Source organism: Telopea speciosissima, chromosome 9 (genome assembly GCF_018873765.1).
Source record: "Telopea speciosissima isolate NSW1024214 ecotype Mountain lineage chromosome 9, Tspe_v1, whole genome shotgun sequence".
NCBI classification, from domain to species: domain Eukaryota; kingdom Viridiplantae; phylum Streptophyta; class Magnoliopsida; order Proteales; family Proteaceae; genus Telopea; species Telopea speciosissima.
Genome location: NC_057924.1, coordinates 10,706,592 through 10,777,653, shown reverse-complemented (window position 1 = coordinate 10,777,653; position 71,062 = coordinate 10,706,592). Strand labels below are relative to the sequence as shown.

Below are 71,062 nucleotides of genomic sequence, written 5' to 3'. Positions count from 1 at the left end.
TGGAGAGTAATCCACTTTCCACGTACGGGGAAAGGATCCATACTTAAAGTTAGGGGTGTCAATTGGTCAGGCTTGATTGAGCCTAGTCGGGCCTCACCATATTTTTTTGCCTTGCACCATGACTGTCCGAATATGTTGTCAGGCTTGCATATTACAAGCATGGTATGGTTTATAAACAGTTGATCGATTTTCATGTTTTAATCGGGCTTTCAATAATCAGTCTTAACAGGCATTAAACAGGCTATTGAACCATTTATCTAAACGTTTTAGGACCTGGCTCCTGCCTAGACGTGGCGGGAGCTGGAAGCTCCAGCAGTCAGAAACCACCCCAAAATCAGGGGTGGGGTGGTCATTTCACATGTGGGGCCCAGGTGGGACCCACCTATGAAATGACCACCCCACCCCTGTTTTTGCTCTCGTTTAATGGGGTTAGACGCTCCAGCTCCCGCCACTGCGCCCAAACACAGAGGGGGCCAAAATGACTGCCCCACCCCCCATGAAGGGTGGGAATGAGTAATGACCGCCCTGTTGCTGCCACTGTGTACGCTCCCATTGGCCCCCACACTGGCGCAACAACCACGCTACCTTTTGGAGAACCCTCTCCCTTATTATTCTTATGGGAAAATGTTCTTTGAGCCACTGGGGTAGGGTACACTAGCATTATTTCTATGTCTATCTCTTCGTCACATGAAATGATCTTGCTGCCCTCCAATGTAGGATACCATTTTGTTGCACCTCATTGGTTCGCTCCTCTATACCGCTTGCATAGAGAACACTCTCCCATTTTTAATTACTTTATTTTTGGGGACTTTCATCCTCTCAAGTGCGGGGTAGTGCACCACAATTAAGAATCTAACCATAAAAACATGGGCAGTGACGTCTTTTTACCCTCTCAAGTGTTGGGTGGATGGTTAAATTCTCAAGTGTTGTGGGCAGTGCACTGCACTTGAGAGGATAAATTTACCTTTTTTTTGGTTTTTTTAATTCTGAATTGCAACCTTCAATTCTGCTCAAGGTGTCCGACCAAGGTGCAGGGAGATCTTGACAATGGCCAAACAACACCTTCAGGTTTTGAGTGCTTTAGACACTGCAAAGACACAATGGTATCAAATCATACAGCAATAGTAGTTGCAGGCATGGGCTTTTTCACTCTGCATATCCTTAGAAACCAAGCTCCTTGGTCGTGTATACTATCATGTATAAGGATCTCCAAAACCAGGAACACTTCCTCTCAATGTTTCACGAGCAGTGAATGGTGTTGCATTCTATGGCACTCTTGCTGGGCAGCTTTTCTTTGGTTGGCTAAGTGACAAGTTAGGCCACAAGAGTTTATATGGTGTAACACTCTTATTCATAATCTTATGTTCCATTGTACTCTGTGGTACTGTGCCTGGTTACTGTTTTACTGTCTTCTTCATTGATCGAATGGCAAGGTTTTACATTCTACTGATGGGTTTCTTCTTCATGACAGTATTCATGTTTTCAATTGCTATTTCTTGTCATTATTAGACTCTCAAAGGACACCCAAGTAGTGTTTGCTATATTGTGTACCTGGCTTTGCTCATAGCTCCTGGATCTGAATTCCAGTTTTACCAAGTAATCAAATAGCCAACAGGAATTCAAAAACATTATTTCTTGTCAAGTTTACAAGTTTCTGGTGAAGATCACAGCATGTAGAGGAAATTCCATGATTTCCATATTCAACTTTTGCTCCAAATTAAACTTATCTGAACTAGAGTTTTCATGATTTATATGATCCTGCTTTCATAACATACTCCCAATTTATTCACCCCACCCAAAAAAAAAAAAAACACTCCACAATCATAGTTGCAGTATCCCCTGCTTTGATACGTATAGTTGCAGATTGCTGGAAACGAAACATCTCCCTGAACACTTACAGCTTTGGTGGTAACATTGCTCTTATGGTAGATTCAGTAACACCTTGGTACTTTGCTTTCACTTCGAGTAAGACTTTGTGTGCTTCATCAAAGTGAGGATTTGTTGCATTTCTCATATCCTCAATCCACTGCAAAACTTTTTTGTAGGGGCCCAAGAACCGTTTGATATCCTTCTCATTCAAAACCTGAAACAGAAAGTTACCAATTAAACAGATATTTCAGATTCCATTTCTATCTTATTATCCAAATTGAAACCACATGACACAAGGTTGTATTTTGCCCTGTTTGAAGCCTTGGGAAAGTAGATCCAGGCAAGGTTTAGAAGGCATTTCTTTTTTACTTTTTTTAACATGTGGCTAATTGTGCTCAAAGGTACATTCAGCTCATATGAAATTTAGTTAAAGGATAAACCAATCTTAGACCCATTCAACCTGATTAAACCTGAGTGTTGGGGTTTCATGCAAAAGCAATGATCCGCATCGAATTTGAGTAGCCCAATGTGAATTGTTATGAAGATTTAGGCACCCTCTCCTTAATGATTAGCTTTTTAGGGGCGAGTTCTACATGATCCCCAATAAGTGGTAGTTGATCTGGGGTGTGACAACTCTGGTGTGCTTCTGAGGATGCAGAAATCTCCCCTCCCACGTGGAGGGGGAGACTCTTGGGGTTCCACGCTGGCTTATGAAGATATGAAGATTTAGGCACCCTCTCCTTAATGATTAGCTTTTTAGGGGCGAGTTCTACATGATCCCCAATAAGTGGTAGTTGATCTGGGGTGTGACAACTCTGGTGTGCTTCTGAGGATGCAGAAATCTCCCCTCCCACGTGGAGGGGGAGACTCTTGGGGTTCCACGCTGGCTTATGAAGACTTGGACACCCTCTCCTTAATGGCTAGTTTTGGTTTTGACAGACAATATTGTGTAGGACACCCAATACATGGGATTGGACCTTAGTTGGCTTGGGCCCCAAACCAACAGAACCCCACAAATTGCATCAAAAACATGCACAACTTCTGGAAAAACTTCACAGAAAGGGGAAGTGCTGACCATATCAAAACAAGTTGAATCAATGACAACAAAATACAAATTATCTCAATAAAAACCTAGGAAAATGGAATTACAGTAATCTTGGTATACAACTATGACATTGCTAATGTCAAAAATGCAACCTTTCATTTACATATAAAAATCTTTTAAGAATTTCAAATAGAAACTTTTTCAAATACTTTTATTTTTGCAAGTGGCTGGGGAAAGGGGGTGATTGTTTTACCTCCAGTTGCATAATTTCACAGACAAGGCTGAGGTCTGCAATAGATGGTTGAGAGTTTCCCAATAGATATTTTCCATTTTCTTTAAGCCAAATGGTTTCAATGCTTGATAGGGATGCTACCAAAATTTTCTCAGCTTCAGCAGCTGCTTGGGGATTCAAACGACCAAGTGCTGGTCCTAGTACAGTACTCTGAACATAGGTAGCTGTAAAGGGAGAGTGAGTTAGCCCCAACAAAGAAAAAAAAATGCATGTTGATGGTCTCTACAACAACAACAACAAAAACAAACTCAGCCTTATCCCAACTTAATGGGGTCGGCGACATGGATCCCCCAAAAAAAAAAAAATGTAGGCAAATATGTAAAATACGGAATAAACATAAAACCTAGACATCTAGGCAATTCAATCCATTTCAGGAGTTTGTAGTAAATTTATACACAAATTACTCATGTATCACGCAGTTACCCGTAGGATTATGTAGGGGATATGAATTATCTTTGTAACTTTTGCAATCTTATTTTATGGGCATGCATAGTAGATTTGGTTATCATTTAATAACCTAGTTTATTACAGTTTCTGTTTCTTGTTGGTTGCAATTTTTATGTTTTTGGAGACTTGTAGGAAGTTGTAATCACCCATAGATGAGATAGCTTTTGAAGATTGAATCAAAAAAATTTTGTGGCTGCCAGGGCAGCTTGCTGGCTGGACTCATTCTTTTCCTCTCTGAGTTGATTCCTTTCTCCTAATCATTCTTCTTCACATGTTTGATTTCCTTAACACTTCTTTCCTTTGTTCTATTTTGTTTCCATTTTTCATTTTCTGCTATTGTTTTCCTTCCCCTTGCGGTTGACAGTGTTAGGGTTGGAAAAACAACATTTCCAACTCTCTTTGTGATATCAAAACAAAAAGGGTATGTGTAAGATCAACAAAACACAAAAGGAAAAAAGCACATACACAAAGAAGAGGAAAGAGATTTACGTGGTTCAGCAAACCACCTACATCCACGAAGGGAGATCCAACTTCCACTATGAATCAAGATAAGAGAAAAAAGTACAACCCTTACGATTTGATACCCAAACCCAAGCACTCATGTACACCCTTTTCTCATCTCCCATTCACTCTACATACCTTCACCTTGGCTCTTTGCTTAGTCCTTGTACACATGTTGCTCCCACATTACTCTCACTTGGATCCTCACATCCTGGCTCCTCACTTAGATCAACACTAACCTCCTTGGTAGACACCTCTATCCCTTTATAGTGCTCCTTCTCTATCTTGTTTTCTCTCTCCTTAGAAAAAAACCCATTAACTCTCTCTCCTCTTACCTTGTTGGAAAATATTAGACTCTCCTTAGAGAAAATCCACTAACTCTCTCTCCTCCAATGTGTCTCTTTGGGTGACTCCACCTTGCTTAATGTCTCCAACCACTTCCAATCCTTTAGAAGACCTAATCTTGTTAAAGATTCCACTCTTTCACTTACTTCGAAAACTCCACAATCTTGAAGACTTCACCTCCTTGAAGACTCCACCTCCGTGGAAAATTCCACCTCTTCCACTCTCTTGGAAGACTCATCCTTGTTAAAGACTCCAACTCCTCCACTAACCTATTTAGATCATTGAACCGAATCTTCAACCGGCTAGATAAAAGCCACCAAACCCAACAATCTCCAACTTAGCTTTTATCGTAGCCACCTTGAAGACTTGTTGGAAAACCTTTTCAACCTCATTCTTCACCTTACACATCTCTAGAGCTAGTCTCTCAAATGGTTGAACACCCATCATTTCGGTTTTATTCTTCACCTTGCACATCTCTAGTGCTAGTACCTCGAATAACCGACACCTTATCATTTCAATCCCATTCTTTACCCAGCATATCTCTAATATTAGTACCTCGAATGTCGAACCTTCATCATACATGCCCCTCTAGTCCCTCGACCACTGTCTTCACCCTGAGGAGGCATCCTCTTCCTTAAACCATGTTGTAGGAGTGTCCACCGACCTTTCCTATCCTACAACATTCCCTTGGCAATCCAAGGTGACTCCCTCAATTTTTTTTTTCAAAAAATCTCCTCCACTACTCTTAACACCACCGTGCTTTCTCACCATCGACTTATTCCATCAACTCAAACTCGATCGTAAACCATTGCCTCTGATACCACTTGTTAGGGTTGGAAAAACAACAGTTCCAACTTTCTCTTTACGATGTGAGCAGCGCACAAAAATGGTATGTGCAAGATCAACAAAACACAAAAGGAAAAAAACACATACACAAAGAAGAGGCAAGAGATTTACATAATTTGGCAAAACCGCCTACGCCCACGGAGTGAGATCCAACTTCCACTGTTATTGTTGGGTTTGGTGGCTTTTATCTAGACCGGTTGAAAATTCGGTTCAATGGTCTAGATGGGCTAGTAGAGGAGTTGGAGTCTTCAACATGGATGAGTCTTCCAAGAGAGTGGAAGAGGTGAAATTTTCCAAGGAGGTGGGGTCTTCAAGGAGGTGAAGCCTGCAAGAATGTGGAGTCTTCCAAGTAAGTGTAAGAGTGGAGTCTTCAACAAGATTGGGTCTTCTAAAGGATTGGAAGTGGTTGGATACATTAAGCAAGGTGGAGTCTCACAAAGCGACACATTGGAAGAGAGAGAGTTAGTGGGTTTTCTCTAAGGAGAAAGTGAAATTGTCCAACAAGGTAAGATGAGAGAGGGTTAATGAGTTTTCTATAAGGAGAGAGAAAACAACAAGGTAGAGAAGGAGCCTTATAAAAGGATAGAGGCGTTTACCAAAACCGGTATTGTTCACTTATATTCAGTGATGTTAACTGCAGAGTTTGGGACTGAATCGACTTGGATTTGGGAGGCTTAAACCCATCTTCAAAGCTGGTATTGTTCACTCCACCCAGGAAGTTTAAGAGATTTATTATATTTTATTCGTTAAAGATTCGAACTGTCGTGTGTTATATTCAAGAGGTCTGAGTGTTAGGAATCTAATCGTAACATTCAGATAGATTGGTTTCATATAGAGTGAGTTAAAGACACTTGAAGGAGTTCTTGTCGTGGGTTATGTTTTAATGAAATGAAGACGACGACCAAAAATAGGTATTTACATATAACCCCCTATTCTTTTATACTGCACAAAGGGAGTGTCTAAATGACCCCTCTATAAGTGTATTTAGAACTTGACACCTTTTAATTGTCCCTTGTCTTATTGCCAAAAGTCCTTTAAGATAGGGGTATAAAAGGATTTTCAAAAATAAGTTGAAAATGACGTGATTTTGTCACTATGATTACCATTTTTCAAGTACACATGTAAAATGACATTATTACCCTTACTGTAAAAAAAAATGTGGTATACTAAAAGGGCAAAAGGGTAATATTACAAATTATTTGACACCTTTGAGGGGGGTTCAGTAAGAAAATACCTTACATAAAAGCCCTTATGTTCTGAATTTATTTCTGTTTTATAACCACTTCATTGAAATTCCAATTTTTGCTTATCTTTTAAAATTTAATAGCCCCCATGTCCTAATTCTGCTTCTTGCTCTATAAGGGGTCCTATACTATTCCATATAATTATAGAATTGCCACTTTTTTTTTTTTATGAAAGTGTAATCACACAAACCACACACCAATCCCAAAAGGTTAACCAACTTTTAGGATAGTGGAATGGCGGATATACACAACACACACCACACTCACACACCCGATGTGGTACAGAATTGTCACTTAACCCTTATTTTGAGAAATTTATTATTCTTGTGGGCCTATAGCAATCACAAAGCCAAGTTATTGAACCCAAATTGCACCAATGTACACACTTGACATAATTGCCAAAACCACCAAACTTAACTAAGAAAATGCAAATCATTCCATGATTCATTTCTCATGAAAATGAATGATATTAAACTAATTGTTCTTTTACCACAAAAAAAAAGAAGAAAAAAGTAATTGTTCCACCCAAGTCATAACTTACAAGTGCTATCTAAGCTTACCTAATAAATTAATAAAGACAAGTAGAACTATCTAGTACAAGATTGAGTCTCTTAATATTATCTACAATTTTATGCCAATCTCAAACAATTCAAAGTTGAAGATAGAAAAGCAAAAATATACTCATTGAAAAAAAAAATAAAAAAATGGAAGCATAGGTTAAAGGTAGAATGTACTGAACTTGCACCACGGCGTAAATTCAAATGATGCCAATCCAAGACAGAGTCAATCTTAGCTCTCCTGGAAAGATCAGCAGGGTACCTATCATGCAGTGAAAAATGGAGGGGAAAAAATTGAATATTGGGGATTATTGGTGGATAATGAGAGAAAGGTAAATAATAATAACCATAAAAATATTGAAAACTTCTACTACAAAAATATCAATTTGCACAAAAGGATTGTTTCACTTACCAATGATCTGGAACTCCTGGGAATGCACAAGCAAAATATCGCAGAATGGCGTGACTGAAAGAAAAAAAAAACAAATTACGAAGATGATCTCACATAAGACAATTTAAAGAAGTAATCGAGAATACAAAACAGCCAGCAGACAAAAATAATTGTTAGGGTTTAGGGTTTAAGCACAAGGTTGCTTAAAGCAATACACCCTTCATAGCAAGTTTTTGGAATAAACAGGTTGCTGCTCTAAGATAAAACAACCACCTGACAGAAATAACTACATGAAAATTTGGGAAAGAGATAATCTGTTTGTAACCAAGGTGGTTACATTTGATTGTTGCAACCAATCAAATGGTCACGGGTGGACCTTGGTGCAACAGTTAGGTTGCTCCATTGTGACCAAGTGGTCACAGGTTCGAGTCTCTGGAAACAGCCTCTGTTCGAAATAGGGGTAAGGCTGCTACATTCCTCCACCTATCTCTTCGCTATCCCTGCAGTCCAAGAGAAAAAAAAGCTTCCTACCATGAAATGACAGAAAGAAGAGAAAGAAAGTGAATAACTATAAATGTAAGTGTCCAATAGTTGTAAACATCTGAAAGTAGGAAAGAGTAGAGAGCAATAGGAAGAAGAAAATGTAACTGATTTATAAACTGTTGTCTTGAAAAGATTTAAATTGTGATCTGATCATTGATTTCGTTGGGTCAAGATGGAAGGCTGTTAATCATGTGTTCAAGATTCTCCCATTCCAAACCCGAGGGAAAGTATGATCCACTGATGCGGAATCGGCCAAGGATCAGGGATCGCCGATACCGATCTTGATCGGCGATTCCGCAGATCCGTTACCGATCCCTAAAACCATGAACCTCACTACTACATTTATGTCATGTTTCTTTTATCCAACAACTACAAAAATTGACAGGACTAAAAAAATTGGGAAATACCTCTCAAACAGCTTTAATTCCCCATGAACTATTGCTGGGACTTGTTTCATAGGATTGATTTCTGAAATAGTAACAAAGAGATGGTTAGTATAACTAAAAACGGAAAAATCTTCTTTTTTTTTTGGGTGGGAGTGTTTTACCTCAAATTATTACTTGCTTTTTAGAAGATTACAAAATTATGAGACTACAGAATAGAACCATTTCAATTAAGTAACCATGACTAAGATTGAAAATAAATACAAAACTAGAACTCGAAAAAAAAAATACAGATTTTGCATTAACAGAACAGACCTTCAAATTCAGGCGATTGAGTTTGACGTTTTATGAAGTCCACTGTAATCTCCTCGAAATCGATTCCATTTAACCTATTTCACAAGCCAATGATCAAATCTTCTTGAAAGTTTCAAACATGAAATCAATCACTTATTTTAAAAAAGGAAAAAAGAACTTTGTCTGGGAGTGTGGCCTACGTCAGCACTCCCATGAGTCTCTCTCTCTCCTCCTCATATGAAAAAACACATCTACACCCTTGTTTTGAGGAGGAGAGATATAGACACATGGGAGTGCTAGCGTAAACCACACTCCAGGACAGAAAACTGCTTCCCAAAAAAAACACACTGACATTTCAGGTAAAACTGTCAAACATTTGTAAAAACAAAGGAAAGATAGAACCAATTGAATTGAACATAAACAAACGTTAATCCAAGAATTGATTTCCGACTCTCTTAACATTCTATTTGTTATACAATATTTTGGGGTCAAAATTGGAATATAAATTGTAATCTAATAACACAAATCTAATCTAAACGTCAGTCCAATCTAAGGGCTAGATGCCTCTAGGAGGGGTTTCCTATTTGCAGCGGGAATGCACCCAAAGCAGGGGTACAGTCAGGTGCATGAACAGAAACCAAACAAGGGCATATCCAGTGCACGAGGCTCCCGTCACTGAGGAGTCTGGGGAGGGTCATAATGTATGCAACCTTATCGTACCCCTGCTTTGGCAAAGAGGCTGTTTCCAGAAACAGCAATCAAACTGAAAAATATCCCAGATTCTTCCCCAATGTACAGGATTATGAAACCCTTAGAAATCCCACGGAAAATAATAGAAGAAATTAGATTAACAGGGGCTATTCTTACTTGTAATCGTAGGGAAGAAAAAGAGGTATCAACATTTCCACCCTAATAAAACCCCACCAACATGTGGGTCCCATCTTCCCAACAATGTCACCCCACCTTCCCCTCTAAACAAACGGGGCCTAAGCGTTTTGCTTGGTATAACCACGATTGATTAAACCGATCGAGCTTGGCACCAAGACAACTTTGCCTAATTTGAACCTCCATAAATTTTTTTCCTGTCCTGTTCCCTGCCCATTACAGTGGTCCAATTCCTCTCATAGGGAGGCGGAAATGACCACTTAACCTCCCTCCGGTAGTGTGTTCAGGCAGGGGGTTAGGTGGTCATTTCCGCCTCCCTATGAGAGAAACTGGACTACAGTACCAGACAGGAAACAGAAGACTAAATCTATAATGATCCAAACCTCCATACAATAGAGGGTATTTCAGATAGTGAAAAAGTTAACTTCAATATAGTATTTGTCTCTTGTGTATCACCATGGATGGTTACACCAAGCTTTACCCTAAATATAAAACTGGCTTGGAATTCATAAAGAATTAATATTCCAAACTCACAAGGAAATACTGGTAAACAATAAAAAAAACCCTAAATTATACCTTACCACCCAGGGTTTTAGGAATCAGGATCAGCCTCGGCCGATACTGATACATATCGCCCTGGATCATACATATGTACCCTTGGTTTTCATTCAAAAATTCAGATTTTTCTACCCTTCATCCGTAGTGATCCATGATCAATATGGGATCGCCCCAGAATCATGGGGATTCTGCCGATCCGATACCAATTCCTCAAACCATGCCACCACCTGGTTGTTGAGGGGAACTAGAACGTACACCTACTGACTAAACCAACTCACCGAGTTATTAGTTCAGTTGTTAACTCGTTGAGTTGGTGAATCGATCAGTGAGTTGAGATGTCCTTCTCCTTCGTTGGTACTTTTTTAAAGTACCTATATATCCTGATGATCTACATCATCAATTTCCTTCATTTTTTTTTTGACACATGCAGTTATAATTTATAAAGCACGTGCGCGGATTCCTCTAATGAAGAAGAAAGAGAAGCAATTAAAATTCAACTAAAAATAATGAAGTTGCAGGAGAGAAGAGTTACTTGCAGAAGATAATAAGAGCACGAGCTGGTTGGGACATACGATCCACATACAGTTTCAGCTCCATTTCTCTACTTCTTCTATTCCGATCTCTGACTGCCCTAGAGAATAAGAAGAAGAAGATCTGAGCTCTGCTTGGGTTTTGAAGGGTTTTTCTGGGTTTCAGACTTGAAGAAGACAAGAGATAATGGATGGGGAAAGATTTTTAAGGATAAGGTGAAGGATAGGTGTCGACAGGGGAACTTTTGAAGTATGATTTCCTTTTGACTTTTTGGATTACGGGAAGTATTTGATAGCCACCTGCCCATTTTAAAGGGGTTTCCCAGGGTACCCGAGATTTGAAGGAAGGTGGAGGAACTTCTCAGTGTAGCTAGCTATGATGCTGTGCTTGAAATTCCCAATCCATGGTCTTTCTTTATGATAAAGATTCCATTTTCACAGCCCTATAAAGGTAAGCTTCTGTACATGGTTGTCATGCATAGAAGTGCACAGTGATTCTTAGCTTCCAAAATAAAAAATTCCAAAGATTATTGTGGCCAACCAAATGCTATTCTGATTGTTAAACTCAGAATTCAAGAGTTAGGATTTGGACAAAATATGGCAGAAATCTTACCCTACAATTTAGAATCCATTTTGGAGCTTTGATGAGTTTGATCGTTCTCATTCTACAATCAAGGGATGAGAATGTTAATTAAAGAGTGTTTGGATGTGTCTGCATGGATTTAATGCATGGTATCGGATTTGGTATCAGTCATCTTGGAAACCGATACACTTAAGATTGATACGGATTGGCCCGTGTTGGACAGTTTTGCCCCCTGATTTTTCTTACAAAATCTGATTTTTTGGACAGTTTTACTCTTAGTTTTTGCCGTTCCACCAATACAGGATTAGCCAGCCGCTTGGATTAGTGGGTTGACTCTGAAGAACCGTATATCTTGAGGTATTTGTGCAAAATTTTTTGGGTTCTATGGGTATTTTGGCAAAGTGTTTTTGTTTTTTTTTATAGGGTTTAGCTATAAATCTATAGTGAAAATTTTTCAGTGTAATGCAATCTCAAAGAGGTTAATCTAAGGATGAGCGACTATAGTCCTATTTTTCATTGATGGTGTAACAAATCTCATTTCACCGTGGACATAGGTAATCTTGTCAAACCACATAAATAGTTTATATTTGTGTTCAATTGTGTGATTGTTGTTTGAGATTTCCATTCATTTCAACAATGTTATAAGGCTTTGTTTTCTACATTAGCAAATTTGATACAGACAATTCGATACCAATATCTCAAACCATGTGTGTATGTCCAAATTTGCAGTCTAGTACTTTATGTCGATGAGAAAGATAATGTAATGTATGTAAAAGATGTGGGAAGATCATCACGGAATGTGTACTACATTGTTAGAAAAAACTCTATTTAAAGAAGGAAACTTCAAACTGCTTTGAACGCGATTTTGCTATCTTAAAGGAGATATTTACCCAACACGGCAAATTCACCTTCAGGAATCAACAAAGCAATAAAAATAAAACACAAAACTCCACGTAGAGATACTGAATTGTAAGAGAGAGAGATAATTCGTTTGAACACAGGACTTCTATTTTATAGAAGTAGAGCACCTCTTCTGAATAGACATATCTATTCATTCTGTATCCATTAGATCGATTGCCATCCGATCTAACGGTCCAAATTAAATCAGAGATGAACCTGTTCACAACAGTCATATCCTATCGAACGTGATCGTAGGATCTTCTAATCCGACGAATTTGATCATTTCAAAAAATCAACATATCAGATCAGATCGCTTGCAGCCCACTAACGCATCTACAGCCCACTGCCCATACCGCGCGTGTATATGTGCAGACGGCGTAGCCGTCCTCGCATATACACCGTAGAATGTCTCCCTTTTCTGATTTAATTCAAGAGATAAAGAAGATAATATAATAAATACCATTTATAACTCTTCTCAAAATAAGATATAAAATAAACGTATACAAGAGGATTTAACGTGATTCGATTTTTAGTGTACGTCCATGGATCAAGACACTGAGAAGATTCTACTATCAAACAACTGGAGAATACAAAACACTCTCACACTAATCCAAAACCTTTATATACCCAATGAACTCATTACGAGAGATCAAGGGAGGTTTTCTTTTTCTGTGTTATATGTTGAACCGTCCTATCCATCTTTTTTATATAGAGGAGCTTGGGTGAACAGTATTAGCAACAATATTGTGGATCCCACTGAAAGTTGATTTAATACTCTACAACACATCGATTTCCAGCTCTACTTGGGCACCTCTAAAAAGACTGATCCGATTTTGATTTCATAATTGTTTTTTTTTCATTTTGGTTTCGATTTGAATTGTAAAACCAACGGTTCTAAATTCAATAAAAATCGGTACATCTCACTGGAATACTAGGTCATGGATCAATTGAGTTAATTAATAAAATAATAATTAATTTAATAAGTAAAAATTATTGTATCATATTTGAAACATAAAATAAATAAAATATTTTGAGACTAACTATATAATATATATGTTCAAGTACGGATTGAAAATGATTGGATATGTTAAATTGGATTAACAAAACCCTATTTATTAATTGAAAAATTAGTTTGTTTATCATGTGATGGTAGAGGAAAAAATAGAAAAACTAGGAATAAGAAAAAAAGGTTAGATGAAGATCATAAGAGAATGAAGAAACATGAAAATATATAAGATTTAAAAAACTAGAATTGTCTTCATTATTATTTTTTAAAATCGACATTACAAACCGTATGTAAATGGATTGTGAATCAAATAACAAAAATTCAATAGAAATCAGTAAAACCGAATCATATGCAAAACGATTCTTATTTTAATGAATTTCTGTAGCATTTTCTTTGTCGGTGCAATTTAATTGTTTGAAAATTAAATGCATCATTTAGTACCGACCATACCATTGACATATCATTAAATGAGATGGAGACATTTTGTCTCTACGTGAATAATGCCTTCTCAATTTCAAAAAAATATGGTACTGCCTTTGAAAGGGAGCAGTGTCCTTATTTGAATTCAAGGCACCAAGCCGCACCATGATAAAATCAGTTAATTGCATAACAAGTGATAACACAATCTCGGCCGTGGGAATTCATGGCTGTATTTGGTATGTATTTTCAGATTATATTCTAAGTTTAAAAAACATTTTATAAAATCAAAATAAATAAATAAATAAATAAAAGGAATACTAACTGGTTGCGGGTACAAAAATATCTATGCTCAGACATAGTCTAACACGTAAAGATTGGTGCACTCCCACCTAGAAAGGTAGAAAGGATTAAGGGTGCATTGAACCTGGCTTTCCTCCAACCATGGCGGGAGTTGGAGGATCTAATCCAGCCAAAACAGGGAGAGTTTGGTCATTTCATAGGGTGGCACCCACTTGTGAAATGATCCAAACACCTCTATTTTTGTTGGTTGGATCCTCCAGTTCCCGCCACGATTGAAGGAGAGCCAAATTGGGGGTGCATTGATCTTTTCGTGCTGAACTATTAGGGCATGGTTACACACCAAAATATAACACTGGTTAGCATTCTTTCTTCTTAAAAAATTAAAATTTCAAAATGATTTCTAAACCTACAATATATTTTAAGAATACATAAACAAAACAACTCAAATCTATCATGATGTTCCAAAACATCTAAAATAACACCAACTAAATTATCAAAAAAAACCAGATGAATACTTTAAAAAGAACAGCATTTTACAGCACTTGCCAATTACACATGAAGATGCGTATATCAATCAGAATTACCAGAAAAAACAGCAAAAGCAAAAGAAAAAAAAATTCCTCCATAGAAATGAAGAATTACAAGAAGAAATAGATAAACCTAAGAATGCAGTTGAAGCTATTCGTCTTCATGACTGACATTTATTACTCTGGGACCAAACATAAACCCAGATTCAAATAATTTGACCTTTTTCTTATCTTATAAACTAATTCACGTGCATCAAAATTTGTCACATGGTAAATAATTAGAGAGAAATATAACTATTTGTCATTATGTTAAGGGAAAAGGCTAGGTACGACGTTGGGCTGCCTATCCATGTGTCTGTCTCTCTCTTTTCTTGAAAAATGATGTCCATGCTCAGCCCTGTCTTGTCCTCCCTTCGGTGGACGCTGCTAGCTAGCTTTCAGTAAGCGTATGGGGTGCCCAACCCTTGCCCTTATGTTAATTTTTTCTCAAAATACTTAAGAGAGTAGGTTAATTGGTTAGGCCTATAAAATGAAAGCATCATGCACAATCACAAATATGCAATTGAGTAAATGAGACCCAAAGTAGTGGGGTTTAAATAATTAAGTTTGTCTTTAAAAGTTGTTAGATGACCAATCCCAAATAGTAATTCACTGTTGGAGTAGGAATTACTTCAACTTTCTATCTAGCATAGTCAAGCTTAGTTGTATATTACCTTTTTTGGTATGTATATGGCCCTTGTTTTTTAGGCTCAAAGATCTTGTATAACCTTCATCTAATGATATGAATCATCTCAAAGTAACATAGGAAGATTATCAAAATGCCCCTAGTAAGGTTGACAAGTCAAAAAAAATTTGAAATTTGTCTAAATTTCACGATTAGGTATGTATTACCAATAAAACCCTAGTATTAAAATAGTTTGAAAACAAAATGATTTGGCTATTATTTTAGCCATTGGATCCCACTTTTAAAAGGATTTTTCAACTAATCTTTTTGCCAAATTATTTCCCAATCTTCATACCATGGCCAAGTACCCAAAAAGCCTTTCCAACTCTTCAAGAATAAAGAAATATTGGACATCGAGATAAAAAGTTGTGACTTCTCCAAAGTATACACTAGGCAAGCGCCGTTATACGCGTGCTGCACCATCTTCATAAGGTTATTAGGATGGACCAAATATCTAATATGTGGTACATTGAATGAGATCCAAATTTGTGGACAGTTAGCTCTACTTACATGTTGAGTTTTCAGCCCAAAGAGAGACCACCAAGTGTCAAAATAAAAATTTTGAAAATCTAGAGACTACAACAGGATGTATTTATATACATGAGAAAGAGATTGATACACCGACATACATAGGTGTGTATATGGCTGATTTTGAATAAAAACCATGAAAACATGGCTATTTTTTTTTTTATCAGAAGCAAAACAGCAAAATAAAAAAGTAGTAATAAAGTCTTGGGAAAAAGAACACTGTTCGGGAGTGTGGCCTACATTAGCACTCCAATGAGTTTATCTCTCTCCTCCCCATAAGAAAAGACAGTTTTGCCCATTTATTTTAAAGAGGAGAGAGATAGACGTATGGGAGTGCTGGTGTAGGCCAAACTCTCGGACAGAAAACTGCTTCCCTAAAGTCTTTTACATCGACAACACATCAACACCCCTAAGTTAACTAGGGGAAGTGAATCTAGCTAACTTTAACACTTGTAGTATTTTTTTTTTTGGTAATGAACACTTGTAGTATTAATGTTAATAAAAGAGGAAAGATTTTTTCCAGTCATAATACCACCAACAAAGACCTTTCACAAGGGCAATTTAAATTTAGGGTGATTTCCTAATTTCAAGAAGAACTTCCAAACTTTCTTGAACTTAAAAAAAAATTGTGAGTGACAAAATAGGGATGAGATTAAGCAAAGGTTCCACTAACCATTTTGAATTAGGTCCTTAATCCTGTCAAACAAAGGGTTTTGAACCACACATTTAGATACCACAAAACCATCAATAGATGAAATCCAAGGATCTTTTCAAATAGATATTAGTGACCATCTCCAAATTTCCAATAAACCTATTTTCAAAGCAAAGACACAATTTTCTTAATACCATTCCACCTCCATGATCCATTCGCAGGGCAAAATGGTTGATCTAAAGAATCTTTGACCTAAAATACAAACCCTTAAGAACCTGAGACCTTAAAGCGTGCATTGAGAAAAATAAGTAACTGTCAAGCCAATTTGATGACTAAGAAATGATTATGAATAGAACTCGTTTTAAAACCTAAACCCCCAAGTTGCTTAAGTTAACAAATGGAGTTCCAAGATGGAGAAAGTAACTTCCTTTCACTTACCTCCTTATAAGTCTGATTCCTCTCCATAGACGTCACGTGATAGGCTACCACTTGTCTTATTTTTGTCATTTACAAAGAGAAAAGAGGTATTTATGAAAATAAAATTAACATGTGATTGGTTATGAGATATAGTACGTGTAGATGATAAGAACAAATTTTACAAGCACTAAAAATGGTAAAAGTTGTGAATAAGTAGATCCCAAGGACGAGGAAGCAAATATCGAGTTTCAGCGTATAATAAGTGGCCAAGAGGCAAATTAAAGATTTTTAAACTGAAGGGGAAAACGGTAAATTGATAAACTAAGCTGCGAAGTCGGCAGTCATCATTGACGAGTCTGATTTCTAAATTCATGGAGAAAGGAAAAAAAAAAACTACGATTTATAAGAGGTTTCTCTTTATAAATCCTTGCCATTAATCATATCTGATGTTGTAGCCGTACAAAGAACTTGGAATATATCGAATTTCTAAGGTTTCATTCTCTTGATTCTTCCCTTTCTAACGATCAGCAGTCCATCGGTTGCAGAGTTCGCTGTAAGTGATATGGTTTCTTCAACTTTTTCTAAGTGATTCTCTCTATGACATTTTATTCTTGCAGTTCAAACTGTAACATTTGAGGAATTATGTAGCTCAATATGTTCACTTGTGTTTGGAAAATTTTGTTTGAAATTGACGATGTCTTGAGAACTTGTGCGTTATGTAATCGATCCGATCTTTCTGTGATTACTCGTATATGGTTCTGTTTTGTGGAAATAGGGCCATGAGAAATCTAAAAGAAGTTGAGCAAAATTTTAGTTTTTAATTTTTTAATGGATAAAAGTTGGCAAATCTTCATTGTGATTCGTAAGGTTGGAAATCAGAAAACCTAGTAATTTTGTTCCCTTCTGATGGATTTTTTTTCTGTCAGATGTGTTTCCTCCATTTGGTTTTCTTTACAGTGACTTTTAAAGTGTACTTTCAGGGTAGTGAACACAGTGGTAACTTCCAATTGAGATCGTCCTCACTCTAACAAGATGCACATTTTCCGGATGGATGATGATCGCTTCTAAATTTTTTTCTTTTTTAACATCTTAAACCTTGACATGGTTAATGTATCTTGGAATGCCGAGTTTATCAATTCCATGCCACCTAATAGGGCTTGAACTGGTCACATATTCAATGCTCAAAATTATTTGCCAAATTCAATTAGGTTCACAGAATGTACTCAATTCCTTATGTTCATTTGTGCACAGAGCATCTGAAATCCTTAGGTTTTCAGATGTGATTCTGTTCACTGTGGCTTATAAAGACACTAGTTATTATACCCCTATAGTCTGATTATTGATCATGTATCTTTGCAAGCATTTAGTTATATGATTTGTGAGGAAGGCCGAATAGAGGGACTTAAACAATGAGCTTATGTGGTATAGATCTTTTGGCTTGTTCATTGAATTTAGGCTCTGGCTATTTTCTTGCTGGCTTAAGAGTCAAAGATAGATAAGAAGAGCTTAAATTGTTCATGGTAGTACTCAAATATTTTGGGCTGCTTGGCTTAATGCTATTTGTCTGTAGTTTTAATTGAGGCATAAAGAAGAATCTGATTAATACAGACAATGCATTCTGGCCAATCACAGGCTCAATTATGAATTGGTGGTTTCTTCTTTTATGGGAAGTCTGTGATTGGATTGGACCATCAGATAAACTGGCGATGATTGTTCCCTACTAATTTTAGTGGGATACATAAATAAGAGAAATCTTATCGCTTTTAAAATAGGTAATCCTGCTTTCTGCCTTTTTCTCTGAATAATATCAGAAGTTATCTTTACAAGCTAATTCTTTGTTATTTTATCCATATTTTTTTGTATATATTTTACCCAAAAACATTTATTATTTAGATTTAACAGGATTTTGTTGAACTTTTTGGATCCTTAAGAAGCTTGAACACCCTTTTGCAGGTCCTGACTTTGGATCGTCTCAGCAAGAAAAAATGATTGATATAAGTAAATTGGACCGGGGACAACTTACTCTCTTAGGATCTGGGGTCTGTGTGATGTTAACAATGCATTTTACTATACAGCTCCTATCCCAGCATCTTTTCTACTGGAAAAACCCAAAGGAACAAAAGGCCATACTGATCATCATCCTCATGGCCCCCATATATGCCCTTGACTCCTTTGTCGGTTTGCTAGATGTTCGGGGAAGCAAAACATTTTTCCTGTTCTTGGACTCTATTAAGGAATGCTATGAGGCTTTGGTAAGTCCGTTCCACTCAGTTGGGAAATTTAAACGTAAAAGTTTTGTTTGCTCATCATGTTGATAAGCTTCTCAAAATGTTACTTGCAGGTTATTGCCAAGTTTTTGGCTTTGATGTATAGTTACTTGAATATATCTATTAGCAAAAATATAGTTCCTGATGAAATTAAAGGAAGAGAGATGCACCATTCATTTCCAATGAACCTTTTCCAGGTGAGTAATCAGTTCTCTTGTTATTAGGTCTTATTATTTCATTAAAGAAAATATAAGTGGTCTCCTAAAGCCAGTAAAGTTTTACTCTGTTTGTCTGAATTTTAATTTAAATTGTGTGCTTCAATAAAACAGTAATGATTTAACTGAGTCATTGCAGACTGAGATGTGGAATGGTATGTAGAGGGTTTCAGTGTTTGCTTTGAAGTAGTTTCTTCTTATTTTTAGGATCTTTGATTCTTTTTTTTTTTTTGGTAAATGGGATCTTTGATTCATGCACACACAAACACATGCTTATAGTCTGAGAAGAGGCAGAGATTTCCTTAGTGTGTTATTTAATTTGGTCTTTGCTGTGGTAGGAACAGTGATCGAGAACTCGACCGAAACCCGTCGAAACCGTCGAGTTGTCTTGGTTTCGACAGGTTCCGAGACGAGTTGGACTGAAACTTTTAAAAATCTCTTAACTCGGCCTGGTTTCAACCATTTCGGTCTGGTTTCGACCGAACCCAACGGTTTCGATCAAAACCAGGTCGAAACGGTTGAAACCATGACCAAACAGTATGCTTTTTCCTTGGTTTTAGCTGAACTGAACATGATGCCAATACTTCACTAACCAAGCATCTTTACTTTTAAGTGCAGAACCATACTACATAGCCTTATCTTCTACTCCTACCTTCTTTTTCCCATTCAAACCAATGACAGCCTTATCTTCTAATCCTATCTTCTTCTCCTATTCCTTATTTTTGCATCTTCTTCTCCTTATTTATTTCTTTCTTTTAGTTAAAATTCCATTCTGGGTCAAAGTCGTCCATCCTTCCAAAGATTTTTGGTTCAAACGAAGAAAAGGATCTGATAAAGAAATATTTGGGAGAAATGAAGTTGTACTTGGTACTCCATTCGTTCTATTCTATTCTATTCCACAGTAATTATTCAAATTGTATGCTGTGCTGTTTTGTTGATTTTGCTTATTTTTTTGGGGTTCATAGATCTTGAAAATAGGATCATTTCAAGGAGGATAGCCGTTTTTATGGAGGCATCTCCTTGTATGACAAAAAGCTTCTCAGGTTGGCTGGGGAGATCAATAGAGAGTTTGACATTAAATTCCAACCTTGTGCTTTTCTTTTTCCAATCAGTAATGGACTATTAGACCAATTGGTCCCATAACATGTCATGGGATACGTATGTTGTGCATTCGGAGGAACGGCTTCGCAATCTTCAGTGGTACGCTGCTCATGGATTAGACTCACCAAGAAACTCCGCATGGAATTGAAGAGAGGCATCTTAATGTTTTATTTGGATTCAATGTATTATTCATGGTTCAAGTACTTTATAATTATGTGAACTAATTATAAATTTATAATACCACTTTAGTGTCTGTATTGTATCAGCGCGTACGTTAGTAAACTTGGGTCAATAACCACAAGTACCATTTTTTGGTGAATGTAATTCATGGATTGTGTTTAAAATGTGAAAAATAGGCAACCTGCAAAAAATCAGACCTAAAAAACTTTGTTTTGGGGTCGAAACCTTGGTTTCCTCATCAAGCGGAAAAAATCTCAGGTTTCGACCGAGATATGGTCGAAACCGAGACGAACTCGATTTCTAGCTGGTCGAAACCTTGTCGAAACCTGAGTTTTAGAACCTTGGGTAAGAATTAGTTTTAGACATCATTTATTTTAAAAAAAATCATTCCAACATTATAATATGGTTACTTTTATGATGTGTTTAGGAGCCCCCCCCCCCCTCACACACACACAACCCCCAACAAAGATGATGCAGTATCACTTGACCGGTTGGACCGGCATGATAGGCTTTGGAGACCCAAAACCGGACAGAACCGGTCCAGTGGATTTTGGTCCAACTAGGGTTGAAAGTAGTTAATTTATTTATTTTAAGTCTTTTATTTGTTTTAGGTTGAATATGTAAGAGTTAGAGTTTGAATTGCAAGTTGTTATTTTCAGTTTCAGAGTTAGAATGGGAGTCTAGTTATTTTTCTTTAATACTTGCATATGTAACCCAACATTGGATACAGGGAACTGAATAGAAGTTTATTGGGTTTACTCTGTGAGAGTGTGTGTGATCTCTTTCCCCTTCCCCTGCAACTTTCCCCTTCTCCCATCTGGCCCACCACCAATTTGGTTTCATGCCGGTCCAACCAGTCGAGTGATACTGCATCAAAAGGTTTTTCAACATACATGTATAATATCAAGAATATTTAGGAGTCTCCTGATTAGGGAGAAGAGGTCATAGAAAGTCCAGAAAATTGTTGTGAAGATAGGTCATTGATCTGGGAGAAAATTTTTATTTTCCTTAGGGTAAAAACCTTTAGTTTGTTTGGATTAGCATCATAGCCAGTGATCAAATTCATTTGTCATTTTTTCTTCCGCAGTTCGAAGGTTGGATTTTCTACTTTTCATGGTAGGCCTTCTTTTTCTTTTCTTTCCACCCCCACCCCTTTTTTTGAGGGTAGGGCTATGTTTTTGTGACTTTGTGTATGTGAACATAAATATGTCTACATGGTTTATTTGGTATTTTACAAGATATGTTTGTCAAGCAATTTTGTTTGACATGTCTGTAAAAATAATGTGCTTAACATAAAGCCGATGTTTATGACATTAATAAATGGTATGCTAGTGGTAATTGGAAACAAGAGACATCAGGTAACATGTGTCCAGTACAACCAAATGGCAGAAGAACATGGTTGTCCTTGTTTCATATGATGTAATTAACTAGGAAATCAATTGGCCCAGTTGAACTCTGCCAAGAAAGCAAACTTTATTATGAAAACTTAAGAGCATTCCAGCTGTAGAATTTGGTGAAATTTTTAGCATCTATTGGATCATAATGTGAATTTAGATTTTGTATTTCTTGCCCAAAACACCATGGAACACTGCTCAGGCCTTGTCAGCGAAGTAGTTAGCTTGTTGGAAGAAATGGATATATATTTGAAACATGTTTCTACAAATTGCAGCCACGGACCGTCCGTCTGGACCATAACACATTGAAGCTCCTCAAATACTGGACTTGGCAGTTTGTTGTCATTCGGCCTTTCTGCTCTGTGCTGATGATAACATTTCAGCTTCTTGGGTTTTACCCCGGTTGGGTCAGCTGGACATTCACTATCATTCTCAATCTTTCTGTTTCGTTGGCTCTGTATTCCCTCGTGCTCTTTTACCATGTGTTTGCAAAGGAGCTGCAACCCCACAAGCCCCTCTCTAAGTTCTTGTGCGTTAAAGGGATTGTATTCTTCTGCTTCTGGCAGGTAAATTCCACATATTAACTCCTCACAATTTCAAGAATTACTTTGTAAAAGCTTTTTGAGCACTTTGAAGCATCAAGTTCCTGAAAGAAACGGCTAGCCAAATGATTGGTGGTAAGAATCATGGTTACTGGTAAGGTGTATTTGCAGATCCATGCATGTCACAGCAAAAATCAACCAATAAATGGCACGTAGGGGGGGGGTGTGGGGGAGGTTGCTTCTGTCCTCCCATCCTTTGACTCATCTTTCTTCTTCTGAAAATGGAGTTTTTCCATCACTTGTATTCACAGATGGCTTTCTTTGACTACTTGTAGGGAGTTGTGCTTAATGTCCTAGCCGCATCGGGCATCATCCAATCTCATCATTACTGGTTAGATGTAGAGCAAATTGAGCAAGCCCTACAAAACGTATTGGTGTGCCTGGAGATGGTTGTGTTTTCAGTTCTCCAGCAGTATGCTTTCCATTTTGCACCTTACAGTGGAGACGTGGCATCTAAGATGCGAAACAAGAAATATGAATAAATTTTGAACTGATCAATGTAGTTTGGAGGTTAATACATATACAGTATTGTTTTTAAGAGGTTGCTTGTATCTGTAATATTGTCGATATTGGTGGTTTAACAATGACATCCACTTCATTCAGTCCAATGTGGCCATTTTGAACTATAGTTATCCATCTTCGACACACCTGGGGGAGGGGTTGATGGGGTGGATTACTCAACTAGAACTTCAATATTAAATAGCAACTAGTCCATTTTTGTACTAGTTATATAGTTCTGTGTTTTTACTCAGTGGTCCTGAATCTTTCATGGTTATTTGTTTAGATTTTCACGTACACAAGTTGGTGATTCGGTTATCCATATAGAATGAATTCCTTATTTGCTGGTGATGTGACAATGTGATTGAATTCTTGTATCATCATTCACTTCTACTTCCTATTATTGTATAGGGTCGAAACGATTTGGATTGGAATTGGTCGAGGGTGATCCCGATCCTGACCAATCTGGCTCACGTTGATCCCCTTATGAAAACTAAGGTTAGTACATATTTGGGTCGATTCTTATTCCTCATTGATCTCTGAATTAATTTGGATCTCAATTGTGGATTTTTAAACCCTGGTCAGAATTATATTTTCCCATGTCAATTTGACAATACTGACTCTCATGTTGAGGTGATTCCTTTTTTATCATGAATGAAGGGGAACTTGGTTCTAAGTTAGACTCTTCGCCCATGCAAATGTTTTTTCTTCTCTTTCCACGTCTGGATCCCAATTTGATGAAAAATTGGAAGCGCAAATAGAGAGTTGGGAGCTCCCCTCGTCTGAAACCACAAAATGAAATAGTCCATCAAAAAAGTGTTGCGTCACAGACCACATCGGTTGTGCCTTAGTAATGGAATGTCCATGTTAGTGGCTATCAATTTTCACATGATATGATACGTTTTAAGCCATGCGACAAACCTTAGTCAAAGCAGACAATATCTTGACTTGTGGGATCCATCGTTAACTGTGACACTTAATTGGTATCAGAGCTAGAGTGTGGAGGAATGTTATTGGTATGTGTATATAAGACGTCTTAAAGTCATGCAGAAACCTTAGCTAAAGCGGGCAATACCCTAACATGTAGGGTCTGGGGACTGTGCCAATCCCAAAAGGTTAACTGACTTTTAGGACTTTTAGTTCAAATGGAGTTTTTTTTTTTGATGAAATTGTAAAAGCACAAACCACACAACAATCCCAAAAGGAGTTGGTCGTAAAATAAAGTGTCTGAACACACACACACACACACTCTCTCTCTAAGAATTTTTTTCAAAGCATTTGATTGGATCAAAATCTTGTTGTGGCCAAATTGGAGCCTAATGTTCATTGCTTAGAACTGGTTGTATTTATTTGTTGAGTGTATCTAGTTGTAACCAAAATGGTGATTTGAGAAATTATAACATTATTTTGATTGCCCCTCTAGAAGTTCTTTAAGCTAAAGGTAAAAAGGTTTTCAAAATAATTTAAAAATAGTTTACTCTTTTTTTTGATAAACACACACTTTATTGACGGGGGGGAACCAAGTTCCAATAGTGTCAGCATACAAGAAATTAGAAATAGAGGGGGAGGTGGGGAAAACCAAATATGAGAATCCTGAGAGTGAGAAGCCATAGTGGCCAACGAATCGGTAACAGAATTACCCTCTCTAAGCACATGGTGGAAAGAAATATTGTCAAAATGAGGAAGGAGATGGAAGCAGTCATTCACAATATGTGCTATTCTCCATGGGATGGCGAATGATTCCCTGTTCATAAGTTTCACCAGAAAAAGATTATCGCTCTCAATAATAACTTGCTTGACCTCCATGGAGATAGCCAGGATCAAAGCTCCCCTCAACGCTAAAGCTTCTGCTACTACTGCATGGTTCCACCCAATGCCAATAGAAAAAGCCAAAATAAAAGCCGATGCCGTGTTGCGACAAGCTCCTCCTATGCCCACTGAACCTGAATTTCCAAGGCTAGAGCCGACTACATTGAACTTCAAAACATTATGAGGTGGGGGGGACCCATCTAATCGATCTACTCTCCCTTGTCGTCCCAACATTGAAGTGTTTGAGCATGTCCCTTGCAGCCGAGGTTGCCCGAAGTGCAATTAACCTTGGATTGAACTGATCCTTAGAATAGATCCAATTCCAGTAACTTACCCATATGTTCCACACTACACTGCAGCAATATGCTCGCAACAGAACTGCATTCCTGTGATGGGATTGTTGACCTGTAACAAAAGAAGATATAAGAGAAAGTATGGAGTGTTGATACCAAACACTCTCCAATCCGGATTGACCCCAGACCTCCTTGGCCCAAATGCAATCGATAAAAAGATGCTGAGCAGACTGAGAAGCGCTGTGACATAGTGCACACAGAGGGTTAACAACTATACCCCTATCCAACAGAAGAGGAGGTAAAGGAAGTTTCTGGTGTAGTATCTTCCACAGTAAATGAAGGACCTTAGGGGGAGAGGGAAGATGCCAAATTCTCTGCCAAGGGAATGTTTGGTGCTCCTGCCATCCTAAGATTGCAAGATTATAGGCTGATGCTACTGAGAAGGTACCATTTGATGTTGGGGCCCATATAAACTTGTCCGTCTCTAAAAAGATAGGAATAACTATTGAGATGATCCGATACGCAATATTTGGAGGCCACCATTGAAATATTAAGTCTCTTTTCCAAATTCCCTGAGTAGAATCAATGAGCTTAGCTACCCTGCATGGGGCTTCCCTAGGGAGAGGACATGGAGCGGCCGATGGTCGAACTGCTGGTATCCAGTAATCAGTCCAGGGATTGATATCTAATCCATTACCAAGTTGAAAGAAGAGACCCTGCCGAAGGAGGATCCCTCCCAAAACAAATGGATTTCCACCCCCAAGAAGCGGTTGAAGGACACCCGGCATCAAGAAAGGAAGAGTTAGGAAAATACTTACTCTTCATCATTCTCCCCCACAAGGATCGCTGTGGAATCAAAAGTTCCCAGGCCTTCTTCGCCAATAGTGCTTGATTCATAAAGTTGGACTGCTTAATATTCAGGCCTCCTAGCCTTTTGGGCTTGCAGATCGTATTCCATGAAATGGTTGGAACTAAACTCTTACTACCATTAGACCAAAAAAATATTCTGCTCGCAGCATCAAGGTCCTTATGAATGGATGCCGGAACTTTAAAGCACAACATCGTGTACAGAGGCATGGATGACAGAGTGGATTGGATCAGAATCACTTTCCCGGTCGGGCTAAGGTATTGGGACTTCCATCGGGTTAATCTCTGATTAACTCTGTCCAACAGATTTGAACAGTGGTTTTTGGAAAATTTTCCCCCTACATAAGGAATGCCAAGGTAGATATCATGGGCAGACGTAGGACACACCTGAAAGAATTCTCTTAACTGCCTTTTCACTGTTGCATCCACATTAGGGCTAAAGTGAGCTCTAGTTTTGTTTACAATAATCGCCTGCCCTGAATGGTTGCAATAGTCTTGAAGTGTGTCATTCAGATTTCTAACCTCCGTCATTGTCGCCTCCCCGAAGAGAATGAGATCGTCAACAAAGGCCATATGAGAGATGCTCTCCGCATTCCTACTGACTTTTATTCCACGTATTCTCCTATCTTGTAAGACGATACCAAGTTTTGTAGAGAGAACTTCCGCACACAAAACAAAAAGATAAGAAGATAGAGGATCCCCTTGCTTAAGCCCTCTAGACGGACGAAAGAACGGAAGTGGAGAGCCATTCAATAAAATTCCCATTTGAGTGGTCTCCACACAAAACATTACCCTCTGCACCCAGTTGCTATCAAAGCTGAAGCTAATAAGAGTACTTCTGAGGAAAGACCACTCCAATCTGTCATAGGCCTTGTTCATGTCGATCTTCAACGAAAAATAGCACTTTCGTCCCCTTCTAGTCTTCTGAATCTTGTGCATTAATTCATGGCAGATGAGAACGTTATCCTGTATATGCCTGCCCTTGATGAACCCATTTTGATTGAAGGAAATGATCTTGTTCAAGATAGGACCTAAACGGGAAACAATGATTTTGGAAATGATCTTATAAGCAAAATTGCAAAGGCTAATCGGCCTATACTCTTGAATTGATGTTGGATGATCAACCTTGGGTATTAATGAAATATATGTTTGATTCAGCTGCAGAGAGAAGGTTCCAGTACTAAAAAAGGCCTTGACACAATTGACGACATCCTTCCCTACCACCCCCCAAGAATTGTGATAAAACATTCCAGAATAACCATCAGGTCCTGGAGATTTATTGGCAGGCATTGACCTCACGACCTTCTCGATCTCAGCATCAGTCACAGGTTTGCAAAGAGAGAGATTATCTGCTTCTGAAACTCTCCCCCTAATAGGCTGAAAATAATCATCATTTTGTTGCAAATTTTGAGAGGTGTAGAGATTCATGTAAAAAGTTGTGAGCTCCCTGCCAATATCCTCTTCCTCAGTAAAAGTCACCCCATGCGCATTTATGAAATTAATCCTGTTCCTGGCACGTCTCTTAAGCGTTGTAAGGTGGAAAAACTTTGTGTTATCTTATCTTGCATGATTTTCGAGTATTCCTGTGAAATGATAGGATTTTACTTTGCTTGAAAGAAGAGGTGTGTTGTATTAAAAGGGAAAAAAAATAATATATATTTCACCACATTTGGTTACCCTAAGATTATTCTATCCTCCGTGGCAGTGCACCACACTAGAGAATCCAACCATACACCTAACATTTGAGAAGATAAAAAGACGCAACTACCCATGTTTTAATGGTTGGATTCTCAAGTGTGTTGCACTGGACAGTGCACCACACTTGAAAGGATAAAAATTCCTATTACCACTCATAGATATGTGTGAAGGTCAGTATCGCAAAGATCACGTGTGCCTCTAAACCTCTCAAACATGATTCGTAATCTCAGATTAGATCGATCGATATTGACTGGATCAGATTGGTATCAGCCAAGACTCATCCCGGATACCGATCCACTTAAAAACCAAGGATAATTGCATCAAAATCGACCTAATTCTAAGCGATAACCGATCTGATACCAATCCCAATCCGATACAACTGTCTCCACAGTCCACAATGCGCATGGAGATTTGTATGGTTGAAGGGTTAAAAGGCGTTAATTGTCAAGTTCCAAATCCCTAAGTACTGCTAGTACTACTTAATACCTGGAGATTATTAAGGAGGTAATAGTTTTGTATATATAGAGAGAGATAGAGCACCTGGGTAACCCTTCGGCTCTCCCTGTAATTACTGTCTAACTAACTGCCCCAACCCCCCTTTTCTTCAGCCTTAATCAATGCAGATAACGCTTTATTCGATAATTAAAAAAACTCCCACGTCACCTTCCCCACCCCTGGCCCTACTTCCCACGATTCAGAGAGCTCTCTTCCCTATAAGCAGAAAGTAGAAAATCTCCATTTATTACTCTTTCTATTCTCTCTATTTCTCTCATTATATACTGTAATAGAATTGGGTGGGTGGAAGAGGATAGCTAAAAAAACATAAAAACGGACAATTTTTCTTCCTATTGGCTTTTTAAAGGGACTAATCAAGATTACTCTGCTCTTTTCATACTTCTATTATATGTACAAAATTTCCCAATTTTAGTTGTTCTCAACAACCCCTCTTCTTCTTCTTCTTCCACCAAAAAAAAATTTGAAAAACTACCCTCTTCTTGGAGGTTGTGTTTGACCCCAGAACTTACAATTTATATACGCCATTGCTTTAAGGGTACCTTTACTTCTAAAGTAGGGAAGAGCAAATCAGAAGTCTTTAACCTTCCTGGGGTTATTTGAATAAAATGGTAGGGGTACCCTGGGAACACTGCTATACTGCATGCAAGATATAGAACTAATAAGTACAACATTTTTTTCCCCAGAAACTTGAAAAATGGCAAAATATCACCAGAATCAGAGCCCTGGCTGACACTATTCCCAGACTTTCTTCCACCTTGCTCCCTCCTCCTGCTTCCACGTTGCCCATGTGGGTCCTATTGTGGACAGATTAGACTCTAAACACACACACACACAGATTTCTTAGTTCTTTTAGATGACGATGATGAATTAGGAACAGCTAGCAGCCTAGCAAGTGCAGGTGTGCAACCGTGAAAGGGAGATATACTAATAAGGAAGGGATGAGACCCATTTTATTTTCCTTATTGCTTGACAAAGACTTGTCATACTTTTCTTCCTTTCTCCTTCCTAAACCTTCCTGACACGTTGAAGGGCAGTGACTTCTTGTGCTTTCCTCTACCCTTTCTTCTTTTTCTTCTTCTTATTCTTCTTATTCGTGTTGCTTGAGACAGAGAGAGAGAGAGAGACACAGAGATGGCTTTGATGGGGGGTTCGTCGAAAGGGTATGGACATAGCAATAGCAGTGGAAACAGGGGAAGGGCGTATGGGATGCTTCTACTGTTAGCGTTTGGGGCGGCAGTGTTTGGGGTTATGCTTCTCCACAAGCTTAGGGAGAGACGAGTCTTTGACCTCCTCCTCAAAGACAAGGACCGTGAGCTCCTCTCCCTTCAGTTCCTCCTCCAGGTATTCATGTCATACATATGATCTCCATCTTATCATATACTCTCTCTGTTTGTGTGTTTGTGTGACAGATTTCATATTCTTGTTTGCATGACATCTTGATCTTTCTAATGTGGGATTGTTCACCATAGTCAATGCTACTAATAAAATTTTATTGATGGATAATTTGATCAAAAATTTTCCAGCAGAAAAGAACTACTTAGCTTAGTCAGTAGAATTAAGAAAGAAATCTAACCCTTTACATCACGACAATGACCCTTTAATCATTCCTTCTTTTGTCTAGTTGCAAATCTGAGAAAATGAGCCCTTCACTGGGGAGCTGTTGCTGTAATTTGGGCATGCTCAGGCAGAGCAAGTAGAGGCCTTGGTTCAGCCTGCAACTTTATAGCCCAATCCCTTAAACTGGGTTTGCCAGGTGGGCTACGAGAGCAAATCAGAAAAAAATTGAGTCACCAAGGAATTCTCCATGCATGTGGCTGCCTGGCCATGAATTCTATTACTCACTATTTATCTCCCATTGTATTTAAGCTGTCAAAATTTTGAATTAAAAAAACTCAAAAGCCCAAAGGGTGTTGGTCTGGGTTGAATTATTCACACAAGTGTAGGGTGGTGTGATGAAGAGGCAGAGAGAACCCTTTCGTACTGCAAGCTAAGGTGGCTTGGAAGATTACATGGTGATGAGGTTTTCTTTCAGCAGGTCTACCTGGGAAACCATTGCAGGAAAGGTTTTGTGGATGACCCTAATGCATAATTGTATGCTTTATTGTAACTATTAATGTATAATCTTTCTCCTTTTCCATTAGTTTTTGTAGGCACCTGTTTATTACTGGTTCTCCATTTTGTGCAATAAAGCTTAATTCTGCTTCTTTATGCAGAAGGAAAGAGTTACAACAAAAGAAGTGAAAAGAAAAATGGAAGAAGTGAAAACAAAGATAAACTCTCTTAGGACCCAAAAGACACAACTCAACAACAGGATTGCGGATATGCAGTCCATGACATCTTCCCTTAAACAGGAGCACAGAGCATTGGAATCAGCACTTGAAAAAATGCAGAATGAGAACAATATTCTAAGAGAGAAAGATATTAGCTCAGCCAAGGAGAATCCTGAGATAGTTGCTCTAAAAGAACTTTTGAAGCAGAAGGAAGCTGAAATTAAAGAAATGAAGGACCGTCTCGAGACACCTACCAAAATCTGGTCAGTAAGTGCTGACGACCCGTCAAACCCACCAGTAAATTTGACTACAACAGGGACTACAGTAGAGGAGAATGAAAATGAGGTCGGTAAGAGTAAAAAGGCGAATTTCACTGCTGAATACCAGCAACTGCAAGAGTTGAATGTGAAAGATGGACAGAATTCAACTAGTAGACATGAAGCTGAAAATGGAACTGGAATAGAAGGTAAGAATCAGACTGTAATTCCTAGAGAAGAGCAGTTGCAGACATGGGACAATAATCCAGTTGGTGAAAATACAACACAGAGAGGTGCCTCAATGCAGGATTCTACACAGAGAGGTGACAATGGTGAAAATAATGCAGATGACCATCAAGGAGAGGGACAAATTGGAGATGGGGGTTCAGAGAAGCCTGAGGTTCCTCAAGAAGACAGGGATCCCAAAGGAAGGAACCAGAGTAACGGGAATGAACGAAATATGGATGAAAAGTCTCATGATGATGAACTTTTGAAAACTGGAGATGCAGAAGTTATAGATGAGGATCATGGTGCCATTAGAAATGGGGAAATACTAAAACTCAAAAGTCCTGCAGAAGTTATAGATGAGGACCATGGTGCCATTAGAAATGGGGAAATACAAAAACCCAAGAATCCTCAAGATAGTGATGGTCGGGAACTCGGTATGAATTCAAAGGGTGAGATAAAGTTGGAAGTGCATTCTGATGTCTCTCAAATTGATTTAACTTCTAGAACAAGAGGCAGGTCTAGAAGTAAGAAGGGACAAAGGAGACGACGAATGATATCTGGGGAGAGGGAATTAGAGAAGAGTGGAAACTCTAAGGAGGCTTTGGGAGATGAACATGATCAAGAAAATGCTGTTATGAGGGAAGGACAGGGAGAAGGGCACTCAGAAATGCATGACAAGTCCAAAAATGAAGTCTTGGGAATAACAACCAACACTGACAACCAAGTGGTGTCATCGGAGGATGGAGAAGGAGCTGTTTCTAATACTAGAAGGTTGGAAATGCCCATGCATTATGGAGATGTTGAAGGTTTGGTTGGGAAACATGGGCTGAGGGAATCTTCAGATAGTGAGTTGCTGAAGTCCCATAATCTTCAACATGATGAAGATTCAGAAAGTACTTATACAGCTAATCGAGTTGGGAAAGAACAGGAAATTTCTCATCTGAAGCTACAGGATTCTGAAGATGGAGATGGGTTGACAACAGACAGCATCAAGAGTGAGACCAGCCAACTTGCTGATGATGCCTTTGAACAGAAATTGGATGTTGAAAGACTGCAAGAAGATCAAGAAGCCATTGAACAGAAATTGGATGGCGGAAGACTGCAAGAAGAGCAAGAAGCCAGGGCTGTCGAAAAACTAGTGGATAGAGATACCACTGGAAAAGGAAAAGGAAAGGATGCCAATAGAAATGAGGAGGCAGAGAATATGGAGGTTGATGGTGCTGGAGAGCAAACTACAGAGACAGAAGATGACATCCCCGGCATTCTTGATCTTGAGTTAGACGATATAGAACAACACCGCGGTGAGGGTAACACTGAGGATGAAGAGTTCTAGATTTCTAGTTTGTACTTGTAGAAGCGCTTCCAGTTTCAATTTCATGTTGGTATAGCTCAGTTATGTGCAGAGGAAGAAAGCTTTAAATCTTTAATGTCACATTGCTTGTTGAGAGTCATGGTTTTTAAGTATCGGGTTATGGGTGTAGCACCCTTTGATCAGTGTTCTGCCATTTCCATATCATGATCGCTGGTTGCTAATCTGAGATTTACTTCAAGTTACCTTTGTACGAGTTCTATTAGCTAGAGAATATGCTAATAACATTATCTCTCTTATGTTTAACAAAAAAATAAAATTAAACTTGGACAGTGGAAGGTTCCCTCTTGTCTCAAACGAGTGATCTGCCCTTGTTAAATCTATTTCGAATTCTACACTGATGTTTTGGATGTCTTGTTTTAAATTTCCTATTAGAGTATTAGACTGATAATGCAAAAGTTAGGGGATCTGGGTTTTCGCGGGTGTGTTCTTTAATATGCTTCACTAGTTAAGCTTGCATGGAGATTGCCAACCTAGTCTTAGGAATTATAGTCACAAATTATGAAGGATAGGTATTTTCCAAATGCATGTCTTCTTGATCCTGTTACTTCGAAAAAAAAAGGGCTCTCTATATGGAATGGGGTTGTTTGGATCCTCCCTATTTTGAAAACGATGGTGTGCTTGAGAGTGGGTGAGGACTCAGCTTTGTCCATTTGGAATAACCCTTGGGTAACTACCATTCAGGATTGCTGAACCTTTTAGTTAGATCTCTATAGAAAGAGGGAAAGAAATAGGAAATGATGGATCGAATCCTGCCATTCCAAAGGGTACTTGAAAGCTCGGAATCGAAAGGGAGGAATTCGATTTGCCGCTTCTCTTCTTTTGTATGATTGAAAAGTGTATGTATAGCGAGCTGTACAAATACCCCTTTTGGTCGAGGAAAGTGCTTTCACTTAATAAAATTCTACAACATTGCAATAGTGGTGGTGGGTTGAATCAAGTGCATGAGATAATTTGGAGAGGGCAATGGAGTTATGGCTTAATCTTCTCTGTTTTCCCATCTCACATTTCTCAAGCTATAGTTAAGATACCGATTGTTGTGCAACACAGGTTAATTGAATGGGTTTGTCCTTTTTCTCAATAGGGTGGTTTGTCAACTCATTGTGCTGTGAATTTTTCATTCGAAGAAAATTTGGGGTTTAGATTCTCTTAGGGTCGAAGACAGTTTTGGCATGTTTTGTGGAAGCTCCATATTCATTTTAGGTTTAAAATCAGTTTTTGGAAAACTTTATTTGGTGGTGTTGCTATTGGGGACAAGTACAGTTTTCTCCTTATTTACCTTGTCTATCCATAGTGTAAAAAGAACATTGAAACTATTTGGCATCTGTTTCTTTTATGTCCAATTTCTAAATGGGTTTCGTTTAGCGGACCATTAGGTTTGCATATAGAGTATCTTTGAGCTTCTTTAATTCTTGATCTATTTGATTCCATTTCTTGTGCCCCATATATGTTAAAATCGGACAGAATCAGTTTGTTTCCTCTCTATTGCTACAACCACTATTTACTCTATTTGGATTTTTAGAAATAAATGTGTTGTTTAAGCATTCTTACTTCTCCCCTATATAAGTTGTTCGAATCATTAATAGACGCTTGGTTGATTTAGAATGTCTTGCAATATCGTATTCTGATGCTATTCCTTATTCTGTGGGGGCATATGTCTTTACTTGAATACATGGCCATTCCATCTGTGTATATTTTGTTTGATCCTTGCACTTCTACTTCTAATTGGGCAAAAGTTGTTTTTTTTACTTCCAAATTTCATTGTATTGTGTTGAGTTATGGTATCACAGGGCACATGTTGGCACCGAAGGCCAAAAACCTCATGCAAGGTTACAACAAGTGTTGGACCAAGGGTTCTGAAGAGTAGAGATATGGATGAATGATGAGAAGTTGATGAGGTAGTTATCACAAGGGCACCAAGAAGGCTGACTATGGGACTTGTTTCGGCTTCTTTTATACATTTTCTCTTTAATGTTATGGATGGATGTAAATATTATAGTTAAAAATGAATACTATATGTTTGTGATTTATAGGGCTGTTCTTTAGGACCAAACTACAAACTTATGTGATATAATGAAGGATGATGTAGTAAATTTTTTTGTGTCATTAGAAAAAAAAAAAAAAAACAAATTGAATTATAATGTCTCATGAGTATAGCATGAAAAGTTCCCTTGGTAATGGATCTATAGTTTATTCCTGCTGAACATCTACTGTGTTGAGCACAAGATTGAGTCCCTGTCAGATGGCTCTTCTGCATCCTGGACTTGTTCTGAGAAACCATATTCCATATGACTAAATAATAATCTCCCATTCAAGATTAAATCAGATGCCCAACCCAGATTCTTTAGAAAGGTTGTCAAAACTCTCATCTGATAATATCAGTAGGTGGTTACAGAATTGGGAGGTTATTAACGTAGTCGAAGAAGGATTACTGGACTCAGGGGAGATGGCAATTTTTAAACATGAATCATGTAACTCATGGTACGGTCTCAAGATCTTTAAATCATTGATCATGGTCCTCATAAGATTGGGGATTCCTTGTTGACTATATCTTTCAAACTACATAAAATGATAAGAGATTTTACTCCAAAATAGAACATCACATCTAAAATGATAGAGTTGAGGAACTCAATAGAGATGAATTCTGTTTTAAGACCAAGAAGACCTGTTGCCCATACTCTTTTGGGGAATTCACAGGTGAGGAACAGATGCCAGAGGTGTTCACATAGTGAAGTAGGCTTCTTGACCGATGCTCCAACTACAAACGGAAAGGCACAGTAACCGGTCCTTGAATATGAATATAGTAACCATTAGTAATGGTTTCTGGCTCACCGAAGATAACATAACCAGAAAAATTTAGGCATAGTTAAACTTGTGAAAAATTGACTTATCTCGGGGCCATTATAAGATAAATTTCAGTGAATTAAATTTAATCCACATGGACAAAGGCAAACAAGGAAAGTGGCCCTCTTATCATCCACCATCATATCCTCCTCTGGAGTCATGGGTAAAAACTGCCCAAAAATGGATTGTCTCACCACAAAGAAAAATATCCTCTCCCTAGAGATGATGCAGTCCTATCTAATACTTTATTTCCCAGTGCAACCAAGTATCACAGAAACTGCAAGAAAGCTCCCAATTGATCTAGTGTGATGCTTCTGCCACTATCTGCATGAGAGATAAAAGAAGTATATCAGTAGTAAAGAGGATACCTTGCAATTATCAGTAGTAGGGGAGTTCCGCTGTCCTTAATTTGACACTACCAATTCAGGATTTTGACCAAGTCATGCAGTCTACAGTTATTTTCCGTCATGCCTTGCCACAAGGAAGACTAGGTGATTCCTTGGGATAGATGACCCCAACACACATTTCACGATAAAATTTCAGTCACAAACAAGTAGGGGAAGTGCAGTGAAACAAAGTTGTACAAAAATAAACAGAAGGCAAAAAAATTCCATAAAATGGTAGTTTTGCTTGTTTTGGGCTAAGATTTGGTCCAGTAAAATGGATATATATTCCTCTTAACACAAAGGCCACCACACATCTTTCCCTGTGCCACATGGCAGGGGAGCATGGTGTCTTAACTGTAATGCCAACTTACAGCTAATAACATCTAGTTCTATTATGTATATAAGATGAAAAAAAAATACGATCTATTAATCTTTACTGAAGCTTCCAACAACATCCCAAAATATTACCACAATGCAGCAGCCATTAATTAGCGGGATAAAATACGATTCTCAACAGGTTTCCATGCCCCCTTGGTACCAAGCCATGTCATTAATTTAATGGAAAAAGACACCCTCATTAAACTGTTATGTATGGTAAAAAGCTTGACAAACATGGAGTTTCCCAATGCCAACAGTACAGGTGTTAATATCTAAGAAATAACTATTACAGCTCATATCAAAAGTAAAAAGTGTAACCAATTACCTCATCCTTCTTGTCTTTCTTGCCTCCGGTAAAGAACTTGTAGCCTCCAAAGAAAAGTAAGCCCCAGCCAGATAGAGAAACAATCACAAACTGCACAGGATAGGATCCACCCATAACTAATTGATCATAACAGTTCTACATTTATTCCTTGGTAAATATAAGAGAACTTTGAACATAACATGTGTAATATCTCACAAGGAGGTAGAATTATCAAAACAAAGTTACTTAACTTAGTCCAGACTCCAGGAAAAGGGTATATTTAGATATACAGACCTCTGACTTATGGAATGCCTCAAGAAAACAGGTCATTAGAAACCTGAAACCCTAATGACATGTGGTTTTGGCAGCGTTCTCCTTTTGGGCCAAGGAGCAACTTCCTACGGAAGGCAACTCTAATTGCTACATTGTGGTATCTTTGGAAGGAGTGTAATGCAAGTTTTTTCTGGGTGTGTTTTCTTCAGAATTGAATGACAGAAAGAATTAAAGGCGAGGGCAATGGCCAACACCCCCGCCCCCTTTCATAGGTATGCCTTGTAACTTTTTGTTCACGGATAGGTACAAAGCAATCAATTTTATTTCAATACGTCTCATAAGAAAATTAATCCAATATGGGAACAAGGAGAACTTTGGCTCCATCCCCCATAAGGAGTAGTTTAATTGAATTTTGATAGTGACTCCTCATTGGGGAATCCAGGCCTGTGAGGAGTAGAGGGGCGATTAGATCATCCAGCAGTATTGTGTTGGGACCTTCTCAGGCCCAATAGGTTTTAAAAATTCTATTAGAGAAGAACTTTAATATTCGTTTGGGACGAATTTGCCATTAGAGCGGATTTCAACAGCATCATAGCAGAGGGTGATTCAACTGCTGTCATCTCTTAGCTATCATCCAAGGGTGATTCGATTACTATAATCTCTAGGCCATCAGCTACTACCATTTCTTGGCTATTGTCAAATAAAGGGAGGTAATGGAAATACACCCATGTAATTAGGCACATAAAGAATACTGCTTCTCCAGCAAACTACTCATTGCATTGGAAGTCCAGGTCAGGCAATGATTTTGCGGATTCTTGACCAAGGATGGGGTTAACAGAAGAGTTCAGGGAATTCCTATCCATTAGCTGATTTTATTTCTTTCTTCTTCCCCTTTGCATAAGATGTAAAGGGTGGATGATGACATAGCCAATTATGGTGTATATTCTTGTTTTACTATCTAATAAAATATCATCATTTATCGGAAAAGAGGTCCACAAAAAGGTAGAAAACTCAGTGACCTCCATCCATTTATAACTAAAAATTGGAACTTAATAATAGTTTCCCCTTATTCTCCACTCTATACGGCTTGCATCTTTTATAGTTAAAAAGCAATTCAATAAAAAGAATGATCAACTTGTCAGAGCAGCATGTATTCTATCTTGCTCTCGTTTTCCGTCTATGTATTTCAGCATATTCGAGATTAAACATTGACAGTACAGTAAACCAGACTAACCTTGTCTCATGAGTTCAGATTGCCTGCTTCAGATCCAAGGAATTAGGCAAGTCAAATCTGAGTTTTCCATGTTTTTCCGACTATCATCAATGTCAGGCTTAATATATAATTGGGTAGTAAAGTCAATGAAGGTATCGGTCAGAATAATAGAACCCATAGAATTAAAGGAAGAAAAAAAAATAGAAACTGATGAGGCCAAATTTTACTAATAATTGATTCATCAAGGAACCTTCAGTTAAAAGAAGGGGGGGGGGTTGTCCAAGTTGAACAAATAAATAGTCAACAACCATCTCTGAGAATAATCTTCCCTTCAAAGAGAAAAGGGAGGAAAAAGTATCTTTGATAGTGCAGGGGATGATGTAGGGAACCAGAAATCTGGCGGTGATGATGCCATTCAATCACAGACTTGGTTTCAAAATGGTAATTTTATATAATTGAATAAGCTTGAATATATCATGTGAAGTCAACGTTCCAAAATTTTTGTTCCATGAGTTTGGATTATTAAATGAACCGTAACAAACTCCAGAGATAGATGGACTTTAAAACCCTTTTACATTAAAAATATCATGATTCAACTTGAAACCTATTTCAGAGGGGGGGAAAATCCAAAGAGCACCTTACTACACAACCAAAATGCAGGTAAGAAATTATAATGCTACGAACAAGTGAGGTCTCAATTATGACATGCCCAGACAGGAAGAAATAATAAAAATAGAATCCAGACCAATAGCTTACCTACTTTCACAGCTAGCAATCAAAGCTCAAATTTGGAACTGGAATAAATAGTACAGAAGTATAGAACCACAAACATACAACTGAAAAAATAAAATAGTTTATTCTCAAACTCACAGCCTACTCATTAAAAAGAATTGCTCACCATCTTGAAGAAACTAAAAAATGACTTAATTATCAGTATAAGATGAAAAATCAGCCTCAACTACAAAAAAAAGAATACTCACATGCTCTTCCTTCCATTGTGATGGGCTCATAGGGTCTTGCCAACAATTCACCTTTGCGGGTCCATGATGGTCTGCGTTGCAGTGAATAAGCATGTTAATGACTCATTAAGGCTGGGAATATAGTTAAGGAAGTGCCAAGGATACCTCTTAATCAGATTCATAAAACTATCAGCATTTCCAGGACAGTTAGACCCCATATCCATGGAGATTATTTATTCACCAAAATAGCTAAAGAATATTTTACATAGTAGCACGGTACATAAAATCGGGCAGAAATAGAAGGGAAGAAATAACGAAAGGGCAGTAAACATTTTGATTACTTAAAAACCTTTAGTAAACTCCTTGTCGGAATACTGAAAAGAAATTAATGAAATCCACAAAACAAACCCCCACCCCCCAAGACAAATAACGAAGATTTTATCGAGAACAGAAGGGCAACAAAACAAGAACCGTACCAGCGTGTTAGAGAAGATAAATTTTGGCCAATGAGTCCGTTTACAATTAAAATTAAAATTTCAATTAAAGAGTATTAATTCGTTATTACTTCTCTTCTATACGTGAATTTCCACAAGGGCAAATGATTCAGACTCAGTCATCCAAATCGTTTCAGTAATCAATGACGTCCCAAAGGAAGTGGAGGTCAACCACCCCCCCGGCAAACCGATACAATAATAGCCGTCACCGTTGATCATCCAAATGGTTTTTATTCAGAAATAATTCCCATTGCGCAGAATGACAAATTAAAATTAAAAGATAAACATAAAACCGCAGAAAAGGTTTGACATTCCGAATCTATGTGAATGAGATCGACGTTCATATGATGAAGAAACAAAATATACAAGATTGCGATATGAATCTAAGAGAGTGGGTGAGGAAAGGGAATGAGATTTGTACCTCCACCACTTGCAAGACCGCGACGCTGGATTAACTTAGCAGCTTGAGATCCAGAAATCGCCGACGCCGGAGAGGAAATCCGAGCTAGAGATGCGGCTTGACGAGCCGCTGCTGCCCAGGCTGCCATCCTTCGAGGTTTTCTTTCAAAAGGCAAAATGTAAACCAGAGAGAGAGAGAGAGAAAACGAAACTTCGAAGTCTTCGACTGAGAACCGAGGAGGGTCCGAGAAATCCCTTTTTATTTTTTTTTCTATGGACGAAAATGACACCGAACAATTTCCAAATTACCCACCAATATATGAGAGAGAAAAGGTGTAGATGGGTATTTTGGGCTGCTTATTTCTGTTCTTGTATTGCTGGGCCAAGGCCCACGGTGCATGGTCATTATTAAACATAAAAGGCTATAGGATCCAGGCCCAAAGGATGTTAAGAATAAAGTCAACGTTTTGCTTTATTAAAAAAAAAAAAAAGGTAGTCAATCAACATTGTGTCTGTTCCAAAACCTCATATTTTATGTTAGAACAGTTAGAGTTTACATGATTTGATCAATTCTGAGATCCAAAATCTATTCATAGAAGTTTGGGACCCAGATCAAATAGGCCCATTGATGAAATACCTAAGCAGTTGGATCTTCATTCTCGAATTTCATGCCAAATAGTGGAACATGGTTACATGATTGTGTCCATGTGACGGAGGACTGCTAGAGCTGATCCTGATTCCAAGCGATCTAGTGATTTTAGGGCCTTCTTGCCAATTCATTATTTTTGCAGAATATGACTGTTTCTTTTCAATTCATTAGAATCGGATTTGAATCGGCGGCGGCGACTAATTCCAACTGCTTGAATCATCTTTAGATTGGTGACATGTAAATTTTTGTGGGAACAACTTGTTCTCACCTAAGTGGTGAATTAAAAAGTTGAACCTTACTTTTTTTTGCCATTTGTCTTATTCCCAGAAGTTAATGTATGCGTGAAAAATGGTTTTCAAAATGTTGAAATTCATTCGATGTTGTTTGTGAAATGACAAGATTTACCCTCATTGGAAAAAAAAAATGTAGGGAGAGGGTTCCTACACTGCCCGAGTGCAGTTTGGAGCGAGTAAGGGAACCCTTTTTGGAGTTCGACCAAAGGGGGAAGGGCATTTATGATTTACCACCCCCTCACATGAACAGTGATATGTGAGGTGGTTACAAAACTTTTTCAATAAAGCTTGGAGACAAGCTTTATTGGCATATCCTTTCTTTCAATGGGTTTCAGAACTAGAAGCTCTATCACCTGCTCATGAACTTGCTTGTCTCACAGTCACAGTTTTGTCTGCTATTATGCAAGATTGGAACAAATCATATCCTCCTGATTGTATCTCAAAGGTTCTACACCTGCCACAATAAAAATTCTTCTGAGTGGTAGTTTCCGAACACCCTAACTGAACAAAATGGGTATGCAAATGTGTGCTAGCACTTCCTCCATTGAATGAATTGCTTCACTTTGAATGTAATTAGGTATGTAACAAATGCCCTGTATGACCTTATTCATGATTTGTCAACCATGGAGAATGCTTGATCCATAATAACAGAGATACATCATAGATTCATTGGCATTATGAAGCTTTAGTACAACAGACTGAGCATTAAGTTGTATTAGAACCCAATATATTTTGTGATCCACATCTGTTTGATGGTAGAAACTCCCAAGCATTCGAAGTTCTTCAAAAAAAGAAAAGAAACCAAAGCATTCAGTACCAGAGTTTAGCAAGTCTTTCAGGATTATGACATGAATAAGGAGAATTAGAATGCTATTAACTTTGTCTATTCATATGGGTAAATCCATAATTGTAAATTTAATACAAGGAGAAAGGCTCGATAAGTGGATCACTTATAGAAGCTTCTCCAAACAGATCACATATTTGAGCCAACAACAAACAATTATAAGCCAACCAAAAAAAAAAGTGTTTTTGGGATGATTCTCTCCACCATCTTGATACGCTTAGCATACTGGCCAGCTCAATTTGGATTGTGTGGAGGTTTGATGTAGCCAATCTAAAATTCCACATGTACAATTTTAGGTCCCACTTAACGTCACAGTTCATTACTTCTTTTGACTCTTCCCCTCATATTTCCTGCCGGCCCAATGTACATTTTTATGTCAATTAGAAAAAAAGAAAATGGCTTTACTTTTGCCTTAGGCCAAAACTTATCAGGAACTATACTGAAATTTGACAAAGAGACAAGGGGCCTATTGGTGGTTTCTCCAAGACACCTACACTGCCAGATAGCAGATCTGGAGCCCTTGGAAGTATGGCCAGTCCCACTAACCCCCTCAACGTCAATAACAACAAAAAAACACAACAGTACTAATACAAGAAAGAATGCTGGAACTTTAACCGTTAGTCATCAATATAATTATAGTGAAAACTAACCAGTGCTCATATATTTTGGGTTTGTTTGTCAGAGAGATAAGCCAGCAAAAAGCAGCTCCAACTCTTCCTCCTGTGTTTTAGACCTCTGCCAAAATGAGGGAGAAAAAGGAAAATCAGATAATCTCACAACTTACATAAATAAAAGAGTGTTGAAGTGTTCAAACCCAAAGCTTTAGCTATTAGATTAAGAGGCCCAACTAGTATATGAAGTCATCCAAGGTTCCATGGTTAGTTGATAACTTGATATGAGATTGTTCCCAACACTCCCTTTCACATGTTGCCTCTTTTTTGGGTGAGGGTACACATGGCACATGTGGCATTCTTTTTGGGTGGACTTACATGGATGTATAATTAACGTAGTCAGCCTGGTGGCTCTAATACCATGTTGATAATATCCACCCCAAAAGCTTAAGCTATTAAGTGGAGAAGATCAACCGCTATATGAAACATCCAAGGTCCCATAGTTAATCAATGTGGGATTATTCCCAAGAATGAGCTAATTAAATAAAGAGCAGTTCATAGAATCCATCTGATCAAATATGAACGTCCCAATTTGCCAAGCTGATTGTGTGATTTTTGTTCTTTGGGTTGGCCCCACTCTCAAGATGAGGAGACCATAGTTGTCACGGCGTTTAGGCAACCCTAGGCATTGGAGGAGGGAAAAAAACACCAAGGCAACACCAACAAGGCGCCCAGGTAATGCCTTGACAACCATGGAGGAGACAAACCAAGCAGGGACAGGTTAGACTGTTGTGGCACAATTATCGTCACACTTGTAACAGAACAGACCCTAGGTCTGACCAGCAGTGAAGAACAAAGAAGAAGAAGAAGATGGAGAAGAGAAGAGAAGAGAAGAGAGAGACCGATTGAGAGAAAATAAACTCCCTCACGATTTCTGTGTGTGTTAATCGTGAGGGGGGGCAATCTTATTTATAACTTCAGCATTAATGAATTACAAGTAAACTGCCCAAAATACCCTTAAGACAATGGAATAAACTAGAAATATAAATAAGACTAAAACACCCCCAGAAACCCTATAAACTCTCTAATCAACAATTCTTAACACGCCCCCTCAAGCTGGAGCGTAGACATCACCAAGATCCAGCTTGGAACAACCACTCAAGAACTGAGGTCGAAACAAAGCCTTCGTAAACATATCTCCAAGCTGAAACTGGGAACGAACAAAGGGAGTAGTAATTAGCTTCTTCTGAACAGCATCTCGAACAAAATGACAGTCAACTTCAATGTGCTTGGTCCGTTCATGAAAAACAAGGTTGTTGGCAATATAAATGGCAGCTTGATTATCACAGTACATCTCCATGGGCTGATCACTAGAATAACCAAGCTCAAAAGCAAAAGAACGAACCCACATCAACTCTGCAGCTGTATGAGCCATAGCTCTGTACTCAGCCTCAACACTGGAACGAGCAACAGTGGTCTGTTTCTTGCTCTTCCAGGTAACCAAATTACCTCCAAAGAAAGTGCAATAACCTGTAGTCGATCTTCTATCGCCATCAGAACCAGCCCAATCAGCATCAGAGAACCCAATAATGCTGGTGTGAGCATGGTGACGGTAAACCAGCCCCTTACCTGGAGCACCCTTGAGGTAGCGTAAAATACGACAAGCAGCATCCCAATATACTTGCTTAGGTGTCTACATGAACTGACTAACAACACCCACAACAAAGGAGATATCAGGACGAGTAACAGTAAGGTAGATAAGTTTACTGACCAGGCGTCGATACTGACGTGGGTCACTAAATTCCTTATCACCAGAAGTACCAAACTTGACATGTGGATCCATAGGAGTATCAATAGGTTTGCAACTCAAAATTCCTGTCTCAACAAGTAAATCAAGAACATACTTCCTCTGGGATAGTCTAAGACCTCGAGAACTGCGAACAACCTCAATACCAAGAAAGTACCTGAGGCTACCCAAATCCTTGATCTGGAAGTTATCATGCAAATATGTCTTCACCTGTGCAATCCCAGAAGCGTCATTACCAGTAACAATAATGTCATCAACATAAACTGCTAAGATGACCACGTTAGACCCCTGATGTCTAACAAAGATAGAGTGATTAGAATAATACTGAGAGAACCCACAACCAGCCATAACACTGCTGAATTTATCAAACCACGCACGGGGAGACTATTTCAGTCCATAAATGGCCTTATGAAGGCGACACACCCGGACACTATCCTCCCCCTGAGCAACATAACCAGGAGGTTGCTCCATGTACACCTCCTCTTGGAGATCACCATATAAGAAGGCATTCTTCACATCCATCTGAAAGAGAGGCCAATCAAGATTTACAACCAAGGAAAGCAAAATGCGAACAGAATTCAACCTCGCAACAGGGGAGAAGGTCTCGAAGTAGTCAACCGCATAGGTCTGTGTAAACCCCTTGGCAACTAAACGGGCCTTGAGCCGCTCCACAGTGCCATCTGGATTGTACTTAACCGTGTACACCCAACGACACTTAATAAGATCCTTACCAGGCGGTAGGTCAACCAATGACCAAGTCTTACAAGAGACCAAGGCATCCATCTTCACATCCATAGCATGTTTCCACCCATGGTGGGATAAAACAATCTTATAAGAGTGGGGAACAAAAGTAGAATGTAAAGCAGCAACAAAAACACAATGATGATGTGGGAGATGAGAAACAGAAACATAATTGGCCAATGGGTAAAGGGGGGGTCTAAGTGCAAGTGCGAGTACCTTTCCTTTTTGCGATAGGGAGATCATCAATGTCTAAAACGGGATCCACAGGCAAGGAGTCAGCTGGTGGTAGTGGAGAGGCAGCCTCAATAGGTGGAGGTGGCAATGGCAGCGGCAGCGGCTGCTGTTGGGTACGACAGGTGTAGACCTTCACCTGCGTGGGATCAGGATTAGCAGCCAATGGGATAGGAGGAGGAATAGATTCAGCCACAATACGATTAACCCCACCAGTATCAAGAACAAGATCCACGCCAATGGAAGAATCAGCAAAATAAGGAGAGTTTTCGAAAAAGGTAACATCAGCGGAAACAAACTGTTGGCGAGAGATGGGATCAAAACTATAACCCTTTTGGGTACGAGAATAACCAAGAAACAAACACTTGATAGCCCTAGGAGATAGTTTATCAAGACTAGGGCGAAGCACATGAACAAAACATTGGCAACAAAGACATGAGGTGGGAGAGAGAAAACAGCTCGATCAGGAAAAACAATATTAAATGGAATTTGATTATTAAGAACAGAGGAAGGCATACGATTAATCAAGAAACAAGCGGTTAAAAGTGCATCAACCCAATACAGTTTAGGAACATTCATATGAAACATCAAGGACCTAGTAATGTCTAACAAATGGCGGTTTTTGCGCTCTGCCACACCATTTTGTTGAGGTGTGTAAAGCAACTAGTTTGATGAATGATGCCATTGTCAAAACAAAAAGAGGAAACCTCACGTTGAATCATCTCTAGGGCATTGTCAGTACACAAAATCTTTAAATGAACACCAAATTGAACACGAATTTCATTATAAAATTGTTTGAAAATAGAAACAAATTCAGATCTATCTTTCAAGAGGTACAACCATGTCATACGAGAATGATCATCAATAAAACTAACAAAATAATAAAAACCTAACCGACTCTTGATCCTACAAGGACCCCAAATATCAGAATGGACTAACTGAAACAAAGTACTCCTAGACTCTGGACTCAAAGGAAAAACAGTACGATGATGCTTGCCAAGCTCACAAGCTTCACACTTAATGCGGGAAATAGATTTGCAGCTAGGAACAAGAAGGCGCAGCTTGGATAAAGAAGGATGTCCTAGCCGATAGTGCCAATGTAAAGGAGAAATGTCAGAAGAAGTAGCAACTGCTGCCGTAGAAGTAGATGCCAAGTCAAAGTAATAGAGGCCACCCTTCTCATGTCCTCCATCAATCGTCGTCCTTGTTGCAAGAGCCTGAAAGACACAGTGAGAAGGATGAAAGGTTATAGAACAATTCAGAGTCTTAGTTAATTGACTAACAGAGAGAAGATTAAGAGGAAGCTTAGGTACATGAAGGAAATTAGACAAGGAAAGGTCAAAAGATAAGGGGATATCCCCATGACCAGTAACAGGTATAAAAGACCCATCGGCAATAGAAATCCGAGATGGGACAGCGGACTGTGTAAAAGTTGAAAATAAATTGGGCTTACCAGTCATGTGTGAAGAGGCACCGGAGTCAATGACCCACGGAGAAGATGAGGAGGCAAAACATGCAATAGATGTACCTAAGTGGGCAAGGACAGCTGTAGATGTAGAGGAGGATGCCTCAAGTTGCTGCACTCGTTGTAAGAGTTGAGAAACCAGGTCATTGGAGGAACTACCACCATCAATGGAAGACCCATGAGTAGTGTCAGGAGGCTGCACAGGATCAGCCGCTCCATCAGAGATTGCAGCGTTAGCAAATTACTCACGTGCCCATTGTGGTTTGCCATGTTTCAGCCAACATTTGTCAACTGTGTGGTTGGGACGACCACAATGAGAACACCATCGAGAGCCACCATCACCAGAGGAGGAACCAGCAAAATTGGAAACAGCCCCATGACTACCATGACCAACCCCACAACCACGACTAGATCCAGAACCACGACCTCGAGAAGAGGTACTACCACCACGACCACGTCCTCCAGTAGAGATAAAGAGGGCACAATTATCCTTGGAGACAAGAGCTGGATCAGACTTCACCACCGAAGGAGAAACAACTCTCTGGATCCGACAGTATGCTTCATTCATAGATGGAATCTTCTCCCCAGCCAATAATTGGCTTTTGAAGGATTGAAGATCAGGATCAAATCCAGAGAGAAACTTAGCAACCAAAAACTCAGATCGTTGGGATTTAATTACAGAGGCATCAGTGGAGATAGGCTGGTACACATTGAGGTCTTCCCACATTCCCTTCAGTGAACTGTAGTATTCGCCAAGAGACTTTCCTTCTTGCTTGAAGGAGAAAAATTTCTCATACATATCATAAATTCGAGACAGATTGGTATCTTGAGAATAGCTTTCCTTGAGTTCTTCCCAAACACCCTTGGCAGTTTTATGAAACATAACATTAGAGGCTATGGATGGTTCCATGCTATTCCAAAGCCAGCAAAGAAGTGTTGCATTCTCAGCCTTCCAATCATCATATTTGTCATCAGTAGGGGCTGGCGGTGTCATCATGAGATAAGACATCTTCCGGCGAGCAGTAACATAAACTTCAAAGGCTTGAGACCAAAGAAGGTAGTTGGAGGCACCATTCAGCTTGATTGTAGTAATCTGATTATTAAAGTTGTCCATGGGAGGCTTAGAATCAGCCATGAGGTCAAATAATATTGTCAGAGAATACCTGGGATAGATACAGAGCAGGGACAGCCAACAATAATGAAGACAAACCAAAGAGTCGATTTCAGTCCAAACCCAGATTAGGGTAAAAATCGACAACTGCAGAAAGGAGGCTGAACAGCCCAAAATACAATCAATTGTTGGTGTAGATAACCACTAAATAATGAGGAATAAAAGTCCCCAAACCAGCAGCCAATATGGAGAAGAAATCCCAGGAGAAAAAGGAACTCGATTCTCACAGGGTATTGAGAAATCAATCACTTCATGCAGCAGAAATCTCGAACAGCTCCAGGCACAAAAGGCACGATCATTCTTCAGCAAAACAGGGAACCCTAGTCCTTCATTAGGATATGACTAGGGTTCAGACAGGAATGTACAGCATCTGGTTGCGGCAGACCACGATAAGAAAGCAAGATGAAGGAGAAGCCTTCAAACCAGCAACAAGGGAAAGTCCTGTTGATCAGAATTAGTGCTCTGATACCATGTAACAGAACAGACCCTAGGTCTGACCAGCAGTGAAGAACAAAGAAGAAGAAGAAGAAGATGGAGAAGAGAAGAGAAGAGAGAGATCGATTGAGAGAAAATAAACTCCCTCACGATTTAACTTCAGCATTAATGAATTACAAGTAAACTGCCCAAAATACCCTTAAGACAATGGAATAAACTAGAAGTATAAATAAGACTAAAACACCCCCAGAAACCCTGTAAACTCTCTAATCGACAATTCTTAACAACACTCTCCCCGAAAGAGATGATGGTGGTGGAGAGCCCAATGAGAGAAGGGAAAAATGCCTGAGATGGAACTCAGAGTTGTAGGAAGAAAGAGAGTCACGCACTCACAGCTCTTGGCAGCAACCAACAAAACAATTTCATTCTCTATTCAAATCTGTCCTTTTCATTAGGTACATGCAAGTATAAAAGGGCGTACCCAATGCACGAGGCTCCTGCCACTGCAGGGTCTGGGAAGGGTCATTAATGTACGCAGCCTTACTCCCACTTCACGGAGAAGCTGTTTCCCGACTCGAACCTGCGACCACTAAGTCGCAATGGAGCAACCTTACCGTTGCACCGAGGCCCGCCGTTTGGGTACATGCAAGTCTATAAAGAGAAAAACAAAGATTCCTAACTAGACTCTAAAACTGAAAGTAACTTGCGATCAAACTCTATCTCCTACTCCTACGTATCCAATTCAAAGCAAAACATGATAAAAGACATAAAGACTAACAAAACTGCTACCAGCTCTTATTAGACCAAATACCCGGGTTGGGCCGGTTCTGTCTGGGTTTGGGTTTCCAAAGCCAGTCATGCTGGCCCAACCAGTCGAGTGCTACTGCATTAGACGGAAGAGACCAGTAATTTTCTAAGTCAGGGACTCAGGGTAGGAGGATGTGCAGAAAAAAGGTGGCTGCTGAGTTCCGCAAGTCCCTGAGAGATTGCCAAGATAGATTTACCACTTCTGAAACTCATCACTGCAAGGAGCAATTACAATGATCAATTCCCCTCGTACGCACTTAATAGATGGGTCAAGAACAGATTCATCCCGGGGTAAGGGACAAAAGAATCTGTCTCAGATGGTATTTTTATAGTCAGCTCCTACTTCAAGTGCTTGATCAGAGTTGGAGGGACCCTGTTACCCCTCTTGCTCTGGAGCTCCCATATCCCATCCAAAATCTCCTTTCCTTCTTTGAACTGCCGACAGGGATAAAATTTTGCTGATCATCTTATCTCATGGGTGCATTGCATTCCAATGCATTGCATTCCAAGGGTGTGAAATCCTCTCATACCCCACCCATCCAAAAAAAAAAAAAGAGAAAGGCGGAATTAGTTAAGCCATTTTTCGCTTCATTACTTTTTCACCACAAAAATCTGGTCTACTTTCTTACTATAGTTTCGAATGTCCTGGGTTACACCCGTAGCTTTGCTGCTCTAATTGAAGCACAGCCAATAAGAGCTTTCAGCAGAAGAGAGCACACCTCTTGGGGAATCTGCCACCCTTTATTATATGCTCAGTAGTATGGACTATGGAAGGAGAGAAATAAAAGAATCTTCAATTATAAATCTGTCAGTGTGTTCAAAGTGATTGTGTGTTTCAACTCTTCTAGGTGATTGTGACTTGGTAAGCAATTACAAGGATCAGTTACAAAAATTACTTCCTTTATAAATTTTACCTTTGTTACTAAAAAACACAAAAGAAAAACAATATACGGCCATATGCTCTATAATGAACTGATATTCAAGTAGACATCAACAAGGCATATATAACCAAAAGCTTCACAGTAATTACAGAATCACCATCCACTTTTTAACCATATCAGGTTTTTATCAGAAGTACGAAGCTTTCTAACCTGAATGGACATAAGTTGCAATACTTTGTTGAGAACTCGCTTACGATGTGTTGCATAGCTGCTGCTTACAGGAAGTTGGTTCACTCTCTTCATTTCTGCTTGAACTACCATCATCTTCTCATCATTCCCCATTTGCCTCCATCGAATTGTAGCCTGAGTAGCAACTCTACTGTCTTTAGCCTGATCAAGGGCACTAGTGCCCTCAAGATGATCCGATGGATCCAGTTTTCTAATAACCCTGCTAAATGATAGTAGAAAAAAGATCAACAATAATGAAATTATTTTTTCAAAATTCCCACCTAAAGGGTGGGGGGGAGGAAAAAGAGTGCAAGTTTTTTTAAGGAAAAGAAAGAGAGAAATAGTGATACATTGAAATGCAGGTTATCCGCAGAGTTGGATATCTTTGATTATCTTATTTGCAGAAAATGTAAGGGCTGAGATGGCAATACTCACCTTCTACATCCTGCTCGTGCTTCTCCATTACTGTATGGCCCTTCTTTTGGGAGCTCAATGACTTGTTCCACTGTCAGCTGCAGTTCTTCGCAACATGGGTGAGAGGAAAAGCAGGGACTGAAGGATCTAGCATGGACTTGGAAGATGGAGATACAGGCGCAAATGGACAGCAGGATCTTGAAGGAGGACATGACATTGGAGAGAAGAGCCAAAGGAGGCCCCTTGCCAGTGTATAAATAATCTAAATTTTTGGGACAGGTGAGCCAAAAGGAAGAGGGTCCTTAAAGTTTCATCTTAGAGAAATTAAGTTATCAATCATCAATTCTCTGAGTCAAGCGATGATAAAGGGGGAAAATTCCTGATGTTCCCCATCTCAATAAAAGGGAGTATCTGTATCCAGAAGTATTCATAAGAAATTCATAGATAGGTGGCCAAGCCGTAAGAAAGAAGAGTCGGATTGTTGGAAATTTAAAGAGTCATGAACCACAATGCTGAAAACTTCATTGATTGGCAAAGACAATCTCTCACATTTAAGACTACACACAATGTAGGAGACAAGTCGGATTACGTCCAAAGGTACCATGTGCCAATGGCCAGTGTATCAAAATTTCAAACAAATAAGATTGGAATTTTTTTTTGTGAAGTGCAAAGGAGTTCTTTCTTGCATATGGTGGTGAAGGTCCATTAATGTGAACTGGGGGATATTCACTACCGTAGCAGGCTAGCATTTTCAGTTTAGGATCCATTCAGTTGCTGCACTGCTGGGCAGTCTGTTTTTGGGCTTCTTGCTATGTTATCTCTTTTACTGCTAATGTTATATATATTTGCTGGCTGTGTTCTCAATAAAATTGTGAGGTCAAACTAATGGGATATGATTTTGTAATTGACTACAAGACTGGAAAAGAGAGAATGTTGCAGCTGATGCATTATCTAGAAGAGAAGAACAGGGAGAAAATTTTGCATTTTTCAGTCTAGTCCTATGTTGGTTTGATTTTATCCGAGAAGAGATGAAGAATAATTTAAAGTTCCAAGAAATAATGGAACGTATACAACAAGGGGAGGCTGTGGGTCCACGGAGCTACAAAGAAAGAATTCTGTTTTTCAAAAACTGAATTTACTTGTTGGAAGAATCTCTTCTGGATCCTATGATTTTGGAGGAAATGCACTCAAGTACACATGAAGGTCATCATAAGACTCTCCAACGGATACAGTCAGTTTTCTATTGGAGTGGAATGAGGAGGAGGTATTAGGGAGCACATCAAGCAATGCGACACTTGCCAACATCATAAATGGAAGAATAACTCACCAGCAGGCCTACTCCATCCTATTCCAATTTCTACCAGGTATGGACAGATCTCCATGGATTTTACAGATGGACTCCCAATTTTACTCCATCCACTTCCAATTTCTACCAGGTATGGACAGATCTATCCATGGATTTTACAGATGGGACTCCTAATTTCCAGAGGTAAATCTACAATTTTCGTAGTAGTAATCGCTTTTTAAAGTTTGCATATTTCATTCCCATTTCTCATCCCTACTCATCAACATCAGTGGCGCATGTCTTCTTTGATAACATTTTCAAATTGTATGGGATGCCCAAGACTATTGTTTGTGATAGAGATCCAATATTCACTAGTATTTTGGAAGGAATTGTTCCATTTGCAAGGTACAAATTTCAATTTTTCCTCAACACATCATCCTCAAAGTGACGGCCAAACGGAAGTGGCAAACCAAACGGGTGAGATGTATTTGAGGTCCTTCACTAGCAACAAACCAAAGGACTAGGTTTGTTGGGTCTCTTGGGAAAAATACTGTTAAAACGCTAGCATGCACTCTGCAACAAAAAAGCTGTCATATGAGATAATCTATGGTCGCACCCCACCCACATTGTTGTCGTCCATCCTCGACACAACTCAAGTAGAATCTGTGGATAAGGAGCTCTAGGAGCGTGATCAAGTTCTCAAGCAATTACGGGAACAGTTGCAAACAGCTCAAAATCAGGTGAAAAAGACGTATGACAATGGCACACGGACAAGAGTTTCAACGTAGAAAATTTTGAGTACTTATGTTACCAACCATACTGGCAGGTTTCCTTGGCACTTTGAAATAATCTCAAGTTGTCACCATGATACTATGGGCTGTTCGAAGTAATTCAGAAGGTGGGTCTTGTAGCATACAAGCTCCAGTTATCTAGTGGGTTGAAAATACATCCTGTTTTCCATGTCTCATTCCTTAAGAAGAAGATTGAGGCAAATGTTCAAGTGCAAGGTGAGCTGCCCAATGTCCAAAGTGAGGAAGATGTCCTTACAGTTCAGCCGCGGGCTATTTTGGATCGTCGAATTTGAAAGTAACGAGAAAAGGTTCCGGTGTATTGGATGGGATTAGAACCTGATGATGCAACTTGGGAGGAGCGAAAATGAGGTTTCTGACCCTTGTGGACAAGGGTGAGTTTAAGGGGGAGGGAATGTTATGTTCTTGTAAAGCCATGTATATCATATGTAATGAGGTGGCAGTACCTTAGTAAGTCCAGAGAAGCTGTTTAAGAGCTTTATGAAAAGCAACAATAGGACTAAGAATAGAAGATAAGATAGAAATTAGAAATCACCATTATAGGCCACGGTTGACAGTATATGGTTGCTGGAATTTCTGCAGAACAATTTAGAAAAAGAAAGAAAGAAGATGAAGTAGAAGAAGGGAAGAAGGAAAAAGGGGATCTGACCAATAGGCTTCACCACCTACGACCTGCAGGAAAGGCTTCACCACCAGCCCCAAACCAAGGATTCACCACCTTGGGTTGCCAATTGCTTCACCACAAGGGTTGTGACTGATTCACCATAGTGCACACACTCACATAGAGTTAGTTTTCCGAAACATTGAATATATAGGCTAGTGTGCCCTTGGCTCTTTATTTATAATAACCAATGAACAAGATTACAAGAATAGAAATGTCCTTGCTACTTGGCTGCCAAGCAAACACTAAAAAAGAATTCTTCTAGGAAGGATTCTTAGCTATTACAAGGCTGAGAAAAGAGAGCTTAGGAGTATGACACAGGAGAATTTTGTATCTATTCTTACCTATTTCTCTCACCTAGGAATTTGACGCAAGAGAATATCCATCTTGTGTCTATTCTTACCTATTTCAATAATTTACCTTGTGTCTATTCCTACCTATTTCGACAGGTTGGATAAGAACAAACTAAGAAAATAGTTCTTTCGACGGAACCAACCTCCAAATGCTCAAAGCTTGTATCCGTAAGATCCTCTTCCCTCCACTCGTTACAACCTTCATATATAGACTCAATACGTGCAATAACAAACTCTTAAAGACTCTCCCCTACTTCTTGCAACTTAGGATTATTCACACGTTAAAAAGAATTGTTCAAAACTACCGTTGAAGACTCCTTCAAACCACTTCCTACAACTTAGGAAGATAATCAACTCCATAACCCAACGTATGAGAACAACCCTGATCCACTAGCAACTAGGGTTATTCACCCATTAAAGCTCATTCAACCCACATAAAGCTCTTAAACAACTTCCTTAGACCTACTAAGACACTACAACCTCAATACATATTTACATGTGATATACATGGCTTTACAAGAACATAGCAGTCATTCATATACAATCCAGAAATTACGAAATGAGGCTTTGGAGAAGAAACCTGATGAGTAGTGTCGGTACGATGTCTTGATTCCATTGCACAGTTTTGTGGGCTGATTCTGAAGGGTCGTTAAGAGGCTATAGGGCCTGAGGCCTTGCCAACCTTGCATGTTATCTTCATTACTGGGGGCCTCAACAAACTGGCAGTCCATGGCGGGAGTTCGGGGGCAGCAGCCTTCGAGGAAACGTTTTTAGGGCTACACGGATATCTCAATAATGTGTGCCTACATAGGTTTCACTATAAATTTGTAATGATGGTTCATCCTCTGTAATCTGAAAGAGGCGTGAGGACGAGTGGCTGTAACCCTATTATCCATTGATACTTTGATAGTGAAACAGATCTCATGCCATACACGTAGGCAATCTTGCCGAACCACTTAAATCCTTGCATTGTGTGATTGTTTGTTTACAGTTTCCATTTGTTTTCTGCATTGTTATAGGTTTCAGTTTCTATACTTCAAGGTTGAGGGTGACCACAGGAAAGGGACCACCAGAATATGAACAATTACAATTTGGGCGCAAATTAAATCGCCCAATTTTCAAGTAAATTTCCAAAAGGTAAGCTCCATAGTAGCAATTCGGTTGGGAGTTTGGACTTGGGTATGTGTATACACATAAACGCTTTGCTCCTATTTTCTGCAATTCTATGTTATTAAAACTATATTACCTGAATACATCTCAGGTTCCCCAGGGGTAAGCAATGCCTTCTACTCACGAAGGGGAAGGAGGGTTAAAAACTGAGCGAAATGGGTTATACTCATACACCCACTACAATAGCAAAGGTAAGTACAAGTAGTAGAGCTGTTTGGGGTTGAAGAGATAGTTAACCCTTCAGCCTGCGCGGTTTTCTGCATCCAACACAATTCGTTATTTTCTTGGCCGAGACTAGGAGGAGTATGGTGGATAGCTCTTAAACATATCAGTAATCCACCCAACCATTAGAAACTATCTTTTTCTTTTACAGTTCCAAAAAGCGAGAATTCACAATAACTATAAGTAATTGAAAAAACAAGAGAAGACGAGGAGTGACAGATAATCAGTTTGAAGAATAAACTCAGAAAACCTAACGAACCGTACAAAGAAAAGAGGAGGAACTTACGGTTTTGCTTGCTGGAAATCTTTCTGGGTCTAAAAGTGCTAAACCCGCGTTGTCTATTCCCGCAACGTAAATTCGAAACAAGGCCTTAAGTATGGAGTAATTTTCTCCTCTTTTTTGGATGATTTTATGTTTTAGATTTTCAGTTTCAAACCCAAACGATTTTGGGAAGATGAGGACAATTTCGTCATATCACTCTTTAATTTTAGTAGGTTTTATCATATGGGCATTTTGGTCGTTAGATTCTATAAAACTAACGTTTAACGTCTTAGACTACCGAACTGGACTAAAGTGTTACAAAATTTGGAAAATAGAAAATATTTAGAATTAATGAAAGTTCAAGGATGCATTTGTATGTTTGAGTAATTTGAAGGAGACATTTGAAGAAAAACCCTTTTTTGTTTTTGTTTTTGTTTTTGGTGACGAAATCTAATGAAGAATAGCTAAAATTTGGGATCTGCCTAGAGATTCTAACTTGAATAATTGAATTCTGACGTTCCAGTTCCAATTCCAAATTTGTTTACATTGTTTGGGAGTTCTCTCTCACTTAATCATCCCAAATATGTTCTAAAGAGTTTTCAAATTATTCCAAAAAACACTAAAGGTAGGACACCATTTTAAGCTGCTCAGAATTAAGTGTGACATTCTTCAACCAAAAAAAAAGCATTAAATACGGCATTTGTATTATGTATAGTAGCTATGGTGAGGAAAAACATGCATAACTTAAGCCATGTATCCAGTATAACATCGAATAAAATTGACTAGAGAACAAAAATTCAAGTAGCTGATCCCATTTAGCTGGGATAAATAAGGTTGAATTATTGTTATTGAAATGGAAATATATACATATAATGTTTCCCCCTTCCTCCCAAAAAAAAAATTTAATAAATAAATAAAATAAAAAAAAGCAGCTTGGGGACCACCCCTGCTTGTGTCTGGTTGAGAGGGAGTTAGCGAGGAGCCAGACTCGGAGAGCAGATCTCCTCATAGCTCGAAGTGGTGGATCATGAAGGAATATATTCCTTCATGGAGGCATGTAATACCATTTCCCTAGCTTCATTGGAAACTGAGGATGTTAACCATAAAACTTAAACTGGTTAATGACTTTTCCTTAATGGTTTGGGTTAAGTATGACCCATTTTGAATCAAGAGTGAAATATGATAAAAATGACAGATTTCTTAGTCGAAAGGTTTGAATATTCTGAATAAGAAGAAAACAAATACAGCTCTATCTTCAGCAAATGATTACAAAAATGTATATAACCAGTAGAGAGGTAAAGGAGAAGCTGTCAGTCAAGTTGAATAAGTGCAATTGAAGAATGCAGTAAGCTTCAATTTCCTGAGAGGGTTCTCTGCCATCAATGGTGTATCCTACAACAAAAAAAAAAAAACTCTTGAATATCATCATCTACTGCACAACAATATCTAATTCCTGTATTTGATAGGTCCCGACAATATTTGATCCCAATGAATGTTAGTGTGTGAGGTTCTGTAGTCACCGCTTTTTTTGCAACAGTATACTCTCCAGTAAGGCATCAGTACTACAAGTTTTACTGCTAGAGCTTGAGCAGGGAAACCAAGTCATGAGAATTACTTGAGCTAGAAAGGCTCTCCGATTCTTGAGAAACAGATAATACAGTGGAGAATGTGAGATCCTCTACTCTTGGCATACCGTGTATAGTTGGCATTTCTATTCTGGAGTCCAAGTTTTTGACTTGGTAATAAAAATCTCTGTTAAAGACATAAATTAACTCCCAGAATGGTGGTGGCCATTTGATGAATGCGGCTCTCCATCACCAGTCACGTTATGACTGGCCAGATGACTTTCTGAAACTACAGCATCTACAGATGTGACTGAAAGATCCTCTTCATCACCATCACAATCAGAACCAATGAAGATCTCCTTTGAAGGAACTGGCAATGATCCTTCAACTGTTTGGCCAGAAGAAAATTTTCTTTCAGGTCTGTCTTCACATGACATCGGCAGATCATTGGAGGATTGGCATTGGCCTTCAACTCCTCCATTCTTCCAAGTCTCTGAAGATGTATCAACTGACTTTCTTTCATTGGCCGCACTAGCCTCTACCATATCATCCCCATCAAGAGGAGGTAATGATATTGTGGATCTTTTGTTATCTGGAAGAGGGTCACTCTTAGAAGCAACGTTGTTTGCATCATCAGCTACCAGTGGAGGATTAGGTCCAGTTTCTATCTCATTAACACCTTGACCGGAATCTACACTGCCATCTCTTAACAAGTCATCTTTGGTTGGGAAGACTTCATGAATTTCTTGAACAGATGAAGGAAATGATTCCTCATCCATGTCAAAAAGGCTTCCAGAAATTAATGCAGAAGCAAAATAATGTGATTGGATGTCTGAATCTTGAACAGAGATGGAGTTTCCTGAAGTAGTAGGTGGAACTGCATCCATAATCCCAATAGTCTTTTCAGAAGTAGCAATGTCAACAGTATCCAATGCCATGGATGCTGCAGAATCCTGCTGAAAGATGCACATAATAATCCCAAAGTAAGCAAAATAAGATCAAACAACGACATCTGATGTTAACCCAGAAACAACTACTACATTTACTGAATGATAAAATATTCCCCGATTTTGACTACCCAAACCGTACTCACCCCCAACAGAAGTAACGAACTTCATATGATCCACAAATCAGGTTAGAATGTAGGGCTAATACAATGTTAATTTGTTAATATGTTCACGTGAATCAATAAGATGAATGCAAGAAATAACAAACCAAAATGTAGGTCTTAATATTGACCCCTAGTAGAGTCCAATGAAGTGAAAAAATCATTGCTCTCGAAGGACTTGTGCCTCGAACATCAGGCAAGGTCTTCAGCCCTTGGGGGCTAGTGAATACAACTGACCATCTTTTAGTCATATTTTGTATAATTTCCAGGTCGTTCATATTATAGGAATGCACAGCCTCTATCTTTGCAAGAACTATGAATCGCAATATCCATGTTAAACATAATCATTGCCTTCACATTTTCTAGGAGTCAACAAGAAGTTGCAGATTGTCTCCAAAGATTTAAGCAAGCTTACCAGCTCTGCACGAATTTGTTCAGTGTTGCTGATATATCCGTCGACAGCACTAGACAGTGATGAACTCTCCTTATCATCTGCATTTATAAAAAATAAAAAAAAAAGAAAACAAAAAAAAACAACACAGCCTAAATTAGAGAGAAAAATTTCCAGAGTACCAAGTATAATTCTACTAGAAGATTGCAAATCCAAGAGAGAACAGAACAAAAAGCATCAATGGGTTTCCATTTGCAGGACCAAAAGATGTAAAGAGAGCCAAGAGACAAACATACAGCAAAGAAACCAAGATTTAAATCATACAGAATTTGTACGGGCTGAGAAGTGCTGCCTCAAGCATTGCTTTAAAGTCTAAAGCAGCAGACACCAGTGGTTCATTTCCCTCCTGTAAAAAAGCTAGTGAAATCAGAAAACTGAAAGAGTAACCTGAATCTAGAAGCTGGTTCACAAGTACGCAGTTCCAAAATAATATTTCATGTTGAATTGTTGATGGAACAAGTTTGGTGTAAGGGGTATAATATAACAAAAGTTCCATTGGACTAGCTTTCATGTATCTAATCATCAAGATGTATAAAAGGCACAAATGTTTAGGCTAAAATGTTAGCAGAACCGTGAGTTAAAAAGAGAGAATGAGATAATAGAATGGCTTGATTTCATTGATAGGTAAGCCCCTCTATTTATAATAGAGGAAAATATTACAAAGGGACATAAATAGACAAAGATACCCCTAACTAGCTGACTCAATAAGAGCAGCAATCTAATCCTAATAACTTAACAACTAAGCAAGCCCAAAAGGACCAAAATACCCCAACAGTATTCTGGATTACATATTCCAACACTCCCCCTCAAACTGGATTATACATATAAGTAAAAAGAAGCTCCAGCTTGAACTAATAAGAAAAAAAACTTCAACATTCTTATACTCCCCCTCAAGTTGGCTCACATAAGGCACTAACGCGCTACTTGAATAAAATGGGAAGAAACAGAGTTGCAATAGAGTCCAGCTTGATAGATGAATGAAGCTCCCAAATAAACCTTCAAGACCTTGAAATAATTGATCTTCAAAAAACTGGGTAGACTTGATCAACAAAGCTTTCACCAATCTTCAATAGTGGTCCAGTGATGAATCTCAGATTGTCATAGTGACATAAAATCTTGAAGTGAAAAACTAGACAACAAGTAGCGGAATAAACTAAATCATGCAGCGGAAACAACTGAATGAACCCAACTGTAAATCCTCAAATAGGCAGGCAACAGCCAAATATCTTCAATACGCTTCAAAACTTCAATCTCCCCCTTACGGCAAACTCAACATAATAACGAAAGATACCCAATGGCAATGGTGGAGAAAACTGATCTTCTATGTTTTTCACCACAATGTTCCTGCAAGTTCTGCCTTCTACAATGTCTGCAAGTGTTTTGTACATAATCCTCCCCTCACGTGTAGTAGTACACGTGGACAAATAATGGAGATGATGTAAGAGATAGTGCAAAAGTATAAACTTCCAGAATTCTCCAAAGGTGCTATGGGTATGGAAAAAGGAAGGAATGGCATGTTAGAGTACAGCATAAACTTCCAAAGTGGTTATGGCTAAATGAAAAATGTGTGGTATGGGAGATTGGTAAGTAAAAAGGCAGTGGGATAAAGAATCATGGAGAAAAAACACATAAATTTTCAATACACCTGCAGGGGAGAAACACCAAACTCCAATATTCAGATCTGATATAAAGAAGAAGACAGATCTGATTTGAAGCAAGGAAATGCTCCAATCTTCAAGGCTTGATCAATCTTCAAACAAGGAAGAACCAATGTGCAAAACTCCAATCTATAAACTCTCATATGCTGAATAGAACTAATGAAGATATCTGGGCAGAATTGATGTAATAAATGGCTCAAAAACTTGGATCAAATATGAATTAGAGAACAATAATGCTTGGAGCAATCTCCCAAAGTATGCTGAATATAAACTTGTAGAAAAACTCACACAACTGAACAGATTCGTAGTCGCAACCAATAACAATGGAACAACTGTTGTAATCCCAAATAGAAACTGATCTCCAAAGTAGTAGATTCGATTCTTCTATAACGTGAAAGAAATTCGATCTCCAATATTAGGCAGACACAATCTCAAGACCAGGGCAGAAGTAGTCCTCATAAAGGCAGCAATAATACCTTAACCAGTCATGCTTACAGAGGCCAATCAACAGAACCAGCAAGGGATGAATGAAAGCTCAATAGAACCAGCAAATAGAAGACAATAACTCAGCAGATCCAATAGTAATTGATGCAGCCAGCCACATAGGAACTAGAAAAAAATAGGTTGATAGTTGTAGAAGTTGACCAGAAGGAAGAAACCTGAATTTTGTCAAAAAACTCCATGAATGATGCTGAAACTTGGGTCGAGTACTCCTCTTATGATGATAAAACTCTCCTAAAAAAATCAGCAAGAGAGGACTGCCCTAACCCTTAGATCAATTATGGTCAGGGTTTTTACAAAACCCTGAAACTTGAGATCGATTGGAGGGTAGGGGGCTTAAAAAAAAATTGATGATGACTTGTCAAAGTGTGATGATTTCTGGTAATAGATGCTGTCCTCAGATGCTTGAATGGATCTCCAATACGAACTACAAATCTCTTGTAATGTTTGAGACTTGATCTTCAAGAGGGAGAAACACCAAAAAGTGCAGAAAAAAATAGTGCAACAGTTATCGTAGGTAAAAGCACTTCTTCAAGCCATGAATAGTTGAAGTAGATTGTCTCTCTTGATGGTAGAAACACCTCCAAAAAACCACAGCAGCAGCAAATCTCCCTAACCCAATAATCGACTTGTGTCAAGGTTTTGGAAAACCCTAAAAAGTAGAGATCGATTGGGGTAGGGTCTTCAAAAAAAACTTGGAAAGGTGCAATATTGAGATCGAGTGGTCCTTGTAATGGAGGAAAGCAACCCACAAAAAATCAACATGAACAGAGAATAATAACCCTAGTATCGATAAGAGTTAGGGTTTTGAAAAACCTTGAAAAGGTGAGATCGATTGGGTGTATCAAGGCTAGAATGGTTAATGAAAGCTGGAGAAGAAAAAAAGGGAAAGAGAACAATGGAACAAGGTAGATAGATGCTGAAAAAAAGGCAGAGGGAGCTCCAATAATGGAAGATCAGCCTTCCATGGTGATAGGAATCTGATCTCCAAAGAATTATGGGAAACTCCAAATCGCAAAGATGGTTCCAGCTGTTTTCGATTAGAAAATTGTAAAATAGAGATAGGTAGGTTGTGGGAGGGGAGCAACTAAATCATTGGTTTAGGTTCTCTTACAAGGAAGAAAAGCTTAAAACCAGAAGAAGGAGAAACCGAGAGAGAGAGGAGAAAGGAAGGAGAAGGTGATGGAAGAAAGAAAGTTTTTTTTTTTTTTCTTCTTTCTAACCTAGATCAGAGTTGGCTCTGATACCATGTTAGCAGAACCATGAGTTAGAAAGAGAGAATGAGAGAATAGAACGGTTTGATTTCATTGATAGGTAACCCCTTCTATTTATAATAGAGGGAAATATTACAAAGGGACATAAATAGACAAAAAATACCCCTAACTAGCTGACTCAATAAGAGCAGCAATCTAATCCTAATAACTTAACAACTAAGCAAGCCCAAAAGGACCAGAATACCCCCACGGTATTCTGGATTACATAAAAGGATTAGAATACCCCCATGGTATTCTGGATTACATATTCCAACATAAAAATAATATCCCAAATAAGATTAAGCCAATTCAAGACACATTGCAGTCATTGCACCTCCCGAATTTTTTTTAAGATGCATACCCACTCCTTAATAAAGTATCAAAATGCCTACAGATATTCATTGTAATAGTTGTTCATTTTTCTCAAGCACTCTCCTATTCCTCTATTTAATCACTGCATAATCCTTAAAACATCATGAGTAAGAGATAAGTACATGAAGATATGGGAAAAGAAAGCCAAAAAAAATATTTTTCTTTTTTTCCCTTTTAAGTGTTTTAGCACCAAGGGCAAGGTGGTAAAAAATTGGGATAAGATCCCGTATGTCCTGAAGAAGTATACCTAAAATGCCTATAAATCTTCTTATTTGATCTTCTAATTTCTTTTGACTGTTTCTATTGGTTCATTACTTTTGACCAGATTGAGATATCCTTTGAGGGCCCCACGTAGAACTTCAAGTTGGGAAAGAATGTGAGGGAGGTTGGCCACTTGAAGGTGGAGTTAATTGATAGGACAAAGAATAACCTTAATTGAATGTACTTTGGTTAGTTTACCAGTATATTAAACATCTGCAATCTGGACGCAGGCGTTGACCAGTGAGAAGAATTGAAACTTTAGAAGGACAGGGGAGGACAAGACATACTGCCTAGTAGATAGGCAATAGGGCTGTCAATGAGTAAGGTAGGATCGGGTGATGGCATTACCCTTACCCTCCCAGTTTAGATTCTGGTATAAATTCCTTACCCTTACCCTACACAACTAGCCTAAACGGAATAATATCTTTACCCTACACCCCTAGCCTAAATATATATATACAACAACAACAAACTCAGCCTCTTTTTTTATTTATTATTTGGACCGAGTTTCCCTTAACCCACGATGAAGAGAGAATCTCTTCACAAACCCCTTTTTGGCTGTCAGATGGGACTTTGGGAATAGTGAAGGGCATTTTGGACTTTTGTCTTGTAGGGGGCAGAGTAATTATGAGTTACGACCCTCCAGCAATGGGTGTAGAGTACACCGACAGTGAAGAAAAAGTTTCACCTTATTATTTTCTTAGGTGGGTAAATGGGTAAGGCGGTCAGAATGAAGTCTTTACCCTTGTATTACCTACCATAATTGTCAAGGCATGACCATGGTTCAAGGTCTCGATTTCAGACCTGGTTTCGGCCAGGCAGAAAACCAAGTTGGAGTTGGTGCATTTTTTTTTTTTTAAAAACTCGAAGCCAGTTTCGGTGGGTTTTTAACCTAGTTAGGTCATGAAATTTGGTATACAGTCTATTTTGGGCCATTTAAACACAATGGCACTATCAAATTTTGAAATATCAAAGTCCAAATAGGAGTTTGACTTTGGACCCTAGGTTGGTAGGCTATTACGTACTAATAGGCCCTATTCTACACATAATTTAGTTATAGAAAACATACAATAAATGTAAAATACCGAGATCACGAGTCGATGCTGTTTCCTTAACTCATCCTCTGTCTCGTCTCGGACCTTCAAAAAACCGAGATATCTCAGAGATATAGGCGAGACCTCGTTCCATGGGTGTGACACCTTGTTGGTGTCACCTTGATTTTTCCCTCTTCCAATGCCTAGGATTGCCTAGACGCCATGAGATCTTTGTTATCCACCTAGCCTAAATAGAATAAGACCTTTATTCTAACCTCCAAATGAGGGTCAGGTAAGGCGGGTAAACGGGTGAGGTGGACAAATTTAACAGCCCTAATTGAGAAGTGGTACGCAAGCAAAAAATTGAGGTTTCCCTATAAGAAGAATGAAGCTAATGAACCATCTATCGGCCTGGAGATTTAACTTGAATAGTTTGAAGATTAATATTGGGTGAAAATATGGAAATTGCAATTGGAATTGGGATCCCATGAAGGTCAATGGTTGGAAGGGGCAATGAGTCTCAACAGAATAACTAAAAAAATGTAACATTTTAAGTTCGCAATGGAGAAAATATCCCAATGCATAAATATGAATGGTGTGGGAAAGGGCTCTGTGATCTTTGCCCAACCTGTGTCCTCTGGTTCCTTGCAAAAATATTTCTATTAGCCACTATTTTCTCTTTGGAAAGAGAGTAAAGCTGTTTGGGATACTATCCATAGGATCTTTCTGCCAATCTCTGTTGGCTGGAAGAGAGGCCCATCTCCTACTTTAAAAGATCTGGATACTCCCATTGCCCATGGGTGGAAGTGTTTATGGATTTTAGCCCTTGACAAGTAGTTTACCATTGACAATATCCAAGGGACAGTCTGAACTAGACCATCAGATTTGGTACTGTAGGACAGAGGAAGAGGTAGCTCACCACATTTTCATCATTTGTCGTACGGCAAGCGACATGGTAGTGCTTTTTTGGATTCTTCATATCCATTGGCCCCACCACAAGAGGAAAGGATTACTTCATTTATCAGCCAGTTGTTCAATTGGTGAGAAAGGGAGAAATGTATGCAGCCCATTTCTTTTTGCTAGATCTAAACAATAGGGTCTTCATGAGAAGGGTAGAAGACTCTTGTCTCTTTGCAAGCATATTTCTCAATTTAGACGAGCCAGATTTCTAATCTTCAGCTATCAGAGACCAGAAGAGAAATGCTTCCAATAAGTCCTTGGGTTCTATTTTACAGGAGTGATATGTTTGGCCGAAGTATGTATCCTTCTTGTCAACATATATATATATTTTGGTTTAAGCTCTGTACATAGTCTGTACCATACTAATGCAGAGAAAACACAATTGGGATTATTTTAATGGAAATAAGCTTTGGGTTGGGTTATGTATATGTTGAGCCTTTGATCTAATGTGATCTCATTATAATGGGCCTATAATATGGGTAGAAACTAGGCCTATGAAATTAGTTAAGTGTCTTTAATTCTTTATTTTAATAGTCATTAAGCATTTTAGTTAGGCTATATTAGGATTCTATAATTCCAGACCTGTTTTGAGTCAGTTTCCTTCATTATAGTTCCTAGTCAGTTTCTGTTATTTTATTAGTTAAGGATTGATTTAGGGCTTTCTTTGTTAGTGTCTAAGTCTGTTTTTGAGTCTTCTACATAAGTTTGTAAGGGGGTCTAGCCTTGTATACGAATTTGATTAATGAGATTTTGGCTTGAACCTTTTCTTTATTCTGTGAGATTCGGATTTGTTGTGAGATGAAGTGTTAGGTTGGTGGGAGCCAATAGTGGCTAGGTGGGATGCTTAATCATAGCTTCTTCTCATTCCTCTTCTCCATTAATCCTCAAGCAAGTACAATTCTTGTTCTGTTTATAGTATCCCAATATCCAAGGTTCCAGGTTTCGGTTTTGATCCTCAAGTTCTGTTTATAGTATCCCAATATCCTTTGAGGAACCAAAATGTTTCGACCGAAATCGAAATTATGGTCGAAACCTATACATTTTCCTGCAAATTTCAATTGTCAGTTTTGAGGGCCAAATGGTCAAATTAGGTCCTGAAACTTCTAGGACACCCTATTTTAAGCCCTCTAAACATAGTCGTGGAACCCTTAGATTTTAATTTGGGGGAAGTTTTCATACACGGCCATGTAAGCATGCACGGTCGTGTCCCCTCTCACAAAGAGTTGGAAAAGTCATAAACCTCCACCCATTAATTAATGCCTTGAAACTCCCACTCTCTCACATATACGGCTTACACAGCCGTGTATGAAAACTTTCCCCTTTTAATTTTTAAAAAAATACACCCAAAATGGTACTCTGACTTCGGACCCTAGGTAGTGTACACTGTTTACATTCTCTAATATGGCCTATTCCACAGAATGTTTAGTATTAGAACACATAATTCAAGTAAAACAACTTAAATATGTATTAGGAATGAATAGACATCAAATTATAAACTGTCATAAATCATGCATCATACATGATTTGTTACAAACAGTCAAATATATCAAAGACAACAATAGTCCAACATATATAAAATTGACAGCTAAACACTAAGTATTAACCCCTTTTTTCACAATTTTGTTACAAGAAAATAATTTTTTCCAGAAAATTTTAAAAAATCTTTTAAAAATAGAAAATGAATTCCGGCTCCGTGAAGTCATAGATCAAGCTACAATGTATAACATATAAAAAATTGAATACCAACCACCAAATATTTTTCTTCTTTTTTTTCGCAACAATTAGCTTTTGGGAAAAGTGATATTCCTCCAACTTTGAATCTTCCAACAATGCAACAAATCATCGCTTCCACTGCGTTCCTCTATTGCCCAAGCACTGGTTCCAACCTTGTACGGCAGTGATTTGGCCAAGAAAGCAGTGTTTTCCAAGGGGCAGTGGTGAAACCAGTCAAGTCAAAAATGGGTCGAAATTTCGACCTATTCCGTGCAAAACATGGTATTTAAAGTAAGTGTCATGAACAGTTTCGACCAAAATTTCGCCGAAACTGTTCAACAGACTAAAATTTCGGTGTTTCGCCGAAATTTCAGTCGAAACATTGTAGAAGCTGTTTTGTTTCATCAGCCAGTAAAACCGACACATTTCACGAAATTTCGTGAAACTGTGTACCATGCCAATATCTTGAAACTCTTCAGTTCTTGGGTCAATACATCTGAGATTTCAGTTCTGATCTCAGATCCATCAACCACAGGACATTCTAATTTCTAAACCTACCTACAGTTTCGGTTTTCAGATCAGAAGTCAATCGAGTAGAGTCCCATAAATCTGGAACTCTTCCCATCGACTTCTGTGCCTATTTACACCACTATCATTCCTGTTGTAATCGCATATTATTTTCTGTGAGATACCAAAAGATCGGTCACTGTTTTAACATTGGGATTAGACCTTCAAAATCTGATCTGTTTCAGTTATACAATAACTGGTCTTAACTACAATGATCTTAGGGTTTTGGGTTTCCTATCTCAAGTAGGAAACTGCCATAACTTCTAATGTGGCCGTTGGATTCAAATCATCTTTTGAGAAATTGTTTCTGGTTATGTTATTAACTTCATATCAGAAGATGAGTTGTTGATCTACGATTATCAAGTTTTCTTTAATTCTGATCACTTTTATATCACAGCGATTCTGGTTTAATCTGAGTTTCTGAAACATAGATCCTTAGGCTTCTAGAAACCCATCACATACATTATATCCTCATCAATAAAATGCTTTTCCATATGCTGGGAAAATAAAAGGCTTCTTCGTGTTGCCAAGAATGATCCCAGAGGGGAGTGAAGTCCTTTACTCACTTCAACCAATGTTCATTTTATCATCAGTACCCTAAAAATGAAGAAAGTGCATGTTATACCTTATTCCGAAACAACTAACAAAATTTTTTTACTTCCTAGACAGAAACTGATGGAATATATTATACCAAGAGTTAAAAATGGTACCAACCATACCAACAGATTCTATTAGCCTGAAAAGAGCAAAATGCTACTATGCTATATTGTAGAGATCAAGATGGGACCTATTAAAGATCATATTAATCTACAAAAGGTTGACAATGCAGAAGACTCGTCAATGAGTCCACATACCCCATAATTTAATAAGGTGCCCTTGACGATAAGCAATCAAAGTCTGACATTGATTGTATTGACCTAACTTAGCATGTCGATATGATGGAGATTGAAACATGACTTGATCAAGGTCATATTGGTCCAAGACCGTTGGCTGGTACAGCAGAGAAATCAGAGGGGTCCATTGACCCTAAAATTGATCAGATCATCCCATGTTCAATTGGACCATAGGATGAGGTAAGTAGGCTCTGATTGAGATTATACGAATACCAAATTTTAGAACTTCACTTCCTACAGAGTAGAAACTAAGGATTTTCAAACAAATCAAGGAAACAATTGAAGGTTAAATAGGAAATTGGATTAAAGGTTGAATGAGGGCAGTGAATTCGCAGGAGAGGTAAATGAAATCCAAAACAAACAACAAAAATATCAATAATAATCTATTTAAAAAAAATTAAAAGAGGTTCAATAGCAAACTGATTTGAGGGTTGAGGCCCAAGGGGAGGCATATGATTGATGGAGTGGGTAGTGAAATAAAAAGAAAACAACTTTAGGTGGAGATTGGTTTACAGGTTAAAAGCAGGCTATGCAATTGATGGTGGCGGGTTCAAGGAATGAACAAGTCAAAGTTCAATCTTCAATCTCATGCACTTTAATAGTTGTCACGGAGCCTAGGTGTACCAAGGCGGTCGAGGGGGTTAAAAAATTGAGGTGACGCCAAGAACCTAAAGTAGTTTTTACTAAAAACATAGATTTGGGCCACCCATTAGTTGGTGCAAAGGAGATCGCTGGCTCCCGAGCTGAACATTCCTTTTGCTAGTTCCTATGCCCCACCCCCCGCCTGCCCGGCACCTAACTGATCCGATGCGCAACATTAGGCGATTTTATGGGGCCAAAAGCAGCAGCATTCATTCCACCTCAATAATAAGAATTTTTTCAACAGGGCGCGCGTAGGCACCAAGGCTCAAAAAAATAAAAGGCCAGGGCGTCGCGTTGACAACTATGCTTTAATGTATTCTTGTTTCCCCCCCCCCCCGCCCCCCGCCCCCCTTACATCATGTAATTGGTCATTTTTTCTAGAACCAGTGAGCCGGGTATGCCCTGAAATTTTTTTATGTGCCATGACTTCATGCTGCTTGATGTTATCCTCTGCCAGGTTCACACAGGAACGGACCAAGACATTTTTTTTCCCTAGGTTATGGTAAAGGATATTGTGTTGCTTAGCAAGGACGATTAATTTTATGACATCACCAGAGGTACGGTTGCTAAATATACATACTCAGAGGCATACTGGGTTTGCAATGGTAGTCCAATTGATGCAGAAGGCACTAGGTACATATAAATATGTGCTGAAGTAGACAAAACAACAAATATGATGATCCACCAACTTGCCTTCCGAAATGGTTCTTGTTCTCCCCCAAATAAATCTCTACTCAACAGAGTATCAGAGCTGAGGCTTCCTCCATCAGAATATTCTCCTTTTCGTTCTGTTATGTTGCTGAAATTAATTGATTCCGTCTCTAATATCAAATCCTCTGTGTCTGAAGGAAAACAAAAACCCATTCCACATTGAGCAAAAGTCCTATAAATCTTGATACTAGATTTATGAACCACAATAACAATAAATTATATTACCTGTTAAACCACAGCTATTGTCATGAACATACTCTTCAGAACCAATTATATGGGGGAGCGGATCATGAACTAACCCGGTCTTCAATAAGCATGCAAAATACAAAACAAGATAATACAAACATTACATAATGTTTCTAGAGCCAATAAATACGATTAGATAGTTTCAAACACTCCCAGCAAATCAGTGTCAGAAAGAATATTTGTTAATTAAGACTTCTATGGTGAAACATGATATCAATTATCAATCATTAAAAAAGGCTATACTTTGTGCTTATAACTTCCAAGCTAAGACTCAAATGACTGAAAAGGATTCTCAAACAGTAAAGAATCTCCTAAATACTTCTTAAGAAACATGTAGATAAATATGGGAATTTCAAGGAAGGTACTGCAACAAGTATGACTTTAAATAGAGCAGGATTCATGCAGCCAACTCCATTAATGGGAGAAGACTTAGTAGAATCGAGTTGGGTAAATAGAGCAGGATTCTTGAATCCAACCTTCAAATGAATTTGTCAGTGTATCAAGTAGCAATATAAGCACTATTAAATTCTTTAGATTTGAAACTTTTGTTTTTAATCTAAGACTGGAGGTTAATCATATCCTAACTCCTGAGGACATCCAATATGAAGAACTTTGTTTTTCTCATAATTTGCAAATCACATCAACTTACCGATAATATTCTTTTCTCTGGCACCTCTTTTATGCAGTACAATACTAATTCATGTGAACATTTTCTTAGTACACTTCATCTTTAAAAGGTAGAGAAATTTCTCCATGTTATGTATGGAGGTATGCTAGAGTCAACAGTATAGAATTCCTTTCAGTTTGTAGCTTGAAACTCCAAACAAAATGAAGTAACCAAGAGGTGTTCTTTTTAGTTTTGACCATTGAGAAAGCCACATATGGAATGGATGAGAAATTCTTTTGATTCCTTTTTCCTTCTTCCTTTTTTTCCCCTAGGGGGATGCTAAAGGTCAAAAGCCTTTCAACTCTTCATTTTGAAACCCACTTGAGACAAGAAACTACTATTACGGAGAACCAATTGGTTTTATGCCAAGACGATCACGATGGAAGCTATTTACCTAATTAGGAGACTTATGGAAAGATTTAGGGATTGCATGAAGGATCTCCATATGGTCTTTATTGACCTACAAAAAGCCTATGACAGAGTCCCTAGAGAATTAATCTGGCAAGTACTAGAGAAGAGAAGTGTTTCAAGTAAATATGTGGACATCATTAAAGATATGTATGATGGTGCGGTGACAAGTGTAAGAACTGTGGGAGGCCAAGATAGTGAATTCCCAATTACAATTGGGTTACATCAAGGATCAGCTTTAAGCCCTTATTTGTTTGCGCTTATCATGGATGATTTAACCAGATACATTCAAGATGAGGTTCCTTGGTGTTTGATTTTTGCTGATGATATTGTTTTGGTGGATGAGACAAAAACAGGGATTAACGCCAAATTAGAGTTATGGAGATCAACCTATAATCAACAGGTTTTAAGCTAAGTAAAACGAAGACGGAGTATATGCCTATATGGTGTGTAACTTTGGTTACACTAGGACGGATAATGAGGTGGCGAAACTTGATGAGTGGGAGATTCTGCAAAGTGATTATTTTAGGTATCTTGGCTCAATCATAAAGAAGGTGATATAGAGGACGATGTTTCACAAAGAATTAAAATAGGATGGATGAAGTGGAAAGGTGCGTTCGGAGTTTTGTGGGGTCGGCGTATTCCTTTAAAACTTAAAAGGAAAATTTTATAAGACAGTCATACGACTGGCCATGATGTATGGTGCGGAATGTTGGCAAGTTAAGAAGCCTCATATAGATAAACTTAGTGTAGCGGAGATGAGGATGTTGAGATTAATGAGTGGCAAAACTAGGAAGGATAAAGTAAGAAATGATCATATTAGAGCTGGTTTGGGAGTAGCTCTGATACATGATAAGCTACGAGAAAATTGTTTGAGGTGGCATGGCCATGTTCAACGGAGACATTTGGATGCTCCAGTACAGAGGAGTGATTTAATTCAGATTGAAGGAACTAAAATAGCCAGGGACAGACCTAAAATGACCTTAGGAGAAGTGGTGAAAAAAGACATGCATAGCTTAAGCCTTGTATCAAGTATGACATCAAATAGAGCTGATTGGAGGGTAAGGATCCATGTAGCCGACCCCATTTAGTTGGGATAAGGCTGAGTTGTT

General features: G+C 38.6%; 5 protein-coding genes and 1 long non-coding RNA gene across 8 annotated transcripts; 2 read left to right on the top strand and 4 right to left on the bottom strand.

Moving 5' to 3' along the window:
- Positions 1-1,838: 1,838 nt before the first annotated feature.
- LOC122641092 (glutathione S-transferase T1-like) lies at positions 1,839-10,823 on the bottom strand. The gene is made up of 7 exons (XM_043834413.1): positions 10,733-10,823; positions 8,779-8,852; positions 8,488-8,548; positions 7,559-7,612; positions 7,329-7,408; positions 3,168-3,370; positions 1,839-2,083 (listed from the first exon to the last, which is right to left on the bottom strand). The coding sequence occupies exons 1-7, from the start codon at positions 10,795-10,797 to the stop codon at positions 1,895-1,897; spliced, it is 726 nt and encodes a 241-aa protein (XP_043690348.1). The 5' UTR covers positions 10,798-10,823; the 3' UTR covers positions 1,839-1,894.
- A 6,422-nt stretch (positions 10,824-17,245) lies between these two features.
- Positions 17,246-23,172, top strand: LOC122640629 (transmembrane protein 184C). 2 transcript variants are annotated; one of them, XM_043833841.1, is made up of 5 exons: positions 17,246-17,372; positions 18,741-19,039; positions 19,129-19,251; positions 22,220-22,510; positions 22,822-23,172. In XM_043833841.1, the coding sequence occupies exons 2-5, from the start codon at positions 18,773-18,775 to the stop codon at positions 23,026-23,028; spliced, it is 888 nt and encodes a 295-aa protein (XP_043689776.1). In that variant the 5' UTR covers positions 17,246-17,372; positions 18,741-18,772; the 3' UTR covers positions 23,029-23,172. The 2 variants fall into 2 exon arrangements, with proteins under 2 accessions (XP_043689776.1, XP_043689777.1); XM_043833842.1 differs by having other exon boundaries at positions 17,307-17,340.
- A 6,178-nt stretch (positions 23,173-29,350) lies between these two features.
- Positions 29,351-32,385, top strand: LOC122640244 (trichohyalin-like). 2 transcript variants are annotated; one of them, XM_043833393.1, is made up of 3 exons: positions 29,351-29,568; positions 30,441-31,962; positions 32,008-32,385. In XM_043833393.1, the coding sequence occupies exons 1-3, from the start codon at positions 29,359-29,361 to the stop codon at positions 32,313-32,315; spliced, it is 2,040 nt and encodes a 679-aa protein (XP_043689328.1). In that variant the 5' UTR covers positions 29,351-29,358; the 3' UTR covers positions 32,316-32,385. The 2 variants fall into 2 exon arrangements, with proteins under 2 accessions (XP_043689328.1, XP_043689327.1); XM_043833392.1 differs by having other exon boundaries at positions 30,441-32,383.
- A 2,947-nt stretch (positions 32,386-35,332) lies between these two features.
- On the bottom strand, positions 35,333-39,829 carry LOC122640246. Its single transcript, XM_043833394.1, has 4 exons — positions 39,624-39,829; positions 38,730-38,800; positions 36,285-36,374; positions 35,333-35,519 (listed from the first exon to the last, which is right to left on the bottom strand). Exons 1-4 carry the CDS (start codon positions 39,748-39,750, stop codon positions 35,496-35,498), a joined length of 312 nt encoding a protein of 103 aa, XP_043689329.1. The 5' UTR covers positions 39,751-39,829; the 3' UTR covers positions 35,333-35,495.
- A 2,180-nt stretch (positions 39,830-42,009) lies between these two features.
- LOC122638631 lies at positions 42,010-50,390 on the bottom strand. Its single transcript, XM_043831489.1, has 3 exons — positions 50,200-50,390; positions 49,747-49,984; positions 42,010-42,122 (listed from the first exon to the last, which is right to left on the bottom strand). The coding sequence occupies exons 1-3, from the start codon at positions 50,388-50,390 to the stop codon at positions 42,066-42,068; spliced, it is 486 nt and encodes a 161-aa protein (XP_043687424.1). The 3' UTR covers positions 42,010-42,065.
- Positions 50,391-56,079: 5,689 nt separating this feature from the next.
- LOC122639284 lies at positions 56,080-57,031 on the bottom strand. Its single transcript, XR_006329492.1, has 2 exons — positions 56,461-57,031; positions 56,080-56,332 (listed from the first exon to the last, which is right to left on the bottom strand). It is a non-coding gene; the product is annotated as an uncharacterized LOC122639284 (long non-coding RNA).
- Positions 57,032-71,062: the final 14,031 nt, after the last annotated feature.

What these genes read in the sequence shown, in the direction of transcription:
- LOC122640629 (XM_043833841.1), top strand. Translation starts at nt 18,773, where the DNA reads ATGATTGATATAAGTAAATTGGACCGGGGACAACTTACTCTCTTAGGA. An exon ending in AGGAATGCTATGAGGCTTTG is followed by an intron (nt 19,040 to 19,128) that starts GTAAGTCCGTTC and finishes TGTTACTTGCAG; the next exon opens with GTTATTGCCAAGTTTTTGGC. An exon ending in TATTCTTCTGCTTCTGGCAG is followed by an intron (nt 22,511 to 22,821) that starts GTAAATTCCACA and finishes GACTACTTGTAG; the next exon opens with GGAGTTGTGCTTAATGTCCT.
- LOC122641092 (XM_043834413.1), bottom strand. Translation starts at nt 10,797, where the DNA reads ATGGAGCTGAAACTGTATGTGGATCGTATGTCCCAACCAGCTCGTGCT. An exon ending in GCTCTTATTATCTTCTGCAA is followed by an intron (nt 8,853 to 10,732) that starts GTAACTCTTCTC and finishes CTTGTGAAATAG; the next exon opens with GTTAAATGGAATCGATTTCG. An exon ending in CCAGGAGTTCCAGATCATTG is followed by an intron (nt 7,409 to 7,558) that starts GTAAGTGAAACA and finishes ACTGCATGATAG; the next exon opens with GTACCCTGCTGATCTTTCCA.
- LOC122638631 (XM_043831489.1), bottom strand. Translation starts at nt 50,390, where the DNA reads ATGTCCTCCTTCAAGATCCTGCTGTCCATTTGCGCCTGTATCTCCATC. An exon ending in GCACGAGCAGGATGTAGAAG is followed by an intron (nt 49,985 to 50,199) that starts GTGAGTATTGCC and finishes ATCATTTAGCAG; the next exon opens with GGTTATTAGAAAACTGGATC. An exon ending in TGCAACTTATGTCCATTCAG is followed by an intron (nt 42,123 to 49,746) that starts GTTAGAAAGCTT and finishes TCATTTTGGCAG; the next exon opens with AGGTCTAAAACACAGGAGGA.
- LOC122640244 (XM_043833392.1), top strand. Translation starts at nt 29,359, where the DNA reads ATGGCTTTGATGGGGGGTTCGTCGAAAGGGTATGGACATAGCAATAGC. An exon ending in CCCTTCAGTTCCTCCTCCAG is followed by an intron (nt 29,569 to 30,440) that starts GTATTCATGTCA and finishes TTCTTTATGCAG; the next exon opens with AAGGAAAGAGTTACAACAAA.
- LOC122640246 (XM_043833394.1), bottom strand. Translation starts at nt 39,750, where the DNA reads ATGGCAGCCTGGGCAGCAGCGGCTCGTCAAGCCGCATCTCTAGCTCGG. An exon ending in CACAATGGAAGGAAGAGCAT is followed by an intron (nt 36,375 to 38,729) that starts GTGAGTATTCTT and finishes TATCCTGTGCAG; the next exon opens with TTTGTGATTGTTTCTCTATC. An exon ending in AGAAAGACAAGAAGGATGAG is followed by an intron (nt 35,520 to 36,284) that starts GTAATTGGTTAC and finishes TCTCTCATGCAG; the next exon opens with ATAGTGGCAGAAGCATCACA.